The 60071-nt window shown below is 40.7% G+C and overlaps 4 protein-coding genes across 5 annotated transcripts; 2 read left to right on the forward strand and 2 right to left on the reverse strand.

The window, feature by feature from the left end:
• The first annotated feature begins 5248 nt into the window (after positions 1-5248).
• Positions 5249-19613, forward strand: UGDH (UDP-glucose 6-dehydrogenase). The gene is made up of 12 exons (XM_009100135.4): positions 5249-5443; positions 6057-6225; positions 8484-8585; positions 9921-10121; positions 10205-10402; positions 10885-11032; positions 12395-12489; positions 13152-13282; positions 13953-14086; positions 15194-15285; positions 15371-15481; positions 18213-19613. Exons 2-12 carry the CDS (start codon positions 6064-6066, stop codon positions 18321-18323), a joined length of 1485 nt encoding a protein of 494 aa, XP_009098383.1. The 5' UTR covers positions 5249-5443; positions 6057-6063; the 3' UTR covers positions 18324-19613.
• A 3817-nt stretch (positions 19614-23430) lies between these two features.
• LIAS (lipoic acid synthetase) lies at positions 23431-32699 on the reverse strand. 2 transcript variants are annotated; one of them, XM_030239495.2, is made up of 11 exons: positions 32545-32699; positions 31310-31482; positions 30565-30658; positions 29743-29823; positions 29346-29502; positions 28392-28449; positions 27223-27351; positions 26740-26885; positions 26407-26477; positions 25545-25656; positions 23431-24614 (listed from the first exon to the last, which is right to left on the reverse strand). In XM_030239495.2, exons 1-11 carry the CDS (start codon positions 32620-32622, stop codon positions 24562-24564), a joined length of 1152 nt encoding a protein of 383 aa, XP_030095355.1. In that variant the 5' UTR covers positions 32623-32699; the 3' UTR covers positions 23431-24561. The 2 variants fall into 2 exon arrangements, with proteins under 2 accessions (XP_030095355.1, XP_050829521.1); XM_050973564.1 differs by lacking the exon at positions 25545-25656.
• On the forward strand, positions 32698-37928 carry RPL9 (ribosomal protein L9). Its single transcript, XM_009100124.4, has 8 exons — positions 32698-32774; positions 33142-33188; positions 33269-33384; positions 34212-34307; positions 34606-34738; positions 36154-36234; positions 36702-36817; positions 37824-37928. Exons 2-7 carry the CDS (start codon positions 33143-33145, stop codon positions 36806-36808), a joined length of 579 nt encoding a protein of 192 aa, XP_009098372.1. The 5' UTR covers positions 32698-32774; position 33142; the 3' UTR covers positions 36809-36817; positions 37824-37928.
• A 394-nt stretch (positions 37929-38322) lies between these two features.
• KLB (klotho beta) lies at positions 38323-55413 on the reverse strand. The gene is made up of 5 exons (XM_009101448.4): positions 54514-55413; positions 46386-46893; positions 43851-44119; positions 41246-42389; positions 38323-39708 (listed from the first exon to the last, which is right to left on the reverse strand). The coding sequence occupies exons 1-5, from the start codon at positions 55249-55251 to the stop codon at positions 39347-39349; spliced, it is 3021 nt and encodes a 1006-aa protein (XP_009099696.2). The 5' UTR covers positions 55252-55413; the 3' UTR covers positions 38323-39346.
• Between the last annotated feature and the right edge of the window lie 4658 nt (positions 55414-60071).

Here is a 60071-nt window from a genome sequence, read left to right on the forward strand (position 1 = left end):
AAATCATTGCAGGAAAATACCCCATTAAGTGAATTCCTTGCAAAAATGGACTACTTACATCCTTTTCTCCTTTTCTTCATTTCTCCAGTACCAGCCAATGGCCTACAGTGCTATTCACTGCAAAGATCTTCACCTTGGGGTGGGGGAAGAAGCAGAATATTCCATGCTGAACCACATCCTCACTTGTAAAACAACACAACTCTTACCAACTTCCAGGCAACATCAGCTGAAGATTTTTCTTTTCATATAAGAAAAGTAACTGAAGACTTGTATCAAAATTGTCAACTCCCATAGAAGACACTTTTTAGTTAAATATAATAGCTAGAAGAATCTGGCTTCCACACCACCTTTTTTTAACATCTTCAGGTCAGAGCACTGGCCAGAGGGGGTGTCTGAAACAAATGTGCTTCAATATTTGGCAACATGTATTAATTTACCCTATATATCCAGGTTTCACTCTTCTTGCCTTTATGGAAAATCTTGCTGTAAAATACTTACTGAAAAAAAAAAGCAGTAATTTATAATCAAAGATCACATGTAGCAAGGTTTACGAAAACAGTCCTTTGCATTTATAGGTTTTGTTGTTACTCTTCCAAGCTATAAAAGATGAAACAGAGGAATAATTTTTGTGACTATGTAGTTTTCAGACTTATAAGTGGTTTAAAATTAATTTCTTCTGCTGCAAAAACTGTCCTCAAAATCTAGAGATGAGAAAATATGTTTCCTTTAGCAGACCACTGAAAAACCCTACCACAGTACAACATTCTGAAGTTTACAGCCATTGGTTTTATATAAAAAGCAAATTTTAAAAACAATGTTCCGTTTAGGGCAGAACTTGAAATGATAAATGATTAAATGAAAATTATTAGCAAGAAAACAACCCAAAGAAGCCTCCATAGGACTGGCTACACCAAACACTGCAGGTAATGCGTCAAAATCTGCTTTCTTGTCATGATGAATAAAAATTGGGTTTCTTCAACTCTCTTAGTGATTTCACGCAGTCTTGTTTGAAATAGAAAATCCAAATAATCATTCTTCCCTTCATCAAATATTAGCTTGCAATTTGAATCACAAATGTGTCGTTTCTCTGGCACTCCCTCCTCTTGTATTGTGTTGGGCTTCACTATGTAAGGAGAAGAGATTAAGCCAAATTAGCTTTTCACTATACTGTGAGGGTAGATCAAATCTTCACCTTATTTTATGCAAACAACTGTTATGGCAATGGGACAGCTCAGCTGAGTAAAACCCTTTAAAGAAGGGATGCTGCAGGACTATTTCTCTCCAGTGGGGCAGTGATGAAAAGCAGTGCCTTATCCAGCTGTGCTCCTATGTTGCATTAGGTTCAGCATTTAATGTTTCCTGACTGTTGTGGTGAGATGGCTGTTAGCCTGAAATGGCTCTCCTGGTGGTACCCCATGTTCAGAAAAGCAAAGCTGCTGCCCACAGCACTGCTTCTGCAGGAGCACCTTTGATGTCTGGCATGAAGTGTATGGTTTCCAGAAAAACATCAAGAAGAGAATGAAAAAAAAGAGGCATTTAGAAAACAACAGAGAAGCCACCAAACGTAATCATGCCTGGAAGGAAGTGTGAATAATTGCTCTGTATATTGAGAGCTTTAAATAATGTAATTAGAGGAAGGTCAGGTAGTGGGAAACAAAATGTTTTGCAGTTACTTAAAGAATGGGGTTTGACAGGATATTTTCATTAGAGTTCTCAGAGTGCCCTTCCTCCAGCTTTCCAAAGTTTTAATTCTGCATGGCTTTGGAGTTTTATTTACATGGCAATATTGTACATGACACCTGATGAGGTTGTTGTCCAGATGTTCCATGCCACATGCAAACAGGCATGTTGAACCTGACCAGAAGTTCACTGCACTTTGCAACACATTTTAGCAGTAATTGCAGTTTGAGAGGCTGGTTGTCACCAGCAAAGAAAATACTGTATTAGATTAATCATAAGATGTTTTGGCAAATTGTCAGGTTTTTCAGCAATGTCATAGTTCTGGTGAACCAGAGAGGTGGAGATGAGGAGAGAGTGTAAGTAGGCACAGGCACAAAATGTCTCTTGTAGCAAGACAGTGTTGGCTCTGAGCACACGCAGAGCTCAGGTTCTCATGTGCCTGTGTTCAAAAACAGCGTATGGCTGCTTTGTGCAGCTGTTGGAGCCTTTTCAACACGCATGCCCAGTCCCATATGTCCTGCTTAATCTCTTTAGCTGCATCTCCCTCCTTCCTCTTCACGTTGTAAAATACAAGGCGTGGATTCAATACTGATCCAACCGGTCCTCAGGGCACTTTCGTGCCTCGGCCTGGGACTGTTGCCAAGCACCTCGGATTTCCCGGTTACAGGTGCGGTTGCCTCCCAGTCCTGCTTTGTCAAAAGTTAAAGAAAGGCTTGACAGACAATGGTGGTTGTTGAATCTGTGTCAGATGTTAATGTCAGAAACAGATTACACAAACTCACCTGCCCTTAGTTAATGATCAGCTAAATCTGGTTGGCAATCAGTCTGACATTAAACAATAACCAGACAGGTTTCAAATCTTTATTATCAATGGTTCTTTGCTGGCTTTTCCTCCCACCTCCAACATCAGGATGCCAGCCAGGAGATTATGCAGTCATGAACTCGCTGGCTCTTTGTCTTCCCTCTCCTTCCCCTCATCCCCCAAATCCTTCAGAAATCATTATTTTTCCCTTGCATAATGGAACAGCTTGTACATGGGAGGTGAAAAGTGGCCCCTCCACCCACCTTTGGAATTCAGATCACTCTTCCCTCAGTGGTTTCTGGAAAGGCCTCAAACCCACTTGCCAATATGCTGGAAGAGGGATTCACCTGACCTAGTTAATTGCCAATGCTAAAGAAAAAAAATACACCTGAAATCCCATTCCTCCTGTTACTTAGTTTACTTATCATGCACTGCAAAAGTATTCACAGTCTACACTGAGCCTTCAAAACAACAGAGCAGAATTCACAACTTTTATTTTTAAAAATGGCCAGCAGTGGACCAGCCTCATCTGCTTTGCAGCAGCCTTACATAACCTTTCTTGCCTTGCATGCTGTTGCAAAGAATTCTACATCCTGGTAAATGATGGCTCTGCCTCAATGGAAAAACCAAGAAGATCCCATCCAATAACTCACATTTTTTTCTGTAAGAAGAGGGGAGACCCAAACTTCATACCATTTATTTGCAATGCCTTTGAGCTCTGCATTTTTTAATCTGTCCTCAGTGCCCTCACCACCAGAATGCAGGCTATAGGAAACAAAAGCAGCCCTCTTCATCCTTTCACAGAATCATTTAGCCTGGGAAAGCCCTCCAAGATCATGCAGTCCAGCCTCTCAGGTTAATTTGTGCTGTTTGCAAGAGGGAATGCAAGATCAGGCAGGGGTGTGACTGTCTATTAGTGAAGGTCCTTTACTTGAGAAAAGGGACTGGCATCCATTGCCAGCTCTTCAGACATTTGAAACAGCTCTCAAATAAGAGACAACAACCCAGACCTTTCTCCTCCCATGGAAAGGGCCATGATTACCAGATACAAAATATATCCCTTTTGAAGCTCCTTGGCAAGTAGCATAGATGCAGGTGGGGTGTTAGATCCATGTGTTTCTTTATAAGCCTCAGGACACAGCCCTCTCCTGAGGTAAGTATGCCTGAAACCCCCCCCAGCCAAGGAAGGCTCTGAAGCTCTTGCCCTTGTTTCCTAGCAAACTCAGTAATTGGGAGGTATTAGCTGACTCTAGTGAGCCACTAACTACCCACACATACACCAGCAGGCAGAGGGATGTCCTTCTCACACACACCTGGCCTTGTACCCTGCGTGTTTCTAGGAAATCTACTCCTTGTGTGCCAGGCATGCACAAAGCACACTTACCAAAGCCCTCAGCAGGCCACTCAAAGGACCTGAAGTGGTTTTGGCCCTGGCTGGTACAGAGGGACAAGATAACATTCTTGCAGTTCAAATGCATGCATTCATGGCTATTCTGAGACCTAAGGAGATAGATGGGGGTTCTAAGAGGATGGTATAGGTAAGACTGATTTCTGAGTCACTGAGCTTCTATTTGCTTTGCTTAGGTTTCCCTGGGGAAAAAACAACAACAACAACAACAACAACAAACACACAAAAAGAAAAACCCAAAACCTAGATGTGTTTAAAAAAATGAGACATCTGTGCCAGTAAGCAACGTGAAAAGGTATGACTTGTTTTTACTTCAGAATAAACACAGGGAACTCTGTGCCTTTGCCAGGCGGTTCATTGACTAACCACACTGAATCTGCCAGGGTCCTGCACTGACTGCAAACCTCAGTAGGCTCTTTCAGTAACACACATATTTTACAGGCATTTCTAAAGGACCTGTGATTACAGTATGTACTCACTCAAATAGGTAGAGATTCTTCTAGGGAAGATCCTCCAAAGTAGTAATGGGATAAGATATAAAACAGAAATAATGATTCAACTTTTTAAAATATATTTTAAGAGCTATGGATGAAAATGCCACGTAAGAACAAGGCAATTCTTCAGTCACTTTGATAAGAACACGCACGTATTATCGACCTAGACTGGCAACACTTAACATAGAAATTGTAATCTGCTTAAAGTCTAAGTCAAAACGCAGATGGAGCAAAATCCCACACCCAGCTTCTAGGAGAGGCAGTGCTTAAATGTACTGGAGAAGAAAAGATAGCAGATTTCTCACAATCTTTCTGCTCCCAAAGTCACTTGTAGTATACTAACACCATACCATGTTTACATAAAAAGACAAGAACAGTACCTCAGACCTTTAATACTGTTAGGCAAGAGGTCCCTGAGCAGCGCCCAGGTCACAAGAGTGCAAACACGTTTTACTCCCTTTTTCTGGGCAAGTCACCACTGGACTTTAAAAGTTTAAACTTTAAACACTGAACTTTACTGAACCTATCCACGTTTCCCTTCACTTCTCTTTGTTGAGACGGTGCTACGGTACAGGAGAATGAACACCGCCTTCTTTACTTCTCAGTAACCATAGCTGAAGGACAAAAATTTATTCAACCACCACAATTAAGTTCTCTTACAAAACCACCCTGAGGCAGAAAACAGGAGCAGTTCAGCGGCCCAGCCCGCAGCTCCCAGCCGTGCCCGGGGGTCCTGCGGCCCCTCAGCCGGGCCGGGCCTGCCCGGGCTGTCCCGCGGCCATTCGCCGGCCCCGCGGTGGGCGGGAGCGCGAGGCGAGCGGCCTGGCGCCGTTCTCCGCCCCCCGGGGAAGGAGGAGGCGGGACGGCCCCGCTCGGCGTCCTCGCCATGAAGCCGCCGCCTCGGGCTCGCCGCAGCCCTTTAAATAGCGGCCGCCGCTGCCGCTCCCTTCGCTGCAGAGCGTCGCGTTGAGCTCGGCGCGCATCCTCCCCGAGCATCCCTGCTGCAGCGCTCCCGCTCGATCCGTGGCGCTGGGGCCGGACCCCGCCTGCCTGCCCGCGGTAAGTGTCCGTGCTGCGGTGTCGGCCCCGAGTTCCTCCGCGGCCGCCCCTGGGGCCCTTCCCGCCCCGGAACGCGGGGCCGGGGCGCGGCCGGGGAGCTGCTCCCTTCCCGCCGCACTCCCAGGGATGGATCCCGCGGCGTCGGCCCGGCCCGGCCCGGCCCAGGGGAGCACGGCCGGCTCGGCCCGCACCCTTCTCCGGGGAGGTGGCGGGAGCTGCGGCCTCCCTTTGCCGGCCGAGGGGCTCCAGGGGCAGGGCGCGGCCGGGGCCGCAGCCTGGGCCCGCCGAGCGCTGCTCGTACCCGGGACTGCCGCGGCATCAGCAGTTCCTCGGCCCAGGATGGTGATCGGGGTGTCCTGACTCAAAGCGACTGCAGAAACGCTTCTTTGGTGGTCTGTGTATGCTGGTTCTCCGGAGAGAGGCAGGCTGCAAAACCTTCGCGGGTTGGAGAGAGGAGTAGCAGTTCATTTCGAGAGATCAGGCGTAAGAAAACGCTCCCGTGGGCCGCAGCATACTAAAACCTGAAATCACTGATGCTCTTTGTTTTCCTTGAATTGTTGCCGGTATTTTAATTTTTAATTCCGGATTTTCTGTTTCCCTCTCTTTTTACTAGAGCAATCATGTTTGAGATTAAGAAGATTTGCTGCATTGGTGCTGGTTATGTTGGTGGGCCAACCTGTAGTGTTATTGCACAAATGTGCCCCAGTATCAAAGTTACTGTTGTGGATGTCAATGAGGCCAGAATCAATGCCTGGAATTCAGACACACTCCCAATCTACGAGGTAAACATCACTGTTGTCTCTTGTTCCAGCCAGGGTTGCCTTTGCTTGCTTCCCACTACATGGCATTTCCTATAGCCTATTTCTGAAGCTTGTCAAGCTTAGCATGTCAGTGATGTCCTTCAAAAAGAGTATTCTGGAACACCTGCTTGTCCCTACTGCTCATTAAACCAGGTTTCTGAAATAACTTAATGCAGCTGATGCAGATGTGTATTAATGATTATATGAAGGGCCTAATAAGGAAAAAATAATTATATAAATAGCGAATTGTGCTAAATAAATCATGCTGACTTTCTTTTGGGACCTGATTTGATCATAACACAGTCCTCTTGCTTGATTACAGATACTCTCTACTGGATTGTAGCACAGCATAAATGTGTTAATACTGAGCTGTAAGATTTATTGCATTCTAAGTACTGCCAAAATCCAATCTGTGCTGCCCAGCTTTATCTATGTGGAAAGATTGGGACAGTCATGTTTCTGATTCAGTTGTACCATGAATCTTCAATCTGGCCTAAGAAGACTAGGATAAATAAATATACCACACTGTCACTCCTTCATTACAGAATTACTTTAATTTGAAGATATGTAAAGCATTTTTTTATTTTGTGTCTCTTAGCATTTGGTTTTTTCCACTCTTTTTCATCATAAAAGAATAGGCCTCTTTTTCTTTCCTTTATTCTTTCATGAAATACCATTTTTATAGATTTGAGTTCTTTGACAGGAGTGAAAATCTATCTTCACTCATCTCCCAAAGACAAGGGAACTGACTGGTATTAACAGTTGCTCTTTTGCTGTAAGAAGTCTTCTTCCCTCTAAAAACCAGAGCTATACTGTGACTAAGTCAAGATGAATAGACCTTCTTTGTCCTATAAAATCAAAGTATTATGTTTAGATTAGTAGGTGAGGCATGAATATAGTTTTTGAAAGCAAGTATTTTGTTTTCTTTTAACTCTTAGACTTGCCTTGGCAGTTTTTTTTTTAAAAAAAACCACCAAACTTGTAACATCTGTTTCCTGGAATGGTGTCCTTTGCTTACAAAGAATGTACAAAAACTGCCAAGAGTTAGTTCAGACAGTTGTAAAATTGAGTCATTGCACAGTGGGGTTTTTGTGGGGTTTTTTTGGGTTGGATTTTTTCAGTGTCAGAAACTGTCTAGTGGACAGCCTTCCTATTTACATCCAATTGTAAGGACCATAGTTGGAATATTTGATGGACTGTAGGATGTTATTTTGCCTCTTTTGACCTTTGTTTTCTTCTAAGTGGTATTTGATATAAAATGAGGCAGTAAAAATGTCTTGCACAAGAAGGCTTTTCTGCTTGCTTTCATCTCTCCATCCAGTGAACCTTGGCTTTTCTGGCATTTACTTAAGTAGGTAATGTCATGATAGGTGTCTCGAGTTGGAGATATGATTGCCACGTGAAAGTGCATGACTGACTATTCAAACAAAATATCTTGATTACATTTTTTTTAAGACCATTCTTAAAAATCCATACAGAGGATTGCTCATTTATATGTGACCTCCAGCCTCTCTTGTCTGAGTTGACATGTTAAGAGAGGGGAAAGTGTTACAGCAGTGGATGTGTCTCTGGAAAGAATTTCATCATATTATGACTGTTGTGATTCACCCACACTGTAGGAGTGGTGCCAGGATAAGTTTAATCTGGCCCAAAGAGGGGTGGTTGCTAAAAGGAGTGGTCTTGATTTCCTGTGTGTCTCTACTGCCTATCTTTCACTGGATCTGGGCTCGCTTACTTGGTGGAAGACTTTGTGGGATGTTATTTTGTACTGAAGCAGTTTTAGATCTTATATTGAGGGGATCATGGACAGGAGAGGGAAAAGGACAATTGGGACCACCTCTTTTGTTTGCAGTCTAGGCAATATTGTAAGACTTCTTCTTGAATCTACTTAACATCAATACAGGTATTTCTTTAATTGCTTCTCGTGGTAGTAGAACTGAGCACGGGAATAACAGAAAGCTAAAATTTGGCTGTGCAAATAAGCAGTTCAGTGTGGCTGAAAGTTTCAGGGCAGCATTGTAAGTCTTTTGAATAAGAAAGTGTTTAACTTTTTTTACTGTGTAAATAATTTTCAGAAAATTTTCAGAAGCTTTATGTCTGCCGGGCTGAAAACATGCTGCACTGACAGGGGAAAAAAAGAAAATCTTTCTGTATTTGAAATTATGTTCTGTTTGGGCATAGAATCTGCTGTTCTTCTAACTGCATTAATCTTAACTGGTTTTTTTCTGCTTCTTTTTCAGCCAGGGTTACAAGAAGTAGTAGAATCCTGTCGAGGAAAAAACCTCTTCTTTTCCACCAGTATTGATGATGCCATTAGAGAAGCTGATCTTGTATTTATTTCTGTAAGTTTAGGAGAAGGTGGTTGTGTTAATATTTTTTTTTCCTTTCTTATCAAATCATTATGTTGCTTTTCTTTTAGGAAGTTGCCTGTGTTTTGTCATATAGATTCAGTTAGCAATGTCATGTCATTGTGTCACAGATTTCTCCTTGTCTTTCTGTGTAGTGCTGGAAAAGTGTTAAGTAAGCTTTTTATTTGTTTTTCTTATAGCCAGTAGCACCTTTAACAAATGAACAGTTTCTAAGTCAAAATGGTAATGTTGATGTTTAATTTGGTTAGGTGTATGGAGTCAGAGCAGAATGTAGTGCAGCTGTGTCATTGCAGTGTACTGGTGAAACCTGTGGGATCTTGATAATCATGATAAAATTCCTAGACAGATATACAAAATTGTATGCTGGTTATTTGCTTACAAAGATGATCTAATTCTAGGATCTTTTCAATATAGTGTATTAATGGAAGCAGGGATGGCTTTAATGTTTCAAAGCCATTCATACCACAAGAAAGAGGATTTAGTCCAAGATTACCCTTTTGTAGTCTAGAGGTTGTTACTAATGCAGAATCCAAAAGAACTGATTGCTGTTTGCCTTGGTAGGCCACAGTTAAGTTTTTTGTTAAAGTTGTTTTTTCTTGAGATTTCTTCTTTGTTAGGGCACTGTAGTTTGGAGCTCCCTTTCTGACAGTATTTTCCTTCATGCAGTAAGTCTCAAATGAATACTGTGTGGTTGGATGACAGCCACTAATACAGCCCATATATTGCCACCTGTCCTTGGTTCAAAACAAGCTGTTGTGTTTTCATATTGCCATTTCTTCTTTCTATTGGTAATGAAAAGGACCCTCTGTCTTAATCTAAACTACGTGTTTTCCCTCATGTTGCCTTTTCTGTGTACATCAGTGTATTAATTTTCATCAGTCCTAACCTTAGGTTTCATTGCAGAGTTTAAGCTATAGTTGTCTCACTGGCCACAAGATTCTTACATGAGTCTTTGCACTCCTAGTGTAGGATAGGTGACAAAAAGTGGCTGCCCATAATCATGTAGAAATTACTGGTGTTTCCAGAATAAGGATTGTTTCACCAAAGCCTGCAGAACTGCTATGAATTGCTCTTGTTTGAATCCTATTTAAATAGAGACCAGTGAGCTTTCTGTAGGAAACAAAATGTGTAATTGAGACAGCTAATACCTCTTCATCTGATGTGGTAGCCAGAGTAATTGTGAGGTAGAAGCATTTTCCTTCCTCTGAGAAGGAGAATGTCCATCAGTCTTAGCAATTTCACCTTGCCTCTTAACTCAAGAGGTACTGACCTGTAGCATTTCTTCCCTTTTCACGTGTTTGTAATTAGGTTAATACACCAACAAAGACCTACGGAATGGGAAAAGGCCGAGCAGCTGATCTGAAATACATTGAAGCTTGTGCTAGAAGAATTGTACAGAATTCAAATGGCTATAAAATTGTCACTGAGAAAAGCACAGTTCCAGTACGTGCTGCGGAGAGCATTCGTCGAATATTTGATGCTAATACTAAGCCTAACTTGGATTTGCAGGTAAACATAATCTTTGAGTTGTGTATTTAAAGCCTGGCTGTTGCTTTTGGCTTTTACTTGTTGTTTTTCTGCTGTGGGTGTAGGTGCTGTCTAACCCAGAGTTCCTTGCCGAAGGAACGGCCATCAAGGACCTGAAGAACCCGGACCGAGTCCTCATCGGTGGGGATGACTCTCCAGAAGGACAGAAAGCTGTCCGTGCTCTGTGTGCTGTTTATGAGCACTGGGTGCCCAAAGAAAAAATCATCACAACCAATACATGGTCATCAGAACTTTCTAAACTGGTTAGTGTTGCTCCCTGCTGAGGTCTGCAATGAGCAAGGGGTGTGAGACAAAGCTCAGAAGCAGAATTTTGTTGGCACTGAGTGATGCAGTTAGGAAAGACAGGTGAGGCTGGGAGGACCCAATGCATATGGCAAAGGATATTGATCTTTTCAGGTCAGCTGACCTAGTTAATAGATGATTCTGACTTTCTGTGAAGTATTTTCCCACTTTTATTGCTGTTAGTTATTAGTAAGAATGCTCCAGTGCTGCAGCAACTGATTACCGTCATAAAATGGTTCAAACTCTGCAAGTTAAGCATTATCTTGTTTTGCTTAAATCCCATTAACTGGCATCTATATATTAAACTCGTTAGGTTACCCTTTTGTATGTCAATGGAGTTGCATAGATACTAAAGTAATCCTTCCAGTAGCAACTCCCCTTGGTCTGTGGACATCTTGGTTTCTGGAAGAATGCAGTTCTTTACTATACTTTTTATTTGCAGGCAGCTAACGCTTTCCTTGCCCAAAGAATCAGCAGCATTAACTCAATCAGTGCTCTGTGTGAAGCTACAGGAGCAGATGTTGAAGAAGTAGCAAGAGCTATTGGAACAGACCAAAGAATTGGAAGTAAATTTCTCAAAGCCAGTGTTGGTAAGTGAAAAAAATCTTCTTTTTTTTTTCCCCACTGGGCTTCTGTTTAACAGTGCAATATAATATATTATTATATATGTGTGTGTGTGTATGTGTGTATATATATATCTATATATATATATATATAGTATAATAATAGTGTTTTGAAATAAGTACTCTGATTCTGTAAAATTTTCTACAGCATTAGAAGTGCTTTAATGTATGAAAATATTACTGTAGAATAATATTAGAATATTACTAGTATAAATCAACTTTTCTGGTAAAATATGTAGAACTGAGGTTGCTCCAGACCCAGCAACCTGCAACTGGAGAGTTCAGAGTGTGTGGTTTACCCTGCCTGTGACACTGGAAAGAAAAGCTGTGACTTAATTTTTCTGAAGCATCACTGCTGACAGTGCTCTCTAAGGTGTCTTTCCAATTGCAACTGCTGCAGTTTTGTTTGGGAGTTGCTGCCAGTGGCTGAGGGAGAAGAGAATACCTCTAGCTCAGAATGTGTGATGACAGCTTCTAATTTGTAGGATGAATTCATAGGATCAAAAGTTGGAAAAGGCCTCCAAGACTGAGTCCAACCTTTGACCAATCACCACCTTGTCAACTAGGCCATGGCGTTAAATGCCACAGACAGTCATTTTTGGATTAGATTTATGAGAGAGTAAAATGTGATGAAGTGGTGATTGGTGCATCAAACTTTCAAATTCAGAACAAGACTAAAGCCTCTCTGTATGGTTTCATGCTAGAAAGTGTGACTTTAAAATAACCTTATTATATATAACCTATCCTGGAGTCTATACAAGAGTGAAAAATAGATGCATTACCAAAAATTGCTACTGGGCTGTTATAACTCCTTCTACCGTGTGTTGTTTCTGGCACTCTGCTTGCTGAACAAAGTTCTAGGTTCAAGGATCTCTGTCTCAGTTCTCCCTTGGTCAGCTGTGCTGATCTTTCATTCTTGGCAGTGATTAGATATCCATATGGGGGTGCAAGAGGAAGGAACCTAATCCTAACACGCTTGTTTTGAAGAATATTAGTCTAAATCTTGAGGTGGGGGGAGAACAGGCCCAGGAGCTTGTCTACCTACTTTTAATAATAGCCTGTAGTTGCTTTTTCTCATTCAGGTTCAGGTTTCTGTGTTAAAACTTCCATTGATTTCAGTGAAACCTGAAGCATAATTAAGCCTTCTGTGGCTGACTAAGTAGGTCCAGGAGTTGGATTTTGAGAGATTAAAGTTCTTCATTTGCTAGCAGTGAAGTACAGGGAAAAATGACAATGCTGACTATGTCAGTGATTTGCCAAAAACTACTTGTTTCCACAGATTGGCTAGGATGGGTCCCTTAGTCACTTTTAAAATGTTTTCTCTTTCAGGGTTTGGAGGTAGCTGTTTTCAGAAGGATGTCTTGAATTTAGTGTACCTCTGTGAGGCACTGAATTTACCTGAGGTAGCTCGCTACTGGCAGCAGGTACAAGTTCTTCACCATTTTTTTAAAGGGTGGTGTTTCTTCAGCATTCAGCTTTCAGGCATTGAAATTTAAAGCATTATCCACGCACACTCTGTTTCAGCTTCAAGGAGCAGATACCTTTGCTGATCACCTTTACATTTCAGGGCCCTTGGCCTAGCACTGACATTTGATACTTGTGGGTGCTTTAGCTTTTTTGGGGTGAATTAAATGGATTGGACCAAATGGATTGTGAAGCTGTTTAGCAGCAGTAGCAGATGTGAAGTACGAGCATGTGTCTCCTGTCTTTCTTTTGCCGCTAGTGTCAGTCCACTTTGAATTCAGAGCTCAATCTTTTCCTCAGGGTCTGCTATTACAGTTCTGAAAGAACTCAGTAGATCTTGTTCTTTTTAAAAATAAACATGGTTGCTGTTGTTCTCTCATTTAACATTAGGAATGTATATATGTACATCAGTGTTCGCTCATTAAATAGGATTTATCTCAGAATTTAAAACATTAACTAAATTTATCTTTGGGTTGCTTATGATAGTGAGTAAAAATGCTTAGCCTTCTCTTTTAAGCCTCTATTAAATTTATGTGTGGGTGGTTCAGCTTGATTGTTAATAGGATCTGTTTATAGTTTAAAATGGCTCCTCTCTGTACCATCATGGTTTGTGTAATTTCAGGTAATAGACATGAATGATTATCAGAGAAGAAGATTTGCTTCCCGCATTATTGACAGCTTGTTTAATACTGTCACTGACAAGAAGATTGCTATTTTAGGGTTTGCTTTCAAAAAAGATACTGGGGACACAAGGTAAGCCCCGTTCACCAGCATGGACTCCCTACAGCTGTCACCTGCCCCCCAGCTAATGCCCACCACTGAACTGAATTAATGGCTGGATATGGAACCCTTTATTTCTTGTGACTGCATTGGTTTGTAACAAGGATTAAATGGGTGAGAACTGCTTCTTGACCTCTACCACAGACCCGAATCATGCTGAAGTTGCAGATAATTCTAGTCCTTATTAACTTGCACAAGCAAAGATAGATTTTGACAGAATCCTTCCATTCTCTACAGAAAAGAATGCAAACACTATTGCAGCTGGTTCTAAGTTGCTTTGTAAAATAAGGGTTCAGCTTGATTTCCTGAAGTGATTAGTTCTATTCTCCTGTAAAGGTCAAACTTGATACAACTCTTCAACTGCAGTTTGTGGGGGAAGCTTATAAACTCTAGCTCTTTAATTTTGGTCACTAGGAGTCATCAGACTCATCTTTCTTGGACAATTCAGCAAAAGAGATGCAAACCTTTTCATATATTCTCCTTGGTGTCCATCAAGATTACAGGTTTCCTGCTGGCATGGCTGCCACTAAGATATTTAATGTAAAAATTATATAAACTCTGGCATTGCATATCATGATAGTTGAGAATTTCATTACTTGGAACACTCCAGCTGGTTCTTTAACTGATTCATTCTCTTCCCTAGGGAGTCATCCAGTATCTACATTAGCAAGTATTTAATGGATGAAGGAGCAAAGCTGCATATCTATGACCCTAAAGTACCCAAGGAACAAATCATCTTTGATCTCTCACATCTGGGTGTCTCAGAAGATAACCAAGGTAAGAATTCTCATATAAGTTTATTCCCCTCTTCCCACCCTATTCTCAATATACACAGATCTGTTTAAATATTATTATAAATTCATTTTCAGCATATCATTGTGCTGTTGGTTGCACTTACTAAATGATTGTATAGCTCAGAGGATTACTCTCATTCTTCTTCCTTTCCCTGTAGCTTTTGTAGATAAATGCTAATTCTCAACTACTGTATATTTTTCTTCCAGTAAACTCTCATTTGAATAGATGCCTAGAATTTTATCTCTGAATAATTAAACTGAAGAGAAAGAAGAATGTCCAGGACAGACTAGTTTTGACAGTTCCTTTGTCCCCCAAGTTTTATCTTAGTTCTTTCTCACATATCTAAAATAGAAATAAAGATGTGATTCCAGAATGTATTACTGAGCATTCTCCCTTCCCTCATATCACTTCCAAATTACTTTCTTCCCTTACACTCAAGAAACCTTTAAAATAATCACCTGTGATTAGAGAGGTGAGGGGTATTTGGGACTTTGGTTTTTTAGATCTCTTTTTTTGGAGAGGTGAATGGGGCTAATAGATGGGGAGAATAGTTGAGGCTTCTAGAGGTGAAGAGAATGGAGCAACTTGAGCTGTGATGAAGAATGAAGAGTGTACATTATTAGACATGCCCTTGAATTTAGAGGGAAAGGGGAGGCTTTCCTCTAGGCAGCTGCTCAGGCAGCCCCTGGGGAGCCACGTGTGTCTCTTCAGTTTCTATTTTACACTCAGTTCACACTAATGTGCTACTGATGTGCAATGTCTGTTGTACAGACATTGACCTTTGTGAGAGTTGGCATTTGAGCACTCCATAGTACCTTCAAATTTTAGAGATTTGCTTGACTGTTTACCTCAAATTTGAATGCTTGACTTCAAACATTTAAGTGCTCTGTCTGCTCAGATGCCAGGTGTGACCTGCTTTCATTTAAATAAGTAAAATCAAAATACTTAGTATCTTGGTAGAAAGTACCTCTAGGTGAGTGACTTGAAACCACTTGTTTGTGTAGGACAAGGAAGGAGACTCATTTGCCAGAAACATGCCAGACTGATGCTAAAGACATGCAGAATAAAGCTATTTTCCTTCTGTTACAGTGTCTCGCTTGGTCACTATCAGTAAAGATCCCTATGAAGCCTGTGATGGAGCTCATGCCCTTGTGATTTGCACTGAATGGGACATGTTTAAGGTAAATGCGTCTTTAGTTTAAACTAAAGTAAAAAAAGAGTGTTATGCTACTTATTTATTCTATCTGCTTTAATTGCTCTTTACAGGAGTTGGATTATGAACGTATTCATAAGAAAATGCTCAAGCCTGCATTTATCTTTGATGGTAGGAGAGTTCTGGATGATCTTCACAACGAGCTACAAGTCATTGGCTTCCAGGTAATCATCTGGGTGATGTTTCTTATGTTGCTTTCTGCTCTCTTCCCTATTGCTCTCCTTCTTCAGTGACTGAGTAGCAAATGGAAGAAAACCTCTGGAGGTGAGGATGTAAAAGTAAACCTGTTTGTTCTTAAGTGTTCATTAGTACTGTCTTCCTCCACTATGTTACTACTTTCACAGACTGATGTGCTTTTAAAGTTGAGGTTATGCCATCAACATTCCACAGTTTTAAGCCTGCCTTAGAATCATTCAGGTTGGAAAAGACATCTGAGGTCATGTGGTACAACCATAAATCAAACATCTGAATGCTGCTCTGCCTTCCTTTGCAGCAGGGAAATAATGGACAGTTAGGAGATAAATGTGAAAAACTGCTAAATCTCATGCCTAAATTTATTCTGGCATGATATTTGACTCCAAAACCAGCCCCTGCACTGTTTCTTCCAGATCTGCAGCCTTTGCAGAAGGGCTGAATTTGTATATTACAGTCTATGCCATAGCCCCTACTTAGAATCTTATTTTAATGTCACAAAAAAAAAAGGGCTTTTGAAATTGACAGTAACAGGATAGCAAAACACACTTCCTGCAGAAGTAAACGTAAGCTGTAAGTACCATTTTTGCTCCTCACAAAAGGCATAAGCAGGTTTACTGGAGACATGAGACTTAAGCACTGAACAAGATACAAAGCAGGTAATAAGTGTTCATCAGCCAGTGAGATCTTCACTTGGACAAACTATTAAGGGAAGTTTTGGACTTCTCCCTGAGGTCTGTGAAACAAAGCTGGCTGATATTGGAGGTGAAAGCAGTGAATGTAAAGATGTATCTGAAGATAGTCAGTGAAAGGCTCAAGAATTACATGAGGGACTGGAGGAGATGACAAAGATTAGTTCTTTGTGTTTGATTAAGATCAGCCAGAAGATCTAAACAATGGTGTTTGTTTATACCAGAGGGAAGACCCAGAAGCTTAACTTTTTAGCTAAGTGTTTTGCTAAGCTAATAGCAAATTCTAGATCAAATTCTAATCTGTGTGATATTTCTCCTAGGAATTTGTCTTCTGAAGTCTTCTGTGGCTTAGAGACTTTGTAGATCAGAGACTGTACTTTTGTGTTTCTTCTATGAAATTCTAGTTGAATTTTTAACTAATTTGTGAGTTTCCCATCCAGAATGCAATTAGTCATCCAGGTTTATTATCCAGATTTTTCATCCAGAATATCATTGCAAATGCATTTAACAATTGACCTATATTTTCTGCATGAAATAATAAAAAGGATTTTGTCTTAAACAGAGAATCCCAAAATTTAAGTTTTTAGGGCCCTCTTCTTCTAACTTCCCTTGTTAAAAGCTGTTGCATTAGACAGCCTGATGCTAATAGCAATTCCATTGTATACAATCCAAGCCTATGAATTTGAGTACTTTTAGATTTTTTTTCTCAAACTAGCATTTAAATAACTTTAGACACACCTACCATTTCAATTATAACCTGTTTCCACAGTTAAAGCCTCATTCAGGAAATATGAATGGGAAGCTCTGATTCTAGGCAGAGTAACTTCTGATTTGAGGAAAAATCTGCTTAGGTCTCAAGCAGGGAAAGCAGAGTAAGCCTTGATTGAAGGGCTTTGAAGCACTTTCAGCAGAGATGGAATTTGACTAATACTGAAATCACCAAATCCCAGAATAATCTGATGGAAGCATCTCAGCCAGACAGCATAAGAACAAAAGCTGCAGGCCAGATCAGCTGCATGTTTCAGTCACCTTGCATTCCCTGTACTCCTGAGTACTGTGCTTATTCTTATAATGGCTATAGGATTTCTCTCTGGATATTCTTTTCCATGTTTAAGCTACAGGTATGTGCACAGTTTGTGAATAAGCTTGTATAAATCCATTTACCCAGGCATTTGAAGCTGTTAAAGGCAAATATGGTACATATATACCATATGTATGTACCATATACATTGGTACATACCAGTGTACCTCTTGACTGTTTAAATACTGCTCTTCAGCATTAACTCAGATGTCTGCCTAGAATATATTCATCAAAATTTTGTTAAAATAGAGCAGTTGAAATATTTTGTCTTTTGGAGCTTTGCATTTGACCTGCATTACTTAAGGGGAAAGCTACAGTTCTGCTTATTTACTGAGTTGGGAACTGTCTAACCTAGTGGGTGTTCTGTCTTCTATAAGCTCTGTCCTTAGTGATTCACGTTAGTCTGACCTAGAAATTAGAGGAATTTGCCTTGTTCTTAGAATTTTGCCATCCCTGGCTTGAGTGTGTTGGCCATGTAACAGGCTTTCACTTGTTGTGTTGGCTGCCTTTAGCCTTTCAGAGTTGTGTTGCTTCAAAAACAGCCTGCTGCATTATGGAGGGGAAAAGCTTTTTCTGTGCAAATTTACTATAAATTTTTAGGAAAAGGAGTCTGAAGCCCCATTTTATGAATACTCTGAAACATTTTATGGTATTTGTATTTGTAGTCCTGTGGAAGGTGAGGCAGATGAATGTTCAGATTGTCAAGATGCAGCTTTAAGTAGGTAAAGCAGGCACCTGTAAAAGCTGGTTAGTTGTTTTTGGTTTTTAACAAACTCTTTGCAGCTCCAGTCACAAAGACTGTCCTTGGGCACACTGTGCTCTGTGGCTTGTTTTATTCTAATGCTCATAAAATGTGTTCTTTGTAGATTCCTCATAGGTTGACATGATTGTTAGCTTGCCACATTGACTTGTTAAATGTGTTTTTTTCAGATTGAAACAATTGGGAAGAAGGTGTCAGCCAAAAGAATTCCTTTTGCTTCTTCATGTGAAATTCCTAAATTCAGCCTGCAGGATCCACCTGTCAAAAAGCCTAGAGTATAATGTGTAATAGATACTGAAGGAATTTTTTTGATCTTCCTAGTGATAATACTGTAAGCCTATGCTTTTTTTAAGGAAATATATTTTTCATAAACTAAACCAGTTTTACACTAGAAATTGTACCTGGTACATGTGAATTCAGTCTATTTTCAAATCTCTATTTTTATAGCAATTTTTTTTGGTTACTGAAAATGGTACAAACCTGTTTTTAATAAAGAATCATCTTTTAAGTGAAAAGTTACCTTCAAACTGCAGATCTCTACTTCCAGAAATGTTCCTAAACTGCACTTTGAATCATCTTTTAAGTGAAAAGTTACCTTCAAACTGCAGATCTCTACTTCCAGAAATGTTCCTAAACTGCACTTTGAATCATCTTTTAAGTGAAAAGTTACCTTCAAACTGCAGATCTCTACTTCCAGAAATGTTCCTAAACTGCACTTTAAATATTTCAAATTATATGAAAAAAAAAATAGAATATCATTTTACCTTAGTCCAGTTATAGACTGTAATCAGTCTGTCTAAACTGTGATCTATGGACTGGAACATTGGTCTCACCAGTTTTTTTTCATTTGGGGTGATTCTTTGCCTGGGTAAATGCGTGCTCCAACTGGCATTGAAGTCAAAAGATCATTTCTAAGTAAATTGGTAGGGTTTAGGTCCAGCCCTAAGGTAGAACTGACTTCAGAAATAATGCCCCAGTCCTGGTTGGGACCCACTGACACTGGTGCAGTCTAAACTTCATCTTTTGGGAGACCACGCAGTTCTGCAGACATCAGTCGTGCCAGTGGACAGCAGTTACAGACTGATCCACTGGCATATCTTCAGTTTTCATTCTTTGGTTGTCTTGCCTACATTCCATGTGCAACCACATATTTTTTTATTTAATCAGATTCCTGGGGCAAGTATTCCCTAAGTTACAGTGACACAACCTGTCTTCAGCAGAGGAGCATTCTCCTTGTTTGAACATTTGCATTTTAGGAGAATTACCTTAATTTAATGTCAGCCCAAGTAGAAAACAGATATTGGCTTTAATGTTACCTGATAGTTATCTTTTTCCTTCATGACATACTCCATCTGAAAGCAGTCTTTTTAATGAATCTGCAAAAAATTATTCTCTGCTGTGAAGAAATTATTAAAAATAAATTCAGCCCCATAAATCAGCTTCCTACCTCATTTGATTAGCAGGAATGAATACTTCCACTGTTCTCTTGATATTTTTGCCTTTACTGTTACTTTGTTTCTATGTGTTTTTATTCTCAATTGGCCAGTGCTATTAAAATCCTTGAGATGACAGTGTTTGTCAGTGTTTGGCTTGTTGCATGGGGTTTTGAAATGGAGGGGAAGGTAGAGAAGGATGACCACGAACAGGTTTCAGACTACAAGGTATAGACAGCTGAATAATAGAGTGTTGGGATAGTAGAGAATTATCCTGCAACTGGTTAAATAATACCTTCTTAATTCTTCGACTGGTGTGCCTTCAAACATGGTGTATCAATAGTTAAACTGGAGGTGAGATCAGAGTGCTATTACTGTAACTGCTTACCCACAGAAATGTAGATACAGTTTAAGCTTTAGGACAGTTACTTGAAGATTGAGGGAACTTGTATAACAATTTGGATAAACAATACAAGACACTGTTATCTGACTGAAATAGCTGTGTGCTTGAACCAGATGCTTCCAGGTTCTGCATGTTAATGGCTTCCACACAGGGACTTACTCTGCAGCATTCATTTGGCACTTTGGGCAAATATGCCTGAGGCTTTTTGTCCTGCAAGATTTTTCACATGTCAAAAGCCACTCAAAGTGAGTGGGAATTATGGGGGCTTAAAATCAAACTGCCATCTTTCATCATGCCATTTCCCCCTCCCTACTGATGAGTGCTGCTTTCATGTAACAACCCTGGGATGCAGCAAGGGTTGCAATGCAGCCCTTGTGAGCCAAGAGGCAGACCACCCTAGTTTTGCAGCTGTGTGTCCTCCTGGCTTCCTCTGGAACTGTAGCACCCAAAAGGGCAGGCTGGTCACTGCTCCTTTGGGGTTAAGAAGAGGGTGCTGGTAAGTTGTACTCAAAGGATCTCTTGTTCTTGACTGTTCAGGTTAGCACAGCACTGCTTCAGGGCCCATCTTAACCAGGAGGGTGAGTAGAGGTGTCAGAAAATCAGGATGCCTTTCTGAAACTTGCACATACCTGCAATAGTAGTGCCCCTGTATAAGACCTTCATCATCAGTTTGAAGCAGATGATGAGCTGTTACTCTTGTGTGAAGAATTGCTCCTTTTAGGAATATGAAAGTGTTCCTGAGATTCCAGTGGCTTTTCACCAGCCATCCCAAAGAGATGGAAAAACTAATTGCTACCCTGTTTCTCCTGCAGAATTAGTCAAAGCCTTGAATTGTCACTTAAGGGTCAGTCATAAAGAATGGCCAAGTTCACTACAGTAGGATCACTCTCACTTTCCTCTCTTAGCATCTGCCGTTCCCCCTTGGCTTTCTCAAGAGCAGTAAGAGGTAAAACTAGTACTGGCGTTTCCCTTGCTTTCTTAGAGTCAACTTAGTTTCTTGGTGGCTGCATTCTTTTAGTGGGAGAACTGAGACTGGGGGATGAATGAGTGGGGCATTCCTTCAGAATACATCAATACATACCTTGCACATATGCCAGACAACCTTCCAACAGGCCAAAAGGGAGAGTTCCAGAAGCTTGTGCAGCACCTGAATCATAAGCCATCATCTTCAGAGTACAGTTATCAGGGAAATAAGAACTGGATATGACCTGAGTTGCTGCTATGAAAGCCTGAGTAGTGCATGTAAGAGATGGGGTTTAATGCTATTGAATCTTTGTGTATGGATGTTCCAGCACTTCATTCTGGGTGAGAAATGTGTAATGTGACCAATGAACTCCTGTGCTCTGAAATTCTTTTTATGGGGTTCTTAAAATGCAGTTCCATGGTAACACTGCTTTGCACTGCAAAATGACAACAAGAATACAACAGCTGAAGAAAATCAGGATTTAATGTAAGTCTAGGAGTAGTATGAAACAATGCATAAATTGGGTCTTACCCAAGATGTACACAGACAGACTGTAAGTCCACCATGATGTAATGTTTTTGTTCTGAGTATGTGTGTTCATGTTTTTGTGAAGCTGAAACTAGTCTGGTTCCAGGAATACAATTGCAGCCAAGAATATTGCAAGTGAATAAAACACATTTTTGACCAAGACTAGTTATTATAGGAGCAGTTAGGGGTGAGATTTTGTACTAGCCAAAAAGTTTACATGTCTCATTTGAGGTTTTTGTAGTGCTATAATCTTGTTCAACATCTAAACTTGAAATTTTATAGTTAAACAATGCAGCAAGGCATAATGGAGATCTGACTTAGGAATGCTGGAATCAAGCTGAAATTTCTGCTCCAAGTTGAATACCTGCAATAAGTTATCACGTGGTAATAAAGAAGCATAAATACTTTTTAATGGAGGGGACACCAATATTAATTATTCATCAAGTAGGAAAAAATTCAAAGCTGTTTTTAAATTGACAAAGCCAGTGTTCCGTTCACCTAAGGACTTGCAGTTACTGGAAGATGCAACAATTCTCTATGAATAATATTTAATTATGTTTCAGACAGTGTAGTAGGTTGATGTGATGATGCCAAAAAGACTATTCATTCTTTTATAGTGTCTGTGTCAACTCTAAATCTTATTCCCAAAACTCAGTTTAATGTTTTCCTGGTTGCAAGGATGATTAATGTTTCTTAAAATATTTTATAGCTGCTTTGTGAATCAAACTGACAGAATGGTTGATTGACATACAAAATGAAAATGTCATCAAACATGAAACTTCAACTAAACAGTCATGAAACCTGTGCTGAATTACAAAAAGGATATTTGTGAGAGCTTGGTGCTTTAACACAGTTATGGAAAAAAACTGAATGGGCAATAGGGCAAGTCAGATGCCTGTACCAGCAGGAATTTGTAACTAGGAAAAGAACTTCAGGGCTTGTCCCCAGACATTAAGAAAAAATACAGGCAAAGACCCTCTCCAATCTATGAAGTCAAAGTATGACTTTCTCTAGAAACTACAGCAAAACATGCAGATAGAAAAGCTTGTGTAGCTTCTGACACTTGGTAGCAGACAGTTGTGTGAGAGCATGAGATCATCTTCTGAACCACCCAGCAGCAACTCACGAGATTTTTTTAACATGATGCAATATTGGACTGTGTTTCAAGAAACATTATTTTTCTCACTGTAAGGAAGTCACTGTGCAATGTTCTCGTTTGATAATGGCTGTATGGCTCAGAGCTCCTTTTTTCTATATTTCTGGTGTGGATGTGCTGAAAGAGCAGTAACTTGGCAGAAGCTAAAGTCATATTCTGTTAAATCTGCTCTGTAGGCAAGTCAAAACCATTCTTTACAGCAGGACCTCTAATAAAGCCTGGCAGCTGTTAAATATGTGGGTATCCTGGAGTTGATGTTGCAACCCTCTATGTCTGCTGCAGTGGAGAGAGTGTTGAATTTCCTTGCAAGGGTTGATAACCTTTCCCTGCTCTAGCATTAACATGTACTTTAGCTGAATCAGGGCATTTTTGGCTCAAAATACACCTGGGCTTTCCATGACTAGCAATCAGACCTTTTGATTTTAAGAATTTATTAATAATATTGTTTATTAAAAAAAGCACCCTTGCCTGTCTCTCTGCCCTTACAAAGTACAGCTATTCTTTTGTTTATCACCTCTTCCCCTTTGTTCCTCATGGCTCACATTTTCCCTTATACTGGTGAATTAGTACACTCCTTCTTGGTTAAAGTTTTGTCTTCATAATGTGTTAATATTGCTGTACTATTGTGCATTTTGTGAAGTGTCAGCTGTGCAGTGCTGGCCTCAGTTGTACAATATGATGTTCGTACAAGTTTCTCCTATATATTATCTTGCTAGGTAGATGTCTTCCTTCTATCATCTTGCTGAGTTGGTGGGTGTGCAGGGTCCACTCTCCTTCTACAGACTCCAGGAGTTTAGAAAAGTACTAGAGCTAGTCATACAATTACCTGCATGATGAGAGTTTTGGGCCAGACAGCCAAGTCCTGGGATGTTTCCCAAATAACTTGACAAAGATACAAATCAGGTTAGTTCAGAGATGGTATTTAATGTCCACAGCTGAGTATTAGGGAGAGAATCACTGATATTACTGCTGTAAAGACAGGCAAGTAGAGCTGTTAATGTAGCATATGCCATGTTTTTATTTCTGCTTGAGCTTAGTGTGCTATACAGTGGATTTCATGTTTTACCCACAATTTGGTTCAGTTCTCTGCACTTAGATTGAGCAGCCAGACCAAGCCTCAAGGGGCAAGTAACCAGACCCACCAAACACAACCACTGGGTTTTAACTTTCCTTTAATGACAAGACAATAGCCATGCAATAGGAGCACTGTACAGAACTGCAGTTCTGCATACTCAATACAAAAGAAGCATCTGTGCAGCTCAGTGGGGTTTGTTACAATCATGTACATCAATTAGGGGTAGCTCCATTTATGCTCCTACACCAACTCTGATTTTCCAAATGAATTATTAATTAATTTTTATTATTTAAATTAATGGTATCTACACAAGGTTAATTGACGTGCCAGAAATGTCATTTTGTTTTCTTTTGCTTGATACCTTGTATATACCAAGGCTGACACTGCAAGCTCTGGAAAAGCTTTAGCTATCAGAATGGTACAGCTCAGAGACACCATCTTTTGAAGGAATATCACTGAACCTCCTCTGGCACAGATCAAGAAATCCCTAATCTGGTGCATTATCACATACAGTCTTTTCTTTAGAACTCCTATGGTTCCCAGAGCCTCTGCAAGCTTATGTTCCACAATATTAAGATACACCAAAGTATCAGTACCTTTCCAATTACTATCAGCACCTTCACAGGTATTAATGCAGCAATGCTGACTGCTGCAGCAGACCTATAAATCTGCCCAGTCTTTGTTCCCAGCTTATGTTTGTTTCTTCCACCTCAGTTCCACCACTCTTTCAAAGTCGGTTCTATCTTCTGTTTTTTTGCTGAACACTCAAGTATTCTGTTGCTGTAGCCAGGAGAAATGAGGTAAAATAATGTGTTTTGATGAGAAAAAAATTGTTCTGGAAAGATAGTAAGTTTATTCATATAGCCACCATCTGTTCTGCATTTCTGGAACTGAGTATAATTATGCACTGAAAAAAGGATTCTTAAAGCTGGCTGCTTTTAATAGGTTCAATTCTCATTTTCAGATGGCTTTTGTCTTTCTTTTTTCTACCAAGTTCTTCAAGAAGAATTCACCTAATTAAAACGAAAAAAAATAGACACCAAAATGGTTTGTAGGTATTTCAATAAAATAAGACAGAAGAATACATTCTTATTTAACATGAGTGTTCTACTCTTACTGTTTTCACCAGATATTTTATAGGAATTCAATTATATATAACAGCATTTCCAATACATACAGCAGGGATCTAAAAAACCCTCAAAACTATAACCCAACACACAATCCCTCCACTCCCAAAATCCTGATTTTCCTCCTGTCCAGTTTTATGAAATAGCTGTGTTGCTCTGTGCATTACAACAGGCAAAACTGGATTGATTTAATTAAAACTTAATTCCTGTTTCATAAAGTATCAGCAAGTTATAATGAAACCTGCTATAAATCTTGTTTGAGCTGTCATTAAAACAAACTGAGCAGCACAGTACCCCAGATGAGTCTTCTCTCTCCTTCCTTAGGAAAAAGCAGGATGTTGTACCTACACAACAGTTCCATTAATATCAGCTGCTACTTCATACCCAGTGCTTTATCAGAAAAGGCACTGCTCTAAGTGTTTCTATTTTTAAAGCATTGTAAATAAATTCTGCCTAAAGCAACAAAATTGCAACACAAACAACCAGGGACCTTGTTGAACCCAGAAGCATCCAAGAGACAGAATGCGAAGGAAAACTTGAAAATTTGGTACCCTCTATCCTGCCTCACACATTAAGCATAGTACAGAATAGGTTTGGAAAATAAAATTAGATTAAGCAATTGTACAAACACGAAGTACTGTCATACTGATGGACTTTGATAAACTAGAGGAAACAGTTAAGTAATTTTTAAAATACAGGTAACTATATGAGGTGTCCTTGAGCTAAGGTGAGCTTTGTTGCATGTTACTTCACTGTTTTAGTTTTGTATAATAAAATGTTACATGCTAAATAACCCAATGCCTTTCAGTAATTTACCTGCTTTATAGGAAGAACGCACTAAAGGCCCACTAGCAGTGTAATGGAATCCAAGATCATTTCCTACTTTTTCCCAGTACTTAAACTTCTCAGGAGTTATGTACTCTTCCACCTGGGGAAAAGAATTAATTTTGCTCAGGTATTAATGCAAAGGAAATTGCTATAGCTAGCATACAGTGAAATGAAATACAGTTATATTGCAAGGTCAAAATTTTTCACTCCAAAGCTTTCATCAGTGAAGTCACAAAATGCATTTTTGCTCTGCTTTCTACCAAACATATTTTATTTGATTTACATATTTAGCTGAAAAGTTCAGAATTTAATTTCTAGCTTCTAGCTTTATCATTTTCTTCACTCTGCTTCTGAATGGTCCTTTCGAGCAAACCATTTTTTTCTGTCCAAATTAGTGAAAAACCACAATAGTCCTACAAATCTCTTCACTAACAGTTAATTCAGTGAAACACAGGAACAGAAAAGAGAGTGGATTTCTGGACAGACTGCAGAAGCAGAAAATGGTAAATAGCCCAGCTGAAGTGGCACCATTAAGGGAGAGGCTGTAAGACAGTGAAGGGGCACTGGCTTGAGCAATTATGTTTGAGACATACACTGAAGCTCTTGTTTTCCAGAACCATGCCTCAGCTCCAGCTGTCTCCCTGGCTAACAGCAGGAACTAGCACTGGGAAGTCTGCAGAAGATAGAAGGGGTTAGATGGCTGAGGTCATTTTTAGTGAAGAGCCCCTAACAGATGATCATTGTCAGGCTAAACAAGGAAGGAAATTTTTCCCAACATCTGGAGTTAGAGTAAGGATGACTGTGCAAGGTACTGACCTTAAGTCTGCCTGTAAATTAAAGGCACTTTTACCTTTAGGTGACGTTTTGTTGGTTGCATATACTGTCCTAGGGTCAAACAATCCACATCTGCTTCCCGCAATACTGTAAAAACAAAATTCCTTGTTAGTGGCGGAAGGATCACAAGGAAAATCATTAATTTACCTGTCAAATTGAACCTGTAAGCTATAAGAACACAAAATATTTCAGAAATTCAGTCTTTTTTAACTAAATTATTATTTTTCAATGGAACTTGGAAAACATTTCCTGCACCAGCAAACTGACTGACATGTAGAGGCAAAGATGCTTACCAATGTTTTCAAATTCATACCTGTGAATTCTGGCATCTACTTCAACACCAACTTACATTTCATTGTGGAGTATACTTGTTCGTCCGTCTCGCCTAACCCCAGCATGATGGAGGTTTTGGAAATGACGCCGGGCTGGACCTCTTTAGCGTGTTTCAGCACACGGACGGACTGCTCAAAGTTGGCTCGGGGGTCGCGGACCTTACTTCGCACATTTCCAGCACAAGGGAGAAAAACACGTGGAAGGGCACAGAGAAGTTAGAGAGGACAGGACAGGCGCGTTCTGCCAATGTCTGCGAAGCGGCTGAGCAGAGGTTTTTTTGGCCGCCCAGTCCGACACCGGCACCGGGCCGCGCCGCGCGCGCCCCCTGCCGGCGGGCTCGGCAGCGCCGCGCGCGCGGCAGGCCGGGAACGGGAACGGGAACGGGAACGGGAACGGGAACGGGAACGGGAACGGGAACGGGAACGGGAACGGGAACGGGAACGGGAACGGGAACGGGAACGGCTCCGCTGCGCTCCGCCACACCTAGATCACTGCTCACCTCTGCAGTGCCGGCACCGTCTCTACATTGTGGGCATACACATCCAGCCCCGACGAGGCGACTTTCTCCACTGCTTTAAGGTCACCTCGAAAATCGGGAGTTAGGCATTCCACCAGGATTTTTGGATTCCTGAATACGAGAGACAAAAGGAACACATACGTGGTATGTTGTGTCCCAACAAACTCAAGATAAAAAAAAACAAACAAACCCACACCCCCGTAACTGAAGACATGACACGCTAATATGCAAAGTTAATTCAGGATAATTCTAAACCAACAGGTTTCTGCAACCACATTGTAACAAACTCACTTTAAGTTAACCTGCAACAAAGACACATTAAAAAATATAAACAGTGCATGCGAATGTTTGAGAGGCTGTTGGAATTGCTTTTATATTTATTATTTGGTTTCTGCTGTATTTCATCTCACATCAGTAAAGCCAGGAATTTGTTTTAAGATCATAGCTCCAAAATACAGAGGAGCTGTAATTCTGCTACTGAAATAAGAAGGCTCTGAGTCTAGATTCTAGTCTCAGTGTTCAGGAGCCTGATTTCAGCTCTAAAAGGCAGGTGGGGAAAACTGCAAGAACCCTTCAAGCCCCAAGATACACTGGATAAAGACTTAAATGAAGTTATACAAATGAATTCTGCAGGCAGGCAAATGTATTGTTGAATAGCATATAGGGCACCAATGGAGGGTGAAGGCAGCACATCCAGGGAAAGCAGGAAGGTACAATCACAGACTTGGAAATGGCCACTGAGGCAAAATGAAAAGCAATTTGATCACTGCTGAATGAGAAACCAGACTCCTTTGGTCACACGGTGACAGAGTTACCTAACTCTGCTGTGTTTGAGCTCAAGCTTCGGGAATGAACATACTGCAGAAGAATGTATTCATTTCCTGGAAACCAGCTGTCTGCTCAAAGAAAGAATCCAGTGCTTAGCTTTAAATAAGCCTGGAATGAATTGGAAATGCATCCAAATTCAAAACAGTTTGGGACCATTCTATGAAAAAGATGAAGAGAAAAAAAAAAAAAGAGGGGGCACAGACAGGCAAGAGGCAGACTTTTCTATTTGCATGGGGCCTGGAATAACCCAGCTAAAGGAGCTGTGACCTACACACAGTACCACATTCTAAAGTTTTAACAACAGTAATACATCAATGACACACCTTTCTTTCAGATGCCGGACTGTCTTTGCAAAGTGTTCTGCTCCACCATCAGGCATATCTAGAAGCATTTCAGTTATTTCGTTAATCTTTCTGTTCAAGAAATGTATTTACTTACTAGCAATGCCAAAAACCACATCCGATTAAACCTTAAATGCAAAATAATAAAGCAGCCAAACCCCAGTCTTGTCTTACCACTTATGCCAAGGGCTTACAAAAGATATCCTACCAGGCCTCTGCAAAAAGTCTAACTGTGACTGTCTAGGGCAGAGTTTAGATTTACCTGTCCCTAGGTTCCCTGTCTCCCTGAGCACAGAATGGCTTTACCTATTTATGGTTCTGGTCTGAAATACAGTTGTACAAAAATTAAGAAGTATATATTACTGCTCTTATAAAGCCCCTTTGAAGCCACTTGGACTTTCCACTGAACAGTTTTTACAATGGCTTTCCTTACCTATTTGGTGTCACCACAAGGGAGCTACTGCAAGGAAACTACTTCCTACTTCCTTAGAAAACACAACTTTTTTGTTACATATACTATATTCTAGGTTTAGTGTTCGGAAGGAAATTCTGTAATATGACTCCTTGTCTTTTTGCTATCCAAGTAATAGAACATGGAGTACATACATGCATTCTGCTAAAAATTAGTTATAAAATACTTAGTGTCATAGTATTTATTGGTGTTTATTATCAGCGTAATTTCTGCTGTATTTCACCAGACATACTGAGAAATACTGAGAATATGTAGGAACTGTGCAAAGTTTCAGCACTGCTGTCTCCTTTAACACAGTCCTCCTGGGCAGGTGTGCAGATGAACGTTTCTGGGGGCTATGTGTAGCCATGGAACACCAGTGGGAGTGGTGGTGGTGTGGGGAGAGCCCAGGTACACACCAGTGGGAGCTCAGGGTGGCGTGAGCAGAGCCCAGGTACGCACTGGTGGGAGCTCAGGGTACGCACCATCTCTGTCCACGGACGTCAGCACCACGTAGTCCAAGCCCCACTCCGCGATAGCCCTGGCTGTGTTGTAAGGCTCCTGCGGATCCAGCGGAGGGGGGTTCTTGGCGGTCTTTACTGAACAAAATCTGCAGCCTCTGGTGCACGTGTCACCCATCAGCTGGAACGTGAAAGACATTCCTACCTTTACACAGTACATGCAACTGTTGCTCAGCTGGGAAACAGCTGCATAAGCTACAGCAGTAAGCAAAAAACACTAGGACAGTGCTTTACTCTAAAGCACTTTAGTGCTTTAGTTACTTTATTGTAATAAACCCATTCCACTACAGTAAAGATCCAACAATAAAGTACAAACAGCTCAGACATTAAGAGAACACTTAGGAAATGGTTAATGACTTACCATAATAGTAGCTGTCGCTGTGGCATATTCTCCACCTCCCCAGCATTCTCCAATGTTGGGACAACGCGCTTCTTCACATACCTGGAGGTGAAAGGCTGTACTGTACCTGGATTTTTCCATATTATTTTTGAAAATAATTTCTGTATTATTGATGGATTTTAATAGTAGCCTACAAACAAAACGTAATTCCTTCTGTGATAAATGAGGTTAAGAATTCCCTGCTGTTTTTAGCAGTCAGTAGAACAGATAAGAGAACTGCTTCCTGATATCCATTACCTTTATTTTCTCCACTTGAAAACTCCAAAAACTGTTCAGCCACATAACTGTCTTATTAATTAGCACAGACTGTCATTAACATTACTGATAAAATGTTCACAAACTATGTGATTCATTAAAGCATAAAGAACTAAGAACTTAGTCTGAAAAAAAAGGAAAAAAATCCCCTCCATGCATTCCCACTGCTTTTTACTATCTGGAAAGCACAATTAATGAAATCTGAAAGTTTGTTTTCATGAAAATTGAGTATGTAACTCTGAGATTGCGTGTGTCTCCATTAAAAACAGTTGCACATAGCATCGCCTAATCTCTGGTGATGTAAGTAGTAAACCCAAGTATTTAAATTCTTAGTAGGAAAAACACTAAATCTGTTGGATTTAACCTTATTCTTTAGGGGTAAAATTCACTGCTAGCAAAAAGGATCACCACTGAGCTTGATTTCAGCTCTGAAGATCATGCAAGGCATGATTTCTACCTGTCCTCCACATAGAAAAATGTAAAATCTGCCTTACTTCTACAGGAACACTTGGTTGGTGCCAGACTTACCGTATGAAGATTTAAACTTCTCAAGGTATTCTTTAATTTATTATAGTTCTTTCCCATGGGAATCTTTGTTTTCAGCCATGGAGGAAGATGCAGCCTGAGTAACATCAAGCAAACATAAAGATTTATAAACTACTTACACAGTAAGTTTTATTCATAGATTTGCTTTACTTTGTTACAGATCTCAACAAGGAAAGGTCCCTTGAAAAATGATGCAACTCAGCAATTAATGTTTGCATCATTCATGACCAGATCAGATTCTCTTCCCTGTTCATCATCATTCCAACACTCAAGCATGGGAATTGTTGTCATTGAAATGTTTAAAACTGTTCACTGTTCCAGAGGGATTGAACAGTGCCACACTGGAGACTGCAGCCATTAATGGCAGCATACATTGCACAGCTATCACAAAGTCTGATCGCTCTATAACTGGAAATATGGGGGTTTAAACATTTTTTTAATATAAGTCTTCATTTTTTGTTTTCTCTATCAGTAATACTTTTTCAACACATTCACCTACTGATGAATATTTGTAATTTAATTACTGGCACTCAAGAACATACCACCATGTCTCCACTTTTTTTTAGGGATTTGAAGTTAATGACACTTGTCCTTTTTTGAATAATCCTTAAATTTGTAACACAGTAGGGTGAAGTTTAATAAAGATACATAGCATACATTTTGTAGTTATTACTAAACATGCAGATCATGCTGGAAAGCAACTAAAGTTGTTTAAAATCACTATTACCTTTCTCCTTTCTCACGCTTTAAATTGCCTTTATAGTCAGCCCATCTGCTCTTGTCTGACAGATCTCCAGAGACAAAGTCCTGTAAGTCCGGTCCATTTTGCAGGAACTCTTTTTTTTCCCCTGGTAAGGAACCTGATGTTCCATACTGGTTACACACATGGCTTCCTGACACCTAAAACAAGCAAGATTGTAATTTATTTAGTAACAAACAGGGTGGCATCACTAAACAATAATTTGCCTTTACACTGGTTAACACATGCTTTGTGTAAGCATTTTCCAATTGGCTTTTAAGTCAAATGTATAATCCTCTTTTTATTTTAAGCTACATGTAACAGACTTATCTATCATAACATCACACTAATCTATGCAATGTAACACACAATTCCTCTGTACTCAGCACTGGTGAGGCCACACCTCAAATCCTGTGTCCAGTTCTGGGCCCCTCACTGCAAGAAAGACACTGAGGGGCTGGAGCGTGTCCAGAGAAGGGCAATGGAGCTGGAGAAGGGTCTGGAGCACAAGGCTTGTAGGGAACAGCTGAGGGAGCTGGGGGTGCTCAGCCTGGAGAAAAGGAGGCTCGGGGGAACTGACTGGTCTCTATGACTGCCTGAAAGGAGGCTGGAGCCAGGTGGGGATGGGCTTCTTCTCCCAGGCAACCAGCGACAGGGTGAGAGGAACTAATCTTAAACTGCACCAGGGGAGGCTTAGCTCGGAGATCAGGAGGAGTTTCTCCCCAGAAAGGGTGATTGGGTATCGGAATGGGCAGCCCAGGGTGGAGCCACCGTCCCTGGAGGTGTTTAAGGCAGGACTAGATGTGGCGCTCAGCGCCGTGATATCGGTGACAAGGCGGGGTTCGGTCACAGCTTGGACTCGATGATCTCAGAGGTCTTTCCAACCCAACAGATTCTGTGAAATAACGTTGTGTGGGTTACTCCGGTGCTGCGGGGCCGCAGCAAGCGCCTTTGCCAAGGTTCCCGGAGGCTGCCGAGCGCTGTCCCATGGGAACAGGGTCGGGGCTCGGAGTCCTGGGGATGCGTGTGTCCGTGCGGGGCCGGGACGGTCCGTCCCGGGCTCTGCCCGCGGCCACCCCGCGCTGCCCCGCGCCGCCACCACAGACACGCTCGGCACCTGCACCCACAGCGTCTCCTCCTGCTCTGCCGTGCCGTACTGTACCGTATCGCGGTCCCCACCCGTCTTGCTGCCGGCGGCCCCCGGGGCACGCGGCGAGACTCACCCGGGCCCGGCCCCGCGGCACCAGCAGCCCCCGGGCAGCGGCGGCCCCGCACCGGCCCTGCGGCAGCAGCAGCGACATGGCGGCGCACAGCCCGATCGACGCACTCGGCCGGCTCGGCTACTCTTGCCTATCGGACGGCTTCCTTGGCGTGATGACGTCACGGACCCCGGAGCGGCTACAAGTACGTGATGACGTCATGCCCTGTCTCTTTTGGCGCTGTGCGCTGCAAGGTAAGGCCTGGTGGCGCCCCGGGATCGCCCGGATCACCGGGATAATCCGGGACCATCCGCGCCGCTCGGCCCCCGAGCGCCCCGTCCGCGCGCGGGCAGCCCCTCGGGGCTGTGCCGAGCTCCGCTGGCGCCTCCTGTCCCGCATCCCGCGCGAGAGGGCCCCGGGACGGCGCCTTCCCGGCAAGGCCCCGTTGAGGCCGCCGCGCCCCGCCGCGCTCCGGGCCCGGGTGGGAGGCGCCGCTGCGGGGAGCGGAGCCCGGCGGTGACAGCGCGGACGGGGCGTCGGGTCGTATAGGGAAAGAGCGGGTGGGGTCCCGGCTGGCACAAGGGCTAGAGAAGCTACAGCGTTTCTCGTTGTCTCCCGCAGGATGAAGACCATCCTCAGCAACCAGACTGTGGACATCCCCGAGCAAGGTCAGTCCGCACCGCGTTCGGGAGGCGCCCGGCCGGGCCGACCCCGCAGCCCGTAACGCGTGTCCGCCTTTGGTCCGCAGTGGGAGTTTCGCTGAAGGGCCGGACGGTCATTGTGAAGGGGCCCCGAGGAACCTTGAGGAGGGATTTCAACCACATCAACGTGGAGCTGTCCCTCCTGGGAAAGAAGCACAAGAAGGTGGGTGCTGCACAGGCCCTTCCGCTGCCCGGAGACAGACGGGAGCTTTATAGTTGGCTTAAAAACGTCTTGGTGGTGGAGGAGAGTGACCAAAAATGTTCAGCAGCTGGTGAGTTATTTGGTAGGTTTTGCTTATTCCTGTGTTTTCTGAGAGAGGTTGGTTTGGTGGAAGCGTGGCGCCTCTTCAGGCACTGCGGGAGTGAATACGTAGATTGCATTTTTCTGTAGTGACAATTGCAGGGAAAGGGGTTGATTACTGTATGCTATTCTACAGACTGCTTATTTTAGAGAATAAATATCAGTTTATTAGATTTCCACAAACTGCAAGTTATATTAGGAGAGGAGAGATAAATAAGTGCGTGATTTTTCATATTGTCTCAAACACTGTAAAAAAATACCAAGAGTGACTGATTTCAGGTACTGTTTCACAAAGATTGAGTGCTTCATTGAAACAGCAGATCCACACAGAGTGTTTCTTTTAAGGTGATCGTGCATAGGAGGCAGGCTTTAGAACAATAAGCTTAGTAATTGCTAATGCGTCCTTTATCTCAGGATTGTATATTTATCTACCCCAGCTCTTTTAGTGTTAGTGGCAAGACCTGAAGAAAAGAAATGTTTCTCCCGTGTCTCAGGTTAGGATTTAAAAGACAGGAACCAGGTGTTACTTTAGTAAGTAGTCTGTCAAATAAACAAAACAGTTCTTTGTTTTTGTTTGGTGGGCTTTAAGTAGTTTATCTGAAAGTTTTGTTTCTCATTTGTCACAAAATTATTTTGTTGCTGGTTTTGAAGTGTAGCTGAAAGCTTTGTTAATGTGATTTTTGGTGCAGCTGCGTGTTGACAAGTGGTGGGGTAACAGAAAGGAGCTGGCGACAGTTCGCACGATTTGCAGCCATGTACAGAACATGATCAAGGGGGTCACACTGGTAAGTTGTGTTTGGAACCAGCATAACTGCTGCCCTTTTTCATACTTGCAGTGAGAGCCTTTTACTTTATGGAGGGAGAGCATTTCTAAGCATCCAAGATGCAGCTTCTTTCTCCTTTTGCTTTTTGTTTTGCCTTTGCTGCCAGGCAAGTTCTGTGGGTGGAGGAAAGGATGAATGTCTCTTGGGCCCTTTTTCAGAAGCTGTTGCTACACCTTGGCTTAAGTTTCTCATGTAAGCTTCGTGCATGTGTTCTGCCTTCTGGGCCTGTTCCAATGTCTGGTTGTGTCCTGTGTCCCAGGGCTTTCGCTACAAGATGAGGTCGGTGTATGCTCACTTCCCCATCAATGTGGTCATCCAGGAAAACGGCTCACTGGTGGAGATCCGCAACTTCCTGGGAGAGAAGTACATCCGCAGAGTGCGGATGAGGCCAGGTGAGCGTCTCTGGAGATAGAGCCTGCTGGTTCTAACTAGGCTTTCCAAGCTGTTTTCTTTGGGCTCTGCCACTGAGAATGGGAGAGGATGAAAATTGTTGGAGCAGCATGTGCTTGTCTGAATTGATGTAATCTTCTTATGATACCATTGCCACTGTTCAGACTTATTATTAATAATGTCTCTGTAATTTTACTAGTGAGATTTAGCTAACAACCAATGTCAAGTTAGTTACTGTAGTACAAGCAATCCAGGATTTACTTTAATCACTGGGAGATCTTAACGGCGTTGATAGTTGGTAACCTGCAGCTGCTTAGTGTTAGATTTGTGTTTCTGTTTTAAAACACTGCACGTGAACTAGTTTGACACCACATGATAGTTTTGGTCTTTAAGGTGTTCTGGTTTGAATTTGCTGATTTTTCTAGGACCATTCACAATAAACTTAGAAATTATTATCCTATTAGCTGTTTTTACATCTTGAACACTTGGAGTCTCAGTAAAATGTCTACCAGAAAAGCAGGCACTTGATGGAGCTTGTTAAACTTCTGAAACGAGGCAACAAAATGTCATAAACAGAGTTACATAAAGATTGTTGGAAAGACATCCCTTATCCATTAGGGTTTTTTTTCTAATTCTATTTCTGGTGAAGGTATGGGTAAGGACATTTAATGTGACTGATGATGTTTTGGGGTGACTCTGGAGGAATCATCAGAACTTGTCCCAGAGCACTGGTAGATAACAGTGCAGCAGAGTTACAGGGTTTTTGATTTACTATAGGATATTAAGGGTGGGTTTGATTATTGTATTTGAGTTTTTTTAAAGTTAGCATTTACTGTTGGTAGTAGGCTGGCTTAAAATCTGATATCTATTGATTAAATAGATGAAACTGTAAAAACTTCTGTTAACTCCCCTTAAAAATTCAAGTTTCCTGTTAGATTCTCAAATGCCATTATGTTTACTGCTTGTGAGTATTTGCACCATTGCTAGTGTAAACACAGTACATGACATGACTGGGGGCAAGTGGTTTTTAATGGCTTTTGATTGTTCTGTGATTGCTGACTCCAGTGATGTCTTAATGAGCACAAGCCTGTGGGAGATGACACCACCTTGCTGGCAAAGTGCTGGATTTTACACAGTGTTGGTGATTGATGCCTAATTTAATAATGGGTAAGCAGGAGTATCACTTCAGTAGCTTTCACTGCAGAGCATGACTTGCACTAGTCTTTAATATGAAACTGTTTGAGGGAGGACAGCCCTGGAATCGATTTGAGGGACTCTCTTTAACAAAGTCACAAAAACTAATTTTTGTCTTGAATACTAGAGTCTAGATATGTAAATTGGGACAGGACATTAATATTGTTTCTTTAATACACTTAATACCTTCAACAGTGTGGATTATGTGTTTGCCTTTCCGTAGGTGTTACCTGTGCAGTATCTCAAGCCCAGAAAGATGAGCTGATCCTTGAAGGGAATGACATTGAGCTGGTCTCTAATTCAGGTTTGTGAAAGTAGATGTGTGGAAAATTGTATGGAAGCTTTTACCTGAAGATGGCAGCTTAGCAAACTCTTTACCTCAGACTCTGAGGTAAACAACAGCACAGTTGGTTTTGTTTTTTTTTTTCTCTAGCCATTGTAATTGCTTTTCATAGTTCCTTACTCTGTTTCTAAGCTTAAAGGTGTTATTACAAGTCTGCAGAATTTTCTTCAAGTCAGTACTTACAGCCTTTTTGGCACCAAACTTCAGCTTTTCAGTTGTACATGTGTGCAGTAATGAACTGCTATTGCCCCGAGTTGGGCTCAGTGAAATGCATCCTATTTTCATTAGACCTTAAAGGATTTAAAGTTGGTAATTCCTGTCTCTAGGTGACAGTCCTCTTTGTTAGATGAATTACTGGAGTGTGAACAAAGGCTACAAGTTGGCTTAGACCTTTTGGCTTTGTGCTAATAGTCTCGCTTTGTCTGCAGCTGCTTTGATCCAGCAAGCCACCACAGTCAAGAACAAGGATATCAGGAAATTCTTGGATGGTATCTATGTTTCTGAGAAGGGAACAGTGCAGCAGGCAGATGAGTAAAACTCACAGGTTAGTATCATCTTAATACATATTGGACATCTTCTCTCTAGAGATGGGGACTTGACAAGGTTTATCTGCTTCAACATGGCCATGGTTAAACAGGTTCCCAATAGGGATGAAATTTTGTTTGTAAAAGATGTCATAAGATGCATCATAAAACTTGAATTTTGGGAGGTCTTTCAACAGCAGTTTTCCATCTTTCATCAACTTGGCATTTTGCTACTGTGTGGAGAAAACCTGTCTCTCCAGTGCTGTACTCTGCATTGGGAATGCAAGCTGCAGTGCTGGCTGAGAATTTAAAAACAGCTGACCTGGCCTGACAGACTGGCTATTTACAGAGAAGACCTCAGACTAATGTTCCTCCTGGTTGGACACTGCCCTCACTAAAATGGTGGGCTGCACCCAATTTATATGTAAAGGTCTTCTGAGCAGTTAGTATGTAAATGCTAGTAAACAGGTCAGTTTAACAAGGACAACTATTTGCATTGTCCATGGGCATTGTTACTGAAGTTGAGTATGAGGATTTGGGGATAATTTAGGAATTTTAACTGCTAAAGGAATTTGATGCTTTTCAGCTGTGTGTGGTACCTTGCATAGTACAAAACACCTGTGCAGGATGAGACAGTCTGACTTGCAAATAAATTCTGTTCTGTGTTCCTTGAGAACGTAAGCTTGAGGCGGGATGTAGATGAAGTGAGTTTCATAAACCCTTTTTTTTTAAATCGTCCTCCAGAAGCCAAACATTTGCAAGCCTATGAAAAAATAACTTTTAGTACTGTTACAAGTGCCTTGAGAGATGGGGCAATTTACTACATTTGTTGAACAATTGAGCTGTTGGGCTTGAAGCCATCTTTAAGTAATCTTGTCTGTGTAAAATCAAGCAAATTCTTTAAGCTATTAATGTCTGCCTTGCATTAAAATAATCGGATAAATAAACATCAAATGGTTGTAAACTTTCAGGTTCACATTTGCACTGATAAAATCTTTCTAACAGCTCTTTATCTTTTTTTTACAGCTGTCTGGATCCCAACGGTATGTACCGCGAGACATTGTCCAGCAATTCCAGTTGGTACAAGGTGATGATTAGTTTAGAAAAATAAACTATATTTCATATCTTAAATTTGTTGTTTTGTTTTTTTTTCTAAGAACTAAATGGTGATTGCATGAACCTGATAGCTTTTAGAGAAGCAGATTGCACAGTGGGTCCACCCTACCAATGTGTTTGCAAACCATCGGACTTTATTCAGACTGAAGGAATGTGCTCAGAGACTGGTGGGGCAGTGTGTAGGCCTGCTACCATGATCTTTCTGTGACTAAGTCGTGAGGTGGCATTTCTGAATCACAGCATTAAGAAATAATAAAAGCATTTTTCTCACAGGGGAGACCAGTATTCTTTCATGACTTCTCAAGCCTCCGACTTGTGATGACAGAATCTGAAGTAGATGAAAAACAAAACTGAAATCAGTAGAACGAGATTTGTAAGGCCATTTAAACTAAATAGATAGAAGCAGTAGTCTGAAAATACAATGCTTTATTTTTATTGCTCAATTAAGAAAACAAGGGACTTGACCTCAAAGCTCAATCAGAGTGTATTTTTGAGTTTCACCAGCGGTGATTTGTTATCTGGGGGTACAGCTTGGTTTCTTCACTGCTAATCTTGCAATGTAGCAACATCGAACTGGGAGGTTGTACTAATTCTGTGCAGTGGTAAAATCCACATTGTCACTTGCTCCACTCAATTTGGAAAAAATATATAAAATACTGGGATAGTGCAGAAACATACTTGGCAACAAGTTGCTAAAACATCAATTCCAAAAACTGCCCGAAGATCCATTGGTATAATGACAAGTGCAATTTACATTAATTACTCTATTGAGTGGGTTAATAGTTACTATTTATTTAGATGTTCTCTGCTAGTAAAATTTTTTATGGCTGCCCCATTTTGGAGATGAAAAACAGTGATTGCATATGGTTTTGTTTCCAGTTACATTTGCTTAAAACTACTTCACCCAATCTGTAAGGGATATCTCTTGGTCAATAATGGAGTTAACTTGGTTTTTGTTCTCTTTGGGGTATCTTCAGAAGCTGGCCTGGCACATTTCATTCCTGGTGTTGTACTTAGATGAAGGTTTGTGGGGTTTAATAACATTGCTAAACCCTAACAGTTTTATGCTGAACAACACTCATAACATGAATACACATCACAAGACTTACAAAGGTGCATATCAGTTCTCAAAAGTTGCTCTTTGATAGTAAAGCTGTTTTAAAAGTTATTCCAAGGCACAGGAGGGTCATAATTTATTTTTTTTTTTTTAACAGATGAAGTTGTCTTCTAGGTACCGTAAGTGGATTAAAGTAATTTCACAAGAAACAAGTGCCATGGCTCTTCTTCCTGTGGATGTGATTACTTTGTTTTTGAATGAGATGCTGGTGTGTGTGGCTGGAGTGACTCAGTGCTTTTCCTCAGTTGTCTGAGTGGTATCGTCCCACTGTAGAATGCAGTGATGGATCTCACTGAAAGTGGGCTTGTGCCCCCTTTTAAAATGAGACACAGATGCATTTGATGTTTTTTGCCTTAAAACGTTTCCTTCTTTTTCTTTTGTGAAAAAAAATAATAGCTAAAAGCAAACTGAGGGTAGAGAAGAGGCAGCAGGCAAAGAATATTAATGGTTTCTTCTGAGAAATAAACAAGCAGAAGCTACACTGCTTTTCGTGGGTAGAGGGGCCACAGACTGAGGAGTCAGCAGGAAAGCCATTGTTGCTTATCAGGCTATTGTAAAATCTTACTGAAGGCTTTTCTTTTGAATCTGAAGTGAAGAATCCAAATCTGGGCTTAGATTTTTCTTCAGTCAGCTTAAATGCATAGTAGCCTTTAATCTTGACTTTGTCAATGTAGTAGGCTGAGAAGGAAAAGAAACCAAAACAAAGTGTTAATAAAAACTTACATTTCAAGTAAAACCTGCATACTTTCTGGTAAGGAGTTCAGATTTCAAATTGTTATAAATTTAAAAGTGCACTTACATCATAAAATATTAACTGCTTCTAATACTCAGTTGTCTCAATTACATAGGAACAGTGCCCTACTGTTTTAAAAAAATCCTTATGATTTTGGACCTACCCCATGAAAACTGGATTTGTACAGGGTTGGAGCTGGGAGTTTTCCTGGGAAAAGCTAGATGCTGCTCTTAACTGGAGCCAGCTGCAGTGACTTGGGAGCAGCTGCCCATAAGTGCCATGAGAGCAGCTTTTCAAGAATTCCTGCCCGCCTCCAAACTCAGCTGGTGATCCCTGCAGCATGCATGGCTCTGTTACACTGCTGCACCCAAGTGCTGAGTGAGAATACTTAAAAATAGCAGGCCTTGAAGTCATGCAATCAGTGAGCATAGTTTGTAATGTGAGCCAGACTAAGAACATGTAAACTTTTAATAACTTACTTCCTTTAGTAATGTATTGTTCTTTTGTTTGCAGTATGGAAAATAAATCAGTAAATGCTCATTATTCCTGTACTAACTGAAAAGGCTAAGCACTGGAGAGAGAACACTTTTTCTCTTGGTGCCTAAAAGTAATCTGAAGCCATGCTTAGCCGTGAGTAAGATTTGTCTCATTTTTTATTAACTCCTAGAGGAGAAAGCTGGATACCTAGACTGTGTTTGATGTCAGTTACCTCAGAAAAGCTTTTGAACCCTCCATGTCCTAATCAGGATCTCTCTAATGCTCACCAGTAGGGAACAGTGAGGGCAGGGATGTATAGCACATCTCATTTTGCCTGTATGGTTCAGGTACCAAGACTTTGCTGGTAGCCTGTGTCCCACTGCTTTTCTTTAATTGGTTGGAGGAAGAGGGAGGGGAGGACTCTGCAGCACTTCTCCTACATTAAGCTGCTGCTGGAGATCCTAGCCTTGAACGTTTTTGTCCTCTACCTCCATAAGAAAACAAGTAATGGAACAAGAACTAGAGTTGGACTCTCCCTCCAACAGCAGCTGGTGCCCTGCTCTATTTCTTCTATATGTCCCTCCAGGTCGCTGTGGATTTGCTTGTACTTTCCTGTCCAATGACTAGTTCAGCAATCAAGGAGGCTCTTGCCTTTCTTTGGAGAGTAGAAACTTTAATTGTCTCTTGGGCGTTGTTGGGCTGAAGTGCAACCTCCTAATAATTTCTGAGTAACTACTCTGCTGTATGTGTATGCCCAGAGAGCTTCTCTCATGGTTTAAACTGGAGGCAGCTGTAGCTGTGTTTTGTGTGAGACACTTGATGCCATTCCTTTGTGTCGTGGCTGCCCTGAGTGTGACTGCCGAGTTGGGCCCCTCAGGGGGCTCAGTGCTGCTGGCTCCCGCATCTGAACCAGGACTGCTCGCTCTGTCCCGGGCAAGACTTAGCTGTGCCTGGCTCTGAGCCATGGAAATGGCTCTGGGGAATTTGAATCTGTCATGCACTCACCTTTTAAAACCTCTTGCATGTATTTGCCCAAGTAATAATTTCGAAGCTCATCATTGTCTAAGGATGGGTCATCTATTCCATTTGCTGTGATGTAAATGTCGATGTCACCGTAAGTTTTTTTGATCCACCTGAGAACTTTGCGCATTCCCCAAGGCACCACTGCCAAACGGGAAGGGGAGCTCAGGCAGGTGATATCCTGCAGAAATTGAATGTCACGATCAAATTCATACCGGCTTCCATTCTGAGGTTCGTCAATCACGAATCTGGTGGTGAAATGATTCAGTGCATAAAAGTCAGCTGCACCTTTGACAAGCTGCTTTTCCTCACTTGTGAAAGATGGCAACAAAGTATATGAAAGGCCTTTTCTGTTTTTAAAGGTGATGTATTCCCTCATAGTAGCTGGATAGTCCCCAGTCTTAAATATGGGATTGGCAAACCAGCCTATTTCAAACTGAAGAAACCTGTTGGCAGCTTTTGAATGAGATTCAAAGAAGGGGTTGGCAGGCTCAGCCCAGTCAGAATGCAGGGACAGGGACACTTTGCCATACTGAGAGGACCGGTACCGCTCGTCGTATATTCTCCAGGCCATGGCGTGTGCTATTAACAAATTGTGCGCTGCCCGATAGGTGTCATTGCTGCTCCTGCTGTAGACATTGCTTAGCTGGTTTGGCTCATTTATTGTAATCCACAGTTTAACCAAATCACCAAGCTCCCTAAAACATAAAGCTGCATACTCTTGAAAAGCGTAGGCAGTGGATTGGTTCAACCACCCTCCTGTCTGTAGCAAAGGAGCCGGCAGGCCCAGGTACATGTGAGTTGGATAATACAAGGTGACCATGGATTGAATGTTCAGTTTCAGGGCTTCGCTAATCACACATCTGTAATACCTAAGAACTTGCCTGTTGACCACTGACAAATCTCCATTGGGTAAAATTAGTGACCAGTCAAGTGCAAATCTGTAATGGGTGACTTTCATTTTTTCCAGGAGATCCAGTTGCTTTTTAATACTGACAAAATCTGTGCACTGTGCTGGTCGGGTTTTTAGCTTTACCCCTTCAACTTTGTGCAGAAGCCCATCTCCTGTGACATTCCAGAGGTACAAGCTGGAATCACAGAACTGTGGTGAGGAAGCTGCCGTTTCTGCCTGTGAAAATAAAAATATGTTACACTGGGTTTTAATTAAATGAACATAATATCTGCTTGTAATCTGCATTTCTGCCTGTGTTTAGCTGTCGATTAGTGGTGGATGTCAGAAGGCCCTGCTTAAATGCTCCAGGGGAAAGAGGATAACCAGCTCACCCATACTGGCTTTGTGCTAGTGGTCATTTTATCATTCTGTTCCTTTCCCTATGAAAAACATCAAAATTGCATTTTTTTCTTTTCGATTACACATGGGCATTTGCCCTGCCACCAGCCTACATGACATGTTTTCACAGAGCTAGCTCTCCCTGATTGAGTTCACGCTGGTCATGCACACAGCAGTTCTCAGGCAGCACCAGAGGCTGTACAAGGCAGGCACGGATTATTTTGGCACTGCTGATGTGATCAACCTTGTGAAACTGAGGCATACTTATCTGATATGAACAGCTTGTAGCATTCAGTTATATCTTTTCTATCTCCTACTAGAAAAAGTTGAAAAAGTTCAGAATAACACATTTTTTTAAATTATTCCAATTATTAAATGCTTTTTGTAGGTTTCAAAGTACAAAATAGTAAAGTTTAAAATATTTAGGTTGCTTTTTTTTCAAAGGAAATGTACTTGATTTTGTGCTGCATATTAACAAGATATATAGAAGCTTAACTTTTTCTTCCCCTATGGTTGTCAGTGAATAGGTTAAATTATGGGATTTTGTTGTTATTTTTTGAGGCTGATATTTGTCATGGGACTGTCCGTGTGCAATGACAAGAAGGGAATTCCAACACTGGTCATACATACAGTTAGCTTATTTACTAAGTTTAAAGCAGAAATAGAAGAAAAATGAAGTATAAATAGGTCCTGTAGGAGCCAGTTTGGATAAAAGGTTTTATGATCTGTTTTCTAATGTGAGCTCAGATGGTAAACCTCAAGGTTGGTTATCTGTGCTATGTTCTTTTTTTAAGAATGACTTCTTACCCACTTGTCTTTGTGGCACTTAGAGCCAGGCCTAAACCAGGAATGTTTTTCTGCTGTAGACAAGACCTGGAGCCACCAGTGTAATCACCTTGTCCCTGCCCTTTGTCACTCCCTCCATCACAAGCATCCCTATGGCCACACTGCAAACTGGATTTGGAAACCCCTGGTTGAAAAATAACCCGGTAACAATTCGTTGGATCTTGGTCTGAAATTTCCTCATCTGATCTGCCACATGGAGACACAAGCAGAGGGAGGGCCACGCTTGGAAGGGCTCCTGCAGCAGGGTCTGCTGCTGCAGCAGTAGCCAGCACTCTATGACCAGCTCACCTGAAAACCTGGAAGCACATGAAATTGAACCAATGCAATTATGGCTTAGCTTCTGTTGGCAGTGGGCATTGAAATTCTGGAATGCAAGGTGCCGTGTACGGTCATTTGTTCACGGAGTTGCTCATCACTCTCTTGCCAGTGATCTGCTTAATCTTTTATGCTTACCTTGAGAACAGACTCAGTGATACCCCAGGAGAAGTCACAGGAGAACTGAGCTTGCAAGTTTGGGGTAGAATCCTTTGGGAAGAAGCCATTTTCTCGTATGATTTGTTTATAATAAAGTGCAGATGACTTGGGAATCCTTTCCTTTTTTTTGCTTTTGAAATCTACATAAAATAATCCACGCCTGATGTTGTAGGCATGTTGCCATTCGAAGCCATCAAGGAGGGACCAGGCTGTGTAACCAAACACATCTATGTTGTCGTATTTAATAGCTGCATAAGAGAAGGTAACATCCATGAGTCCTGGATTCATTACTCTAACATATATAAGGGATATTTATGAGAAAGGGCTATTTATTTTGAAAATCTTGAGTGTCTTCTCAAAGTTTGTATTAAGCCACTGTAATTCATTGCAAAACTGATGTATATATCTTAGTCTTTATTTACTAAAAAAAAGGTGCCCTTAAGAAATTAAATTACTGTAGGATGCTTTATTTCTGCTCTGACCAAACAAGAAATATTATACCACATCCAGGTTTGAAGTTGCATTTGACAATTTGCCAGTAAAATAATACCACTAAAATTAGAGAATCATGAGTCAAAATAAAGGGAGCAACAGTTGATCTGGTTTGTAACTTTGTCATGAAGCTTTATTTGAAAGATGTCTGCAAGCTCATGGGAATGTCTACTCAGCTTATAAATTGAAAAATCTATTTTGTTGGCATGAGACTGTTAATGACTTTAGAGAAGTAGGGTAGAGCAACCCAAAGACTGATTTAGTTACAAAATGGGTGCAGTGCATACTGATTTCTTCAGGCAATCTTATTGTCCCTCTTGCAAAGGAGTCTAGATATGGTCTTTTACATATACTATATGAGAAAGATGACAACACAGCTGCTTTCTCAGATGTGGAACCTGATTCTTCAGGAAGGGCAGCATAGCCTGCAAAGCTGCTGCTCAGCAGACACCAACTAACCACAATGCTTTTCACCTGTGCAGGCTCGTGCCAGCTGGCAGCCTGCAAGGAAAAGTCCAAACTCCATGGTCAGTCATGTTCACTGCCTGTCACCACTTTTAAGCTGGGAAATAACATGGGATAACTCCTCATGTTAACCTTATAAGGGCTGGAGTACCCTAGGCAAAGCAGTGACCATGTAGGGTTGCTGAGGATTTTGACCCAGACAGGTGGACAAACCATATTTTACCTGTAGTCCACCACACCAGTAAGCCAAGGAATAAAGATGAAGTTTTCTGGTTTACTCTTTCCCAATATTGTTTAGCTTCATTTTCTCAGGAAATAATAATTTTGCATCATTCTGTATTTCCACCGAACTTCTTGCCCTAGTCACACCAGGCTGCAACTTGGACAGATAGCAGCTTTGCACAGTGCATGTATTGATGCAGCAGAGTTCCAAAATACCCAGCAGCATGGGCATAGTCCAGCTGGATGTTTTCCTGGTTGCCAGATGAAATCAGAAAGCCCAAGAGCTTGCAATGTGAGTATATGGGAAGCTGATAGACAAGGCCAGAATACTGGAAAGGAGATGAGGAAATGTAACAAAGCAATACAATGGCATGCATTTTCAAAGAAGGCAAATTCTAAATTAGGGAAACCATGGGATAAAGTACAAAAATATCTGAAAATACTCACTGCAAAATGCAGAGGCAGAGAATGATGTAGAGGATAAAGAGATAAGCTAGAATGGCCTTGCAAGTAAAGATGAGTACTTGATGTCTGCATTGAGGAAGGTCGAACAAATGGGAGCAGGCATCAAGGGATAGAGCAAGTGACAACTGAGAATATTTTTGTTTGTAGAAGCATATTGAAGAGATGGGGGTAAGTTTAGTTGTCAGAGCAAAAGATGCTGTCATACTTGAGATGATGCATGCTGAGTTTTTGTGGCCGTTTAAATGGGTAGGGGAAAAATTACTATTTTATGTATGCTTTATGTAAAGAAAATTAAAAGTTAGGCAGGTGATAAGTAGAGATCTGGTGGATCAGAGTGAGAGTATGTTTGTAGCATTGTCTGCAGGGACAGTGAAAGGAGAGGGCAGAAACAGGTCAGGATCCTGACGGAGTGTTAGAGTGAGGATGAGAAAATAAGGAGAAGGTTTGGGGCAGAAACAAAAGGCTGAAGGTAGGAAAAGTCAGGAGTTAACTAAGGTCCCTATGTCACCAGAGGTGACATTCACAAAAGAAGATCTCAAGGCTTTTCTGTACCTACTATAGGTGGAGTCTTAGAGTCTTGCAGGAGTAATAGTTTCAGTATGGAAACCCTAACCTTAACCAACCCTAACCCAATGCAGATGTTGGACTTTAGCTTTCTGGGACAGGGACTATGGGTTTTTTCTGTTTGTACAACACCTAGCACCAGTATATCCTGATCCATGACTTGTACTCATGCAGTATAAATAATTAATGATTAACTTTGTTGCCATTATCTCATTAAAAAAAAAAAAGACTAAATTATAACAGAGCTAAATATCAAACGATCAAAAGTGCTCTCTGAAAAATCCAACATGTAATTTCTGTACAAACCTTGTAAAACCTTATTAATGAAATTTTTCATCATGTAGATGGCTGTGGTGTCATCTGTTTTCACATGGCTGTCAGTGAACCAGCCATTCTCTGCAATCAAGATTCGAGGACTGCTGTATTCCAGTTTAATCCAGTTCAGTACTTCCCTCAAATTGAGTGACAAATTTTGTCCCATTTTTGGTAGAGTGTTTGGAGGTTTAAAGTTACTAGGACCAAAGGAAAATGCGAAGAAGTCAGCTGTTCCCTTTATGTAGTTTTTTTCCTCTTCAGTAAAATGTGGCAGAAACAAGAATTCATTTTTCAGTTCTTCTGGATAATCCCCATCCCCGTGGATGGGTTTAGCAAACCACCCAAGTACTCTCTCCATGGACTTTTGACATTTAGAAATGTCTGACTCATCTTCCAATTTGTTAGGCTCGATCCAGTGGGATCCCAATACTATGGATATCATCCCCTTCTGATAGGGTTCAAAGCGTTCTTTGTAGGTATGCCAAACTTTTGCATGCGCCTGATGAGAGAAAAATAGCATTAAATTGTAAATCTAGTAAGTCTCTGTGGGTTGGCAGACAGAGAGGCAGCTAGCTCCATCTGAGCCACTGCAAGCTTATATGGAAGCATCAGTTAAGGCACATGAATTAGCCTGAACAGTTTAATGGGCAATCACTGTTACCCTGCAAGGTTCCTTGGGATGAGGGCAAGGCTCAGACTCATGTCCTATGACATGTTAGGGCTGTGGCTTTTTGCCTTTTAACACACATCTAAATTTCAGGAGAGATCCCAGCAGGGAGGAGAACAGCTGTTGTTACACAGACACTTTGGAATAGCTCTAACAATGGGATTTGAACTTTGTGATCTAGCCATTCTTTCTCTGTCAAATGGTGATTCCTGATATGGTTAAAATTTCAAACCATCTTTACAATTATTCCATCAATGATGCATCTTATATGATATTTCATTTGTCAGTGGTGACTCTGTGCTACTAACTGCTCTGTGCTCCGGGGGTTACCTGGACTTACTCTGATCAAACCACATCCACCCCATCCCTCTTCTTGGGATTTTGTTGTTTTATTCTGCCCTAGTCATATGAGCAAGTGTTCAAGTTTTGATATTTGCTCAATCCCTACATGTAAAAACTTGGGCAAAGGACCCAGCTGCGAAGTTTGAACCCAAATGACAACTTTCACAGCTCTGAGTGAGAATTTTGTTCAGGATTTTAGTTAATTTCTTCTTTGAAATGGCCACTGAAATGTATCACATCTTAATACTGCTTTTCTGATTATCATAATGTTGTTATTATTGCATGTCACAATTAGCTTCAAAAGTCACATTATTAATTACCAAATAAGGGCACACAGCAGACAAAGCTTACACAAAACCAGAAATACATGGGAGGTTGAGGAACCACTAGCACTGTAAAAGTCCTGTAAGGAAACAGGACAGGTAGGTCAGAGAGGAGTGACCTGGACTGCAGTGTAAATCACATCAGGTGATCTGATGCAGGGGAGGGGAGCTGACCTCTCCCAGCTGAAGAGTTGTCAAGTAACTCAGAGTTTACCTTATGCCTGGAGTGTGATGTTATGCTCTTAAGCTGGAAAGAAAATAATAGTTTGCACCCAGAGAAAACCATTAGGAGCATTGTGAAACACTGAGTGCTGAGTTAGATTGTCATCATTACTAAGCCAAACAGCATTGCTTGCCTTTGACAATAATTTCAGTTAATTTATCTAGAAACACACAGCCTTGACAGTTAAAAAAAAACTCCAAAAGGCCTGATGTCAGGCAGGTGTTTGTTTAAGCTAGGGGGTACCAAAGAATTACAGTTTGTGAAATTTTGTGTATCAGTTGTTTATGGTTTCTAAGGTCATGCTCGTAACATTTGTTCAAAGTCTGTCTTTGAAAATACTGATAAAGTGACACTAACCTTTGAAATGCAGGTTCTGTAGCTGAAGAGGGAAGCCAGCAAAAATAGACTCTTGAGGCAAATTGCAAGATAGAGTTAAAGTATTGTAAAATTGATTTCTTAGTAGCCTCATCAGAAAATTTAAGTGGCCAGTGCCATCTCCTCAGCTGCCCTCAGTCCTCTCCTGAAAGTCCCTCCAGCCTGGGGGGGCTGCTGGGGCCAGGCTGACTCTGTGCTCTGCCCCTAGGGTTTCCTCACCTGGTTTGCAGAGTTTTTCTGCAGACAAAGCCCACAAACACCACTGTTGAATGAGAGGCATATGGCTGCTTTGGCTTAACAAGAAACTCCCCACTGCACTCAGCTGTGTGATGCACAGTGCCAAGTACCATGACAACAGCACCAGGTAAATCATAGCAGTCACACTTTTCTAGGTGAAGTGGAGAACGATGGCTTTGCCAAAAAAACAACTAATCAGAATATGATATTGACATGTAAAGCCAAGAATCTCTCATTGTATTCATACACACCTTCAGGAAGTGATTAGAAGAAAATAAAGTTACTATCAAAAATAATGTGTACAGTAGAGGATACAGCCCCAGGTAAAACTCTAGAGGAGGAGACCTCAATTATAAATAAGTACATTTAATATGAGTCAAGATAGAATCCTCATATACAAACTTGTATGTATCACTGATGACTTAATTCTGAGGATTTACACTCACTGTAAAAAACTACTCACTGTCTACAGTAAAGGTTTTACAGACATAGTAGACACACAGTTGCCTATAAATCTGAGTTGAGTAGTTAATTATCTGTAAAGAAACTTAACATTCTCAGATAGAAGGTGTTTGTTAAATGCAAACTATTGTTGATGGAATCAGCTGATTTATAGAATTTGTTTTTTAAGACCAGATATCAAACAAACATCAATTTAAAAGCTGTATCATACATCAAATTGGGTATTTTCAGTAAATCTTGACTAATCTTTTTTCAGTTAGAGTTTAATCCCTGATCTTTCACTTTCCTTGTTAGAGCAAGGACAAATGTCAAGGCTAAATACACAGTTAAAGTAGGATCAATATTGGGTATTTATTCTAGATACGTATGACTCATTAATTTCAGCATATTTTCCTGGTATAAATGTAGAAAATATTCCCTAGTCCTGAAAGTCACAGAGAGTGCTATGACAATTAGTACTAACCCTGTAAAAGGCTAGAAAAATCATCTTAATAAACTGAAGACAACAGTATTTGTTCTTCTCTCTTTTTGAAACATTCTCATACTCCCTGAAACTCTGATCCTGTAATTTATCATATGCACATGCAAAGAGCTTTCAGTAGAGCAATACTTTCAAATTCTTAAGATACTTTAGTCAAACAATTTTTCTTGGAACAGCAATGAGTATACAAAACAATGTCAGTGGTATATGGAGTTATTTTAGTGTGCTGGAAATCAAGAACATTTAGGAAAATTAGAATTGAAAAAATGAAAATAAAATTATTTGGGTCTTTTGTTTACTTGTTTGGTGTTTAAACCATGAAGAACTAGAATATAGTGTGATGATAATGTTACATTTCAGAAAAAGGGCAGGGCTGTGGTAAAGATGCCCCACGGTCAGTAGAGCTAAAGTAGAATCAAACCCTTTCTTTTGCAAACTGACTCTCAGTCCTTGTGAAGGATTGCCTACATCTCAAGGTGCAGGTGACTACACTTCTTGAGAGGGTGTTATGAAGGACTGAGGCTTTACTATCATAATTTGTTGCATGTTAACTGTCCTGCATTTGGATTGTGTTTTCCCTAATGATTACCAAGAGATCTAAGAAAGCTAACCTGAAAATAACAAATCATCAATAAACTATCAATCAGTGCTGAATTTTACATCATCACCAGTGGCTCCTACTATTTGAAAAACATTCCAGCAAAGCACTTTACAAGCACAGATGATTCTGGTGTCCTCCCTAGAGCCATACTTGATGGAGACAGGCTTCCCTTCTCCTGCAGGAAACACAGGTGCTGGTGTGGTTTCATCTTTCTGCCTCCTGAGGAAAGGAGTCTCCTTTGGAGGAAGGGAAGGAAGTGTCTGGTAGCATAGAGGTAATAATTACTCCCATTCATGAAGTAGAAATTTGTTTTTAAGGAGAATGAATTATAGGACTTTCCTGGGGCAGACTCATCCACAGATCCCAAAGTCAGCAGTGTCCACGAAGAGATCCTGGCATAGTGAGATCTATCAAAGAGCTGGGAGTAATGCAGCTGGGCACAGACACATAGGGAGACACCAGGTTAGAAAGTATCACCACACTTTTTCCAAGTATGTGATGAAGACATTTTTTAGGGAGACCTCATAATGATATTTCTCTCCTGGGCTTTTTCTGCCAGCTGGAAAGGGGTGTGATTAATCTTTACAGTCTTATCTTTAGGTTAAAAAAAAAAAAGGAAAAAAAGAGTCCCTTTCTGTCTACTAGCAAAGGCAGAGCTTCCTGGAGGGCACTGATACAGAGGAGGAAAAGAAGACAGGTTGCCCTTGTGATAGTTACAAATCTCAATCCAAGCAGGAAAGAATATAACTAGATATAGAGAAAATGGTAATAATATATCAGGCATATATCTTACATAGGTCCAGCCACAAAGATTCATCGCCTTTGTATTTTCTTGCTTCTTGTCAGATTTATTTACTGATAAATCAAAGAAATCCATCTAATTTTTCCATGTGCCATTTTTTTCTTCTCTGCTTCAGTATGACATCTGCCTGAGGAGCAAACTCATAGTTTTTTTATTTTCTTTGGTGTGTCTTTCAAATGTTGCAAAGCAAGTTAGCTGTTATCATTAATTGTTTTCTGATGTTGCCTTTGTGAAGTGCAGTCTCCTTTAATGAAGAACAGAAATACACTACTGATGGCCCCTCTCCATCTGGTATAAGACTCCACATGCTCCTTTTATTACTCATAATGACCATACAATTGAAGATACATTTATCTAAGAGAATCCCTTAGCAATTTACAATTAATAAGCATTAAAGTTCAGATTCCTTGTTAATTTCTGTAGAGGCAGTATTGAGTCCTTTGAAATGGTCAGTGGCAATGATTACCTTCTGTGTATGAATAGAACACATAGTAACATGCAAATACATTTTTAAAATTGAAATTTTTTTAAACTCAGATTTGAAATTCTTCTTCTGAGCTATTTTCCCAATGTGGCTCTCCTAAGCACCCTGCTTATCAGCCTCTGATTCTGCATTCAACACCTCTCTTTATAGATATGAATAGCAAGGCCTGTGCAAAAGGCAGGGCTGTCTCTTAAGCAGATGTGTCTGGGGCATCCCCTTCACAGGATGCAAGGCTTGGAGGGAGCATGGGCAGGAGGTGATTCAGCATCAGCAATGCCCTGTGCCAGCCAACACACAGAGCTCTGGGTTGGATGAAGACAGACCAACCTTACTTTTGTTGGAAAGCCTTAATAAGATCATCATCTGCCTAGTTACCTACATGAATTCATTCATGGAAGCAGGTAATTTTTTAATCTGTTCTAAAATGCATCTCATTATGGAGATGATCCTTGAGGTCCTCTTCCAACCTGTTATTCTGTAAACTTTTGATATACCAGCCAATTTTTTTTTTTGTTTTAAGACGCTGTATAGCTTTTGAAAGCAATAAAATTGATATGTTTAAAACTAAGAAAAATTTCTCCAGCCCTTTTCAAGGGACACAAAGATCTCCAGCAACTTTCAAATTGTTCTTACAATAAAATAATCCAAAGTCCAAAAAAGCAGAGGTTTATGGTTTGTTATATTGTTTTTGTGATTTTATTAAACTTAGCTTCAGGATATAATTGATGTATCACAAAAAAGCACTCTTTTATATAGACAATTCTTAGTTCTGATAACACCACGACTGCAACGATATGCAAGGAAATGAAACTAAAAATAGGATTCATGCAAGAGCTTCATTTAATTTCTCCACAGATACTACAAAAAAGTTTGAGAATGATTTTCAGCAAATTGCTGTGCAACAGTGTGGTGGCCAGATTAGCTTTATTTCAGCATTACAGACCTGTTTTTCCTGCTCTGTATATTTAATGGGTGGACCTGGTTTGTGCACAGGGTGGCATTGAGGAACAGCCTGTCCAAAAATGAAGCCTTGACATAGACAAGAATGTGGTTCTTCCTAAAGCTAATTACATAAATGGCAATCTTTTCAAGAGCTTTAACAGGCTTTGCCTCACACTGCCAAAACCTGACATTTGGTTAATCTTGTATTTTTGGGATAATGTTTTCATTTGCAGTGGGGAATTAGAAGGTAGCCATAATACAAAGTCTGAGAAACAGACCAGTATGTACCAGTCCTGAAATAAAAACCCATGTGAAATCTTTTTAAAGAGAGAATCTTATAATTTTTCTTGATTCTCAAAGGAGAGATATTTCACAACACATGAATCCTGATTGTGCCTCAATACATTCTATTAATACTGTATTGTCAACAATGCAAAATGAACTGGACATTTAAACTCACACAAAAATCTCTGAGAAAGAGTCTGGCTAGTTGGCTTAGAACATACAGTACCAGATGTGCCTTCTGTGGAATGGCTGGCTGGCATTACAATCTATTAAGAGAAATAAATAATTACATCTAGAGACAAGAAGAGTTGACTCATATCCACTGGTACCTCAAGAGTTTCCATTCCATCGCTAACCTTAACCAGAAAACTCCAGTTCCTCAAATACTTTACTACAAATTTGAGATTTTTCATTGATCTCAAATCTAGAATCTTCAGAAATTTTCAAGTAGTATAGGAGAGAACTGCTAATACTTTAGGAAATGTTCATGAGGTTGTGAGAAGGGGAGAATGATTTCTGCCCACGGATAATAAAACAGTAGCTAAAGGATTGTGTGCTGCTGAAAGTCTCCTTAACTCTTCCATCCAAGTGGTTTATTTCATACTCTAGAACAAGAAGCAACTATCAAATCAAGTCTGAGAGACAAATAATATTGATCAAGAAAATTAGGTCAGTAATTTGTGTATCAGACCCAGCTGTGCTTGCTTTCCTGGAAAATCCAATTGATTCTTTGGCAGAGGAGTATCACTCCCTGTGTGTGGTGTGCTGCTTACATGGATTTTACAGAAAGTGCAGAGATTGACTAGCTGGTACTCCACATTTGATTGTGACACTCAGAAACTAATGCAAGAAATATTGCAAACTTATATGATATCTTTCACATGCATTATATAAAATAGCACTTGAAAATAGAAAGAATGATTTGGCATCAGTTTCCTTTGAGATGCTTCACAAATCTTTATAATGAAATCATTCTTCTGCTAAGTCTGAAATCAGTCTGTGACTCAGGATGCTTGACAACTTTTCTGTGTGTAAAACTTCTATTGACTGCAGTGTGACTTTTTTAAAAAATGATGTTCTGAAGGTTCAAGGTCAGAGGTAAATACAAAAATTTGTCAGTTGCAGAATATTTTAACTACTCTGGCAAATAATTTTTTCCCCATATGCATACTTCTTTCTGTAGGACTAATCCATGCAGATTCATTTTTTAATTACATGTGTGATGTATGGCAAGTTGTAGAAAAATCCTCTTTGTGACAGTTAAGAATAGTCTCAGAGGGAATTATATTGGCTGCAGAGATGGGATAGAGACCTGCTCTGTAAAGTACTTTGAGCACAGCAGATGCAAAAACCACTATACATTGTGGAAATAATTTGAAACTCTCAAGTACTGAAGAGAACATTTGTATTCTTCTGAACCCAAGAGGTGCCAGCCTTACTAGTTTAGAATCAAACAGTTTGCAACATGATCTTACTAAGCTAGAACAAATCACATTTACATATACATACTCTATGGCCAGTAAAGTTGATTCAATATGCAAATACAAATTAATTTCCTTTTAAACTAATAGAATAGTCATTTCAGTATGGCCAAATCTGTTGAACTAAATGTAAAGAACAAAGAATGCTCTTTAAGAGACAGAATTTGTATGTAAAAACTAATTTAAATAAAACAATAAACAAGCACTTTAAAACAAATAATTATTGAATCAGCTGTTGTGACAAGCAATAAAATCAAAGTGAGGGTTAACAGAACAACTGCCTTAGCTAAAGGCTATTTTTAGTGCTTTCACAGTAGGTGATTTTTTAAAAAAAGCATTGATCACAGGACCAATTCTTCCTATTATTCCCCAGAGCAGTGCAAGATCAATTTGTAAAATCTTATTATACTGTACCTTGATCAAATTGTGTCCTACTGAGTAGACAGTTCTTATTTTCCCTCTCTCTCCTGGAGCATGAATACCTGTGCCATACCCATGCCAAGCAACTAAATATGGATTGTGGATTGTAATCCAATATTTAACACGATCCCCAAAGGTCTGGAAGCAAAATGTGGCATAGTCATTGAAGATCTCAATCACAGATTCATTTTTCCATCCCCCATATTTTTCTTGCAGCATCAAGGGCAGGTCCCAGTGGTACAGTGTAACCACTGGGTCGATATTTCTGTAGAGTAAAGAGTCAATAAGGGTGTTATAATACTGAAGTCCTTTTTCATTGGGAGCTGCCACCACTCCAGTGGGGAAGAGCCTTGACCATGAAATTGAAAACTGGTAAAAAGTAACTCCCAAAAACTCCAGAGCAGACAAATCTTCGTCCAACAGGATATAACTGTCACTGGAGGTGCCTGCGCTGTCAGCGTCCCTGAACTCCGAGCGGGTGAAGCGGTCCCAGATGGAGGAGCCCTTCCCGTCCTTCCTCCAGCTGCCTTCTACCTGGAAAGCTCCTGTCCCTACCCCCCAGAGAAAATCCTTGGGGAAAGTGTCATATAAAAACATCTGTGTTTCACTCACGGGGCTGAAGTGGGAGTCCTTTTTCCACACAGATCTTCCCTCTCCAGCAAGCCCAGTAACTATCCTCACGAAAACCAACGTCCAAAAAGCAACAATCTTCTCCGGTCGCTGGCCACACATTGTGCCAGTTTAGAGTGCCAGTGTTAAAAATCAGATTTCTTGTACTGATGCTGAAAAAATTCCATTCTTTCGCCGGAGTCCATGCCGTGCAGACCGTTTTCATTTGCCACAAGCTGCTGTAGTGTCTTATCAAAGCTTCACTAAAAGCTTGTGATTGTAAAAGCCCTGTCAATGATTAGCCTGAACTGTGAGACGTAGAACGGATCCGAGAATGGTGTAATTTACAGGGAGGTGGCCTCTGCATGACCACTGAGACACCTACCTGACTTCTTACTACAGCCTGCCTCAACAACAGAAATACTAGGAACTAATTTATCATCATATAAAGGTCAGTCATTCAGGTTGGATAATATAGGGGACAGAGGGTCTAAGAAGCTATCACATCCTTTATTTCTTGTGAAGCTGTATTTTGAGGAAACATTAATACAATTCACACTACATAATCACCAATTTAAAGGAGATTTATCCTGTCTGTGTAATTGGATGGCTGGAAGGGCACTGCATGATTCCTCAGTCCTACCCTGCTCAAACAATCTACTTCTGCCAAAAAACTCTTCCCAGACTTGTGGGAAATTTTGTTGTGAACAAGAGATACACATACATCCAACTAACTACATAAAAACACAAAGCAAGTCAATATTTCTTTCAAACACCAAATGCAACCATTTTTCTATCCTATATATAAAAGTCTCCTGTAAAGCACTATACACAGCAGCAGTACAAAATCAACAGGGGACTGTTCCAGTTCTTACACAATGTTCCTGGATTTCTTCAAATAAACACAATTAGCAGAGATAATTAGCCCTGAAAAATTCGATTTCAGTATTGATTATTTTAACAATTCATATACACAGCTGGAGCATCAGTACAGCAAATATTTATACAGCAATTTTGCAGTACAATTTAATCTTTTAACAAGTTTAGCAGCAGTATGTGTGTTGAGATACAGTCAATTTACTCAAGATTGTAGGACTGATGCCTGCCATTTTTGTTTTTCTTGAGCTACAGTAATATAAAGTGTAACAGTAATAGTAATAGTCATATAGTAATAGACATATAGTAATGACACTGTGTGACCACAGCTGCAGAAGAGCCTCGAGGCTCATACACAGAAGTATGAAGTAGCTTTTCATGTAAGAAAGATACACACTGAAATGTGAACATGGGGACAATACATCAGAGGAGCAAAGCACTCTGCTCAGATGAATAAGCCCTGCTGCCATGTGGGCCATGAGAGTCCAGGTGCACTGCTGGGCTACTGCTGCTTTACTGCTCCTGCTCCCTGTGAGAGCATGCTCTAAGCACTGCAGAATGCCGCTGACATATACCTTTAATTTATCAGTAAAGCTGATTAATTAATACAAATGGAAGCAAATTCATTTATTTTTAGGATAAACAACAAAACGTCCATGCTTGTAAGCATTTCTCTGCAGAGCCTTTTCAAGAAACACTTTCACCACAGATGAAGATAAAGCTGCCACTGACATCTTCTGCACTCCAGGTCCCTGGTGGTGGGGTAGCCACTCATTGCACACGAGCCTCCCCTCTTACCAGCAGTAACTGATCTACATTTCCCAGTCAAGATCCTCCCACACACAGGCAACTTGGGAACAAGAGGAGCAGACAGACTGTACAAAATTGGCTTACAGTGCATACTGACATGTTTCTTTTTGTTCTATGGAACGACATTTAAAATGCTGTTTCATAGTTACTGCACCAACATCATCCTTCTACTTTGACCTTTAAAAGCATTGATTTTATGCATTCTACTTCTTGAAAGAAAACTCAAGTAGAAGTCATTATCAATGCCACTGCACTTCTAAAGCATCTAGTCACCAACAGTACCAGGTGCTTGGGCTCAAGGTGCTCACAGCAGCTCTGTAACCCCATGGGCAGTCTGTGGGCAAGGGAAAGACAACAGGCTTTCCCCCACTAAACACAGCAGTGTTGGTGCCACTGGCACAAGGATGCAGACAGTGTGTTGCACCTGCCTGAGATGTGTAAGGTGCAGCAGAGACCGGGGCTCTCAAATGCTTGGTCTGTATAAGGTTATGAACTGTACTTCTTTCCTAATTGTTGACATGACTGGGAGCATGCTCTAATGGTCTGAAAGTGTTTCAATGTTTCAAGCCTCTGTGAATCTTATGGCTTGGTCATATTTAACTGTTTGGGCTGTAATTTAAGTTCATGAAGTTAAAGAGGAAAACATTAAGTGATGAGAATCGTATAGTGACTTGAATTTGGAAGAAGGGTTTCATTACCTGAGCAAAGACTTGGGGAAAAGAAATACTGTTAATCTGGAGAAGCAAATTTAATTTGACTGTTAAAGCAAATGTTAATTTGGAAAGCAATCAGCACAGGAGAGTGAGATGTGATCAGGGGGTGTTAGGAAGCGAGGGTATGAAAGGAGGGGAAGAGAATTAATGATTCCACTGGCTCTAGTGGTAGAGTCAGGCCAGCCTCCAACCCTGATGCTGTATGAGGACATCATGCAGTATGATGCTGCACAGTGGGATTTCCTGCCCCTGTCCACACACCTAATCAGTCTGGGTTCAGAATGAATCAAGACTGGGAGAAGCTGAAATCTCCAGGGCACTTGCTGATACAAATTCAGTAGCTAGGATGCCTAATGATTATTCAGGTCAATTCTTAGTTATCAGTTTTCCTTTTATTTGCCTTTGCCAAGGCATATGATTCAAATGAAGAAAACAATTTTTCACTTGACTCTTGAATATGTACTCTCCTTGTTTTGGGGGTAGGCCTGAAAATCTGGGTTTTGATCTACAGAAATGCCGAACGCATTAGCTGAAAGGATAGAGTTTTCAATGTTAGACTGAGTATCTGAGTTGACACATTCATTCTGCCTAGATTTGTAAATGAAGAAAAAGACCTAAAGACAAAGTTCACTCAGAAGAAGTGTAATGTTTACATTAACATCAGCTGCTCAGATCTACTACTGTTAGGCGCTCAAAGAAGCACAACTTATGTAATCGCCCACAACAGCGTCATGCAAATCCCTTATCTTTACCTTATGCAGCAAAAACTGTTTGACATGGGATCAAGTCTTTCTAAAGACACAGCATTGTGATGGATACTACAGAAAGCCTAATGCCAATAGAAACTACACCACAGCTTTGTGACGAATTTTTGGAATTTTTCATCTGTAACAAAATGCTAATTTCTGTTTCTACAATGCCTGAACAATTTTATTTTCTTTACTAGAGAATCTAGTAAGAAAAATATTCCTTAAGGGATTCTTCCAAATAGAGACTACAATAAATGAGTATTTCAATGCCCATTATTACTACAAAAAAATCAGAATTTAACTTGAAATTTCACTTTAAAAGTTGGTTTAAATTCCAAAAGAGTATCAACATAGCAATATACAAAAATGTGGAAATAAACAAGATATTAACAAAAAGGAAACAGACTTTTAAAAAATTTCTCAATATAAGAAAACATAATTTTCTTATTAAAAATCTCATCTCTGAATAAGCAAGACAAAGCCATTGATAATAATTTAACAGTAGGGCTGGGCTGATTACATAGGGGAAAAACCCTCAGGTTCAAGATTTAATATCTCATTTTTTTAAATGTATTTTGGAAAAAAACTCAAACATAAAAAGCCAAACAGCCTGTGAGTTTCAGCAAGGTAGAAAACAATACTAATTTTGCAGAAATTATTTGTCATCATTGTAAATAGGGTGGTGAAATCAAGTGTACTTCAGCTACTTTTTAAAATGTTGGGTAATAGGCCTTTAAAACACTACCCATGATCAATTATAGACTCAAGGCATTTTGCCTTGATTTTATCTTGCAAAACACATCATAATACATAGTAATGAGTATTCAGTTTTCTTTCCTGTGGTGGAGCAAGGTTTTTCCCACTTCCACCGGTTCCATAGGCATGTACACAGGAACAGAGGTACCCTGTGTCTCCCCACCACAGCCAGGAGTGAATGACAGGCATCCCAGGGGTTCAGTCCCATGTCTCAATGAAGGATTATACTCTTGCCTTCCAAGAAACATGAAGATGTCACAAACCCACGGATACTCCTCTGCTGGATGTTACTCTAGGTAGCTTTATCATCTACAAACAGAGATAACCACCTGCAATAACTCTTTTAGCATTATTTGAACAGTTTGGCTCCCACAAACGTCAGCCATTTCAACTGATCTTTAGTTCTGCTATCAGGAATAGGCACAGCTTTCAAAGTTACATAATGAGAATTAAATATGTAAATACAAACCTATCACTGGAGATGTTTTTCTAAAGCAATATTGGTTTTGTTTGCATAGCCATTACGTTGAGTGCATATGGAATAACTTGCAAAACAGGCCAAAAAGCACAGCCTGTGCTGAGGGTCTGTGTTTACTCTCTCTGTGCTCCTTATGCAGAAACCCAAATTCACAAGCTATGCTAATGCTGAAAACACACGGGCCCACCTAACCATGTGTGTTCCTTGAAGAACAGTAGCAGTTTCTGTATAAACAGGATCTTACTTAAAGTCCAATTTCAAGCATTAAACTGGAATGGTAATAGGTGTCATTAACAGTTGAGTGGAAAGAGACGATGCCACCAACCAGACGGTGAGCACAGAGGGAACACAAGTGACAGCATTAGCGACTGAAGAACGACACAACCACCAGTTGAGCTTGTACTCTGGTTGGTTTTTTTTCTTTGGGGAAGGGTCTCCCAAATCACTGGCAGTATTTGTAACGTCACAAATGCAGTTTGTCTTCCCCATTCTTCTCAAAGTCCAACAATTATTAGCAATTCAGTAGGTTGACAGAGACTAAACATCAGACGATAGATGGTG

The sequence above is a fragment of the Serinus canaria genome, chromosome 4 (assembly GCF_022539315.1).
Source record: "Serinus canaria isolate serCan28SL12 chromosome 4, serCan2020, whole genome shotgun sequence".
NCBI lineage: Eukaryota > Metazoa > Chordata > Aves > Passeriformes > Fringillidae > Serinus > Serinus canaria.

Excerpts from the sequence above, each read along its gene's own strand:
- UGDH (XM_009100135.4), top strand. The coding sequence starts at position 6,064 with ATGTTTGAGATTAAGAAGATTTGCTGCATTGGTGCTGGTTATGTTGGT. Across the intron at positions 13,283-13,952 it reads AAAGATACTGGGGACACAAG|GGAGTCATCCAGTATCTACA; the intron begins GTAAGCCCCGTT and ends TCTCTTCCCTAG. Across the intron at positions 15,482-18,212 it reads TACAAGTCATTGGCTTCCAG|ATTGAAACAATTGGGAAGAA; the intron begins GTAATCATCTGG and ends TGTTTTTTTCAG.
- LIAS (XM_030239495.2), bottom strand. The coding sequence starts at position 32,622 with ATGTCGCTGCTGCTGCCGCAGGGCCGGTGCGGGGCCGCCGCTGCCCGG. Across the intron at positions 29,824-30,564 it reads GAAGTTTAAATCTTCATACG|GTATGTGAAGAAGCGCGTTG; the intron begins GTAAGTCTGGCA and ends TTTCACCTCCAG. Across the intron at positions 29,503-29,742 it reads CAGCGACAGCTACTATTATG|CTGATGGGTGACACGTGCAC; the intron begins GTAAGTCATTAA and ends TTCACGTTCCAG.
- RPL9 (XM_009100124.4), top strand. The coding sequence starts at position 33,143 with ATGAAGACCATCCTCAGCAACCAGACTGTGGACATCCCCGAGCAAG. Across the intron at positions 33,385-34,211 it reads TGGGAAAGAAGCACAAGAAG|CTGCGTGTTGACAAGTGGTG; the intron begins GTGGGTGCTGCA and ends TTTTTGGTGCAG. Across the intron at positions 34,308-34,605 it reads TGATCAAGGGGGTCACACTG|GGCTTTCGCTACAAGATGAG; the intron begins GTAAGTTGTGTT and ends CCTGTGTCCCAG.
- KLB (XM_009101448.4), bottom strand. The coding sequence starts at position 55,251 with ATGTGTGGCCAGCGACCGGAGAAGATTGTTGCTTTTTGGACGTTGGTT. Across the intron at positions 46,894-54,513 it reads TAGGACACAATTTGATCAAG|GCGCATGCAAAAGTTTGGCA; the intron begins GTACAGTATAAT and ends TTCTCTCATCAG. Across the intron at positions 39,709-41,245 it reads CATGCAAGAGGTTTTAAAAG|CCTACTACATTGACAAAGTC; the intron begins GTGAGTGCATGA and ends TTTCCTTCTCAG.